This window comes from Lycium barbarum, chromosome 11 (assembly GCF_019175385.1).
Source record: "Lycium barbarum isolate Lr01 chromosome 11, ASM1917538v2, whole genome shotgun sequence".
Lineage (NCBI taxonomy): Eukaryota > Viridiplantae > Streptophyta > Magnoliopsida > Solanales > Solanaceae > Lycium > Lycium barbarum.
Window position 1 is genome coordinate 33368184 of NC_083347.1, and position 72089 is coordinate 33440272.

The 72089-nt window shown below is 35.7% G+C and overlaps 3 protein-coding genes and 1 long non-coding RNA gene across 11 annotated transcripts; 2 read left to right on the plus strand and 2 right to left on the minus strand.

Moving 5' to 3' along the window:
* Window positions 1–16883: 16883 nt before the first annotated feature.
* Window positions 16884–21314, minus strand: LOC132619273 (uncharacterized). The gene is made up of 3 exons (XR_009574650.1): window positions 20958–21314; window positions 17492–17700; window positions 16884–17226 (listed from the first exon to the last, which is right to left on the minus strand). It is a non-coding gene; the product is annotated as an uncharacterized LOC132619273 (long non-coding RNA).
* A 4422-nt stretch (window positions 21315–25736) lies between these two features.
* On the plus strand, window positions 25737–26519 carry LOC132619700 (zinc finger BED domain-containing protein DAYSLEEPER-like). Its single transcript, XM_060334527.1, has one exon. It carries the CDS (start codon window positions 25737–25739, stop codon window positions 26517–26519), a length of 783 nt encoding a protein of 260 aa, XP_060190510.1.
* Window positions 26520–41961: 15442 nt separating this feature from the next.
* LOC132619270 (pentatricopeptide repeat-containing protein At1g71210, mitochondrial) lies at window positions 41962–50304 on the plus strand. Of its 8 annotated transcripts, none has more exons than XR_009574644.1 (3): window positions 41962–44874; window positions 46106–49985; window positions 50109–50304. XR_009574644.1 is itself a non-coding variant. In XM_060334219.1 (2 exons), exon 1 carries the CDS (start codon window positions 42182–42184, stop codon window positions 44825–44827), a length of 2646 nt encoding a protein of 881 aa, XP_060190202.1. In that variant the 5' UTR covers window positions 41962–42181; the 3' UTR covers window positions 44828–44874; window positions 46106–50304. The 8 variants fall into 8 exon arrangements, 1 of the variants encoding a protein (XP_060190202.1); XR_009574645.1 differs by having other exon boundaries at window positions 46106–48312; window positions 49638–50304; XR_009574643.1 differs by having other exon boundaries at window positions 46106–47023; window positions 47800–50304.
* Window positions 50305–55250: 4946 nt separating this feature from the next.
* On the minus strand, window positions 55251–61624 carry LOC132617328 (protein trichome birefringence-like 14). The gene is made up of 6 exons (XM_060332310.1): window positions 61396–61624; window positions 59203–59421; window positions 58135–58281; window positions 57612–57770; window positions 57127–57322; window positions 55251–56538 (listed from the first exon to the last, which is right to left on the minus strand). Exons 2-6 carry the CDS (start codon window positions 59345–59347, stop codon window positions 55710–55712), a joined length of 1476 nt encoding a protein of 491 aa, XP_060188293.1. The 5' UTR covers window positions 59348–59421; window positions 61396–61624; the 3' UTR covers window positions 55251–55709.
* Between the last annotated feature and the right edge of the window lie 10465 nt (window positions 61625–72089).

A 72089-nucleotide genomic window follows, 5' to 3' on the forward strand; every position in this document is an offset into this window, starting at 1 on the left:
GTGAAGGATATTTAAGGTAAGTTTTTCTATATATGATTATGATCACATCATTGAGGAGGTTCATTAACTTTTGTTCTTCATTTTCAATGTGATGTTCCATGATCTCAAATATAATGCAAAAGTGAATTTCATTTCATCATTCGCATGCCCTCTTATATGTTACTATCATATGGTGATTTTTTTTTCATTCTTTATTTAACAGGTTTTTAGATTAATGGTGTTCTATTCGTAACGCTCCAAGAATAGTGGTCAAGGGTAAACTTCAAGACTCCACGACTGAAAAGAGACAGGAACTTAATTACAAGATAACACCATATATTCGTAATAATTTTTCCTAAAAAATTGCACTGATCATAGTACTATATAATAGTTGAAAACATTTCCTTCCAATTACAAATATATATATATATAGTTTCCAGTAAAGGCATTCAACTAATCACCCTTCTTCAGCAATAACTTATTGATATATTTGAGGTAAGTTCATCTCCTTCTATAAAAAAATATCTCCTGTCTTCAGAAAAATATCTCCAGTCTTCGGTTTTCATTGATTTCGTCTCTTAAACCTTGAGATCTTACAGCCAATAGGAAAATACTTCATTTTTTCTGATGAAAGTCAATGCATGGAAAAAAAAAACTTATCCATGGACATAGGGGATTAAGGTTTTACCATGGTTTCAGTTTGGTTCGTTTCATTCTGAGATGGCTATGAAACAACTTGGTGGTTGTGTGTCTCAACACTTATTTTGATTGATGGACTTATGAATAATATATCATTTTCATAGATGTTCTTTCACTTATTTCATGGTAATGGTATTTTCGCTTAGGAAAAGGGGACGACACAAATGTGATCCTTTATTTTCACAGAGTATTTTGAAAATTATTCCTCTAATCTTAAACAAAATATATAGTATAGATGCATATGAATGTTCGAATATCTAATATTTGGTGACAACATTCCAAGAAAAGAGGTTTTTAATTGGATGAGAAATGAGAAAAATGCTGCAATGTTTTTACAAGTCACAAGATTTTTTGGGTAAGCCATCAAATAATACTTTATATTATTATTATTATTATCATTATTATTGTTATAAACCATTTGTCAAGCTGTAATTTGGATGTATTATTAATGATTATACAACTAGAAGTGTATATTATACCAATTGCACATTAAGTGATAAATACAACTTGCACTTGCAAGTTGTATCATAGTTGTATATTAGTTGTGTCAAGTTGTGTCCAAGTTGTATAGCAACTTGTACAAGTTATATATGTTGTAGGTTGAAAGGCAAAACTCTTCTATAAATAGGGAGCTTTGCCTTCTCATTTGTAATATCAAGAAATGTAATAATACAATCTCTCCCTCCTCTCTACAAAGTTATTGGTTTGCTTCTATTATTTATTTGCAATTATATATAGTTTTATAACACGTTATCAGCACGAGACTCTAATCAATTAAGGGATTGAACACCGTATATATTCCATCCATAACTTATAATTAGTCGGTCTAAAGGTATGATTTGTTATATTAATTTCTTGGTTCTTAAAGTATTATGGATGACCGTGCATAGCTTGGAAAGCTGAAATTTCGCAAATGAAAGTTCTCTAGCTATAAATCTGCTTCCATGGTAAGTAGTGGAATTATTAAATTATGGAATTTTTTACGTTTTATATAAGGGGTTGAAGGATTGGTATCCCTTTGGCATCACCGTTTCCTTTATACATGTTGGCAAAGTAAATGAACTAGTATGGTTTCATGATTGGCTGAGTTAAGCGAAATCATTTCCTTATTTTTATCTTAGCAAAGAGGTTTTCTTATGGACGCTACTCCAGAGTTCTTTTCCTTAACATTCCAAGTTTGGAAAATTGACAGTGAAAAAGGCATCCAATATCTTGCTATATATTGTTATGTTACGAAGTCCTCAATCAGTGATAATATTTCCTAAGTCTCGTTATGACTAAATTTATTTATATAATACAGGAAGTGGTAATATTTTTATAGGCTTGTTGTGATTACAACTTAAGATGTGTTAGAGAAAAATTCTCTACACCATATATATGCCTCAATTTGCTCTTGAAGTAGCAATATCTTAAAAGAGGTTATAAACTATCACAATTTAATATGCTTAAGACATATTCATATGATTATGTTTCATTCCTGAAGAATGACAACTTTTGAAAAGGGTTACAAATACAGATCCATTTCTTGAAGGAATGACAATATTTAGTAAACCCTATACGAACGTGCATTTAGTTGTGAAAATATCACGACTCATCTCCAGAAGAGGTAGAATAGTTGAGAAGAAATATTCTGAATATTATATGTTTTACTCTCGAAGTAGTAAACTCAAAAATTTGCTCCCAAAGTAGTAGACTCAAAAATTTGCTCCCAAAGTAGTAGAACTCTACTCCTGAAGTATTAGAACTTTAAACTCTACCCCAAAAATTGTAGAACTTTGAAATCTACTCCCAAAGTAGTAGCACTCTGAAATTTACTCCTGAAGTAGTAAACATTCTGAAATCTACTCTCGAAATACTAATACTCTAAACTCAACTCCTGAAGCAATAGAATTGTGGAATTTACTCTTGAAGTAGTAAAACTTTAAAATTTACTCCCGAAGTAGTAAATATTTTAAACTTTACTCCTGAAGTAGTAAAATCCTGAAACTTTACTCCAGAAGTAGAAAGAATTAGTAAATATCTGAGAATTATTCTGAAGCAGTGTCTTCTTGTGCTTGAGCAAAATAAAGAGCTAGTGATGGACGTAGTATTTCAAGTACATTTGAATTATCAAGTTTCATTCCCTGAAGTGAATGAACAAATACGACTCCCGGAGAGATAAAATAACAAGGAATATACATTTTATTTGTGTGGTATGAAATTAAGACGTTGCAGCACGTACCTATCGTACGTAGAAACATATTACATAATTTTTCAAAGGATCATTCTAAGGCAAAAGGGAACATAATATAATGTTTTCTACTATAACCACATTGATACATTATGGCTAGTTGTTACTAGTGTATATGTCCGCGCTTCACGCGGTTATTATATTATAATATGAATAATTATTGTTATCTTTTTGTAATAAAAATATCCATCTTTACTTTTGATCAATTTATTCTCATTACATTCTCCAATCGTAATACTATCAGTTGTTGCTCGATATAATTGTATTGTCAATATTGTTTGCTCTTCTTCAATATCCTTCAGTCCCGCTTAACTATTGATGCTAACACCATGTTGTGCCATTTTGCCAAATCTGAATAAAATCTTATATCTTACCGAGAAATGATATTACTATAATTAAACATTCAATTTTAATAATAGTGAACTATAAAATAAATATTATATTTAATATAAGAACTGAATTAGAATCCAAAACAATACATAATTTTGTATGTATTATTGTAATCTTATGATATAATATTAGTTTCATGAATAACAGTGTAAAAAATGTTATGCACATGGTTTAGTTTATATTCTTTTAAATCTTTGTATCATCCTTTTGTTCTTCTTCTTTTGTATTCATAGAATTAGATTTGCAAAATAAGGTAAGATGAAAATGAGAGAATTATAATTTTAAAAAAACTAAATAAAAATTGAGAAAATCACTTTTAAATATTTTATAAATAAACGGTCAACACATAATTTAATTTTTTATGTATTTAAATAATATTTTTGTGTTTATACTATAATCTTAATTTCAAGAATTCAAAATATAACCAATAACAAATAGTTACGGGAAAAAGTATAAAAAATTAGGCTATCGTTCAGAAGACTTGCACTATTTCATAGCAAACCACATAATCCATCATCTCTAAAAAAAAAAAAAAAAAAAAAAAAAAAAAAAAAGTGATAGTCTTAATCTGATCTGTAGTTCGCTCAATTTAGACAATTGTTTTTTAAAGAACAAATCTTTAATCGAGCCTATTTTCTTATATATATTCCTCTAGAAAATTCTACAAGTCCAAATAATAGTCTTTTGTTTTATAATATAGTTTCATATTTTATAAAAAATTAATGAAATATACAGTTATACTTTCAATTAGGATGCATGATTTTTTTTTTTTTTTTGATAAATCCATGAAGATAACAAAAATATTCCTCCAAAAGAATGATATCATCAAGACGAACTCAATCACATATCCCTCTCCACTTGAATTGTAATGAAAATATTCAACTACATGTGCATCTTGAAGATACATGCATACAACTTTTCTTTTAAGATGTACTGAAAGTTTCACAAACTTAACACAATCATACATGTTCAAGAATAAAAATACACATAATTTTATGAGAATAAATTAATATAATATATGTAATAGATATATACTGATGCTTTTGATCTTTGTGGGTATTACACTCTCTGAAACAGATCCTGCAATAACATTCTCAAATCAGACGAACAAATAAGTTCTATGTCCAAGTATTGCTCCCAAAAGAAATACCGCATTCAACATTAGGCCAAAATATCCCTACTTTAAGCTTTCAAGAAAATCAAACACCTGATCTAAATTAGCGCACTCTCATAAAAGAAAAATAGAAAACACATACACATTTATATGACAGACAAAGTATGCATCACATATTACAACTTCAAATTACAAATAAAAATAAAAATAAAAATGAAAGAGAAATTCGTAGCAGTAAGAACATAGAAAATATAAACCTGGGTGGACTTGAATTGAACTTTGAGATCCTATATCCCTTTAAGTGCCAAGAAGATACATATGCTCTAGAATTCACAATGCACAGTTGAAGCAATACCGTGTGGATTATATAAGGCTTAGGTTATTGTCTTTTTAGTTCCAACCATTACTACATGATTAATACTACACATTCAATAAAATTAATCTAAGGGAGAGGAGAAGAACCATAACCTCTAGAGAATTTAGTAGAGACTTTAAGGCTGCATATTTATTTTTAATATAAGACAAAGTAATAGGATGAGTTTAAGAAAAAAAACTGACAAAATGTTATAAATAATACAACGTGCAAGGCGTAACATTTGTCATAATTAAGAAATTATAAAGAGAGTTAAAAGAGTGACTTTTGGAATTTTTTTTTTTTTAACATAGCATATAAATAGAAAAAATGAGAGAAAAATCGAAAAAAAGGAGAAAAAAGATAAATAGGAACGGTGGTCATAGAGATGTGCCACATCACCTTGTCTATGTCTAGCTTTATATTAATGAGTTTAAGTAGGTAAAAGAACGTGATTACATAGGTAAGAAAGGAGAAATGTGTGTGCGCGGCTCATCAGGAGGGGAAAAATGCTTTGATAAAGAGAGGACCGTGGGTATAATTAGAATTATGAAGGAAATAAATGCAAATAATAAGAAATACCATAAATGAGATTCGTTGAACTTTTTGCAAACTTTCTGGACATCAAATAGTGGGTAAAACATTAACATAACAATAGAGAAAAAAGATAAAGAAATAGTTTTGTAACTTATTTTGATAGTTGAAAGAGGCCAAAAACAGTAGTCAATACCGTATGATTTCAGTTAATTTTAATTAATAAACCTTTAAAACGGTTTTTTGACTTTACTGCTTTGTCGTAAAAATCAAAATTGATTATATTTAGTTAATAGATTGTGTAAAAAAAAAATTAAAAAATTCAAAAAAAGGAGAGAAAAGATAAATGCCAATGGAGACCATAGAGAGGTGCCACATAGGATTGCCTATTGCTACCTTTATATTATATGCTTAAGACATATTCATATGATTATGTTTCATTCCTGAAGAATGACAACTTTTGAAAAGGGTTACAAATACAAATCCATTTCTTGAAGGAATGACAATATTTAGTAAACCCTATATGAACGTGCATTTAGTTGTGAAAATATCACGACTCATCTCCAGAAGAGGTAGAATAGTTGAGAAGAAATATTCTGAATATTATATGTTTTACTCTCGAAGTAGTAAACTCAAAAATTTGCTCCCAAAGTAGCTAACTTTGAACTCTACTCTCGAAGTAGTAGAACTCTACTCCCGAAGTATTAGAACTTTAAACTATACCCCAAATATAGTAGAACTTTGAAATCTACTCCCGAAGTAGTAGAAATCTGAAATTTACTCCTGAAGTAGTAAACATTCTGAAATCTACTCTCGAAATACTAATACTCTAAACTCTACTCCTGAAGCAGTAGAATTGTGGAATTTACTCTTGAAGTAGTAAAACTTTAAAATTTACTTCTGAAGTAGTAAAATATTTTAAACTTTACTCCTGAAATAGTAAAATCCAGAAACTTTACTCCAGAAGTAGAAAGAATTAGTAAATATCTGAGAATTATTCTGAAGCAGTGTCTTCTTGTGCTTGAGCAAAATAACGAGCTAGTGATGGACGTCGTATTTCAAGTACATCTGAATTATCAAGTTTCATTCCCTGAAGTGAATGAACAAATACGACTCCCAGAGAGATAAAATAACAAGGAATATACATTTTATTTGTGTGGTATGATATTAAGACCTTGCAGCACGTACCTGTCGTACGTAGAAACATATTACATAATTTTTCAAAGGATCATTCTAAGGCAAAAGGGAACATAATAGAATGTTTTCTACTATAACCACATTGATACATTATGGCTAGTTGTTATTGATTTCCTTGAAGGAAATAAACATTAATGTATCTCTTCCTGAAGGATGTGATTATTATGTGGTTGCTGCTTTGATACAAAATATTCATATGTTAATGGCTAATCTCCTTGAAGGAGATATTTAACATACAGAAGTTTGGAGCTTAATGTTTACTTTCATAATTTACAGTTTAAAATTGTGTTTAAATTTCCATTTGATTACTGTTTTCCTTCATGACACCAGTAGTGTCTAGCCAAATTTTCTTTCGTGATACCAGAAGTATCTAAAAATATTTGGTAGTGGAAACTAATGATCTAGGGCTCTAGAAGAGCTAATTGTTTATTTATAAGTATCATGACACTAGCAGTTTTCAAATAGTATCTGATTATGGTAAATAAATTAAAGTCTCTCGAAGAGGATATATATGATAACATCGTTTGTCCTAGATCGTAATCGTTACGATCGGAACACAGATTATAGTAAACCTGAAGTTTACTAGCAATAAAATTGCTTATCATTTTGGGACTACAAATGATTGGAAAATTGAATATCTTTAAGTTACTACGGATAAGAAATATGTCTATGAAACGTTACCCGAGCATGATGGATCACATGTCACAATAAACCAGAATTTGATGACATAAAATCTCATGCAGTAGTAAACCAAAAGTTCACTAAAATAAATAGCACTTATCATGGTAAACTTAAAATTTTCGGGTACAGATAAGTTTATTAGTTGACAAGACCATTTTGGTCGTCCTGATTTAAATCTGAAGTGTTAATTGAGTATTCAAAACATATTGGAGAACTAGAAGATTCTTCAAGAATTTGTTTGTGCTGCTTGTTCTCGTGATAAGTTGATTACATCAGCTAATGTTGGGACTGAATCCCCTAAAATTCTGGAAAATATAAAAGGCGAATATGGGCCCCTTCACCTTCAATGTGATGTGTTAATTAATAGATGCATCTATGAGACGGTCACATGTATGTTTATTATCAACTGACAGTTTGACATTTACGAAGTTGCTTGCTCAAAATAATCGAGTTCGAAGCACAATTTCCAGATTATGTAATCAAGACAATTCATCTTGATAATGCTGGTCTATATGTAAATTAGTTTGGCATTGGATGCCTCCATAATATAGCTAAACCATTGCTTATGAGAACAGAGCTTCAGAAGTTGGTTTGAGATATGATATATTGAATACAACGACACTTGTATGCTTCAAACCAATAAATATGATAAATTCTCTCCTCATAATTGGTTCAGGGTCAGGAACTTTAAACTTTAGAACTTTTGATGTGCGATATATGATTAATCGATATATCATGATGCACACAGATAGATTTCCCAAAGAAAATGGGGATATGTTTTAGTTTTTCTAACATAAGGGGGACAGAATATGCAGCTAAGAAATATGTTGTAAATTATCATCAGTATGATCCTCAGATAATTCAAGTCAAATGTTGGAAGCATTTGCTGACCCAACTATTTCATATATCATCTACAAAATGCTCCTAATGTTCCTGAAGGACAGAGTCTACAGCATGCATGAAGCATGGTAGACCAAGCGGTTCCAAATGTAATAATCCTTGAAAAGGGGGATGAGCAAATGATCAAAATGATCATAATAAGGAGCCAATGCGCTCTTGAAGAGCCTACGACATAACACTTCATGAAACCTTATGGGAGGTTCAGGTACCTGAAAATAATGAAGTGATGAGATCTCAATAAGTTATGTCGAATTGCGAACCGATACAAAATGATATCTCGTCGATGATATTTTTGATACAATATGACGCGCAATATTGTATAAGATTGTAAGGACCTGAGTTCTACCTCTCTTAAAGCATGCCGACGTAGAAATAATTACCAAGTGATATGATACATCTTGGTAAGCGTAAAGCTTATTAGACCTGCAGTCCAGACATCAAAAGATGTCACGCCATTTAACTACTAAATGGATGTTGTCACTATCTATATGGCTTACTTGACAAAATTTATATGAAACTTTCTAAATGATTCAAAATGCCTGAAGCATATACAAGTTCTTGAAAAACTTTTTTATAATCCTTAGATGGATTGAATGAATCAAGATTGATGTACTGGAATTTCCTTAATGAATATTCATTAACGAAGGATATAAAGATGAGTCTGTTCCCACTTGTCTCTTTATGATAATCATAATCTTTCATATTGTTTTGCAAGTTTAATGACTTGAATATTATTGAGCTCTTGAAGAGTTTCTAAAAGCAGTAGATTATCTGCTAAAAGAACTAAGAAAATTGAATTGGTCCTGAAGTATCATATCTTTGTGCAATTGATGTAGTTAAATATCTTGCTATAACTATGGACATGATATAGTTTTACTCTTACATAGAGATACTGAAGTAAGATCAATTGTGTCTTTCAAATGAAAGCCCTGACATGAATATGTTTATCCTAACAAATATTATCAAGCTTTTGGATATACAGGGTATTCTTATGATCCACGTAAATGTTTAATCCAAACATGTTATTTATGCCCATGAAAGGTTACTTGTCACGACCCAAACCGATGAGTCGTGACGAGTGTCTGACCTCTAGCGACCAAACACCCCTAAACACGTATCTGAAACATACTGAACATCAAGGGCCCATAAATGGCATAAACTGATCTCATAAAAGGGAAACATCAAGACTCTGTACAATCTGTATATACACATACATACTGAAGAACAGTGCAGACCAGCTAGGCCGCTATATATACTGTACACAAAAGAATGGGAGCCGACAAGGCTACATCATCTGACTAATACATACAACTGTCTACATACCTCTACTGGAATGAAAGCTGTAGAAAGGACAGGACAGGGCCCCGTCATACCCATATGCATGTACATCCAAAAAGACTAGCATACTAAAATAAACGGCTACTCCAGATCAATGGAGCACACTGACCACTGCTGGATAGAAGTCCTACTAAGCTGGACCACCTATCGGTTTACCTGAACCTGCGGGCATGAATGCAGCCCCCCGAGCAATGGGGAGTCAGTACGGATAATTTACTGAGTATGAAAGGCATAAAAACAATCATGTACATATAAGGATCGTGAATAGGATGTGAACTCATAAGCTGAAATAACTGTCTGGATGTATTTGTATGAACTAGTATCTGTACGTCTCTGCATAAACCTGTATAACTGACTATGCCTCTGTGGGCTCACAATATGCATGCTCTCAATGGTAATCGTGCTCATATACATAAATATAGGTCATAGTGCTGAGCAACGTTCAGCCCGATCCATATCCCATATAATAGTAATGCCGAGGAACGTACGACCCGATCCATATATCATATAATAGTAATGTCGAGGAACGTACGGCCCGATCCATATATCATCATCAAGGTACACCAGCTGATCAGGTGGTAATGCGTATATAACGCCTACCCATTTTCCATACACCGTATACATATAATATTGCGTATATAACGCCCTCTGGTCATGGGTCAATATACATATATATGAATGAATGTAATGCATGAATAACTGTATACATGAAACTAGACCAATGAACAGAAGGAACAATCATAAACGGGGTACATGAACATCAAAAACTGAGTTACTCCCTAGTCTTCTAGGAGTGGAGTAATATGGAAGCTCGCTTACTTGTTTGTCGGTTCATATCGTAAGATCATGCCAAAAGAAGGAAAGGATAGCCTTACATACCTTGACGTATATCAAATTGCCCAACTTCTACCTCTTGAACTCGCAAGTCTACAATTAAAATAACATAGGCATCAATTAGACTATTTGCCTCGCTTACTAACCATCCTCAAATACATATAAAGCTTAACGACTTATAGATAATAATTTCCTTTGTAAGCTTACAACTCTTCAACTTCCTATTCAATCCAACATTAACCACAACAACAATAACAACACTTATATATAAATATACACTTGAATTTATCCCCATCATCTCTTCAATTAGCCTCAAGTCACTACATTACCCTTCATCAACTTACCACTTCCAAAAATACCCTCTATATACTTAGAATCACTAAAACTCTTGATAAATAACTTAAATACAAGGGTAGAAATCCTTCACATACCTTGAGGGGTCTAAGATTTTAAGAATCACTTCAACTCCCACTTCCTAAGCTTCACAACCTTGAAGAAACCCTAGAATCAACCCCCTTCTTTACAAGCTCGGGTTTACGGGGTTCGGATCTTGCCAAATCTTCGTTAATAAGATAGGAAATGTTGGGAGAGGAATATTAGGGTTTTTCTATAATTTGGAAGAAGGAAAATATGAAATAGGGTCGTGAACCACCTATTTATACTCGGAATTAAAAAGGCTACAACGGTCCGGTTCGACGAGCAGCTCGACGACCCCTCGATGTGTCGACGGTCCATCGACCTGCGCCTGCAGATGCAAGGCTGCGGGACCCTGTCGACTCCGCACATCGACGGTCCGTCGACCATGTCGACGACCCGTCGACGATGACTGATGTCTGCAGATTTTTCTGATTCAGTTCAGATCGCGTCGATTCGATTCGTTCAACTTCTAACTCCATAAATTGCCATGAATACCTGTTGGCACCCTTGTACACGGGGTAAGACACTTTCTACCTCCAAACTCGGGCTCGGGTCTCTATTGCAAAGGCATACCCCACTAGGAAACCATGGGTTCCACTACTACGAAAACGAGGGGTGTAACATTACTATCATACCATGTTCCATATGACAAGATAACGACAATTTATAAAGCAAGTCAGGTATGGTCTTGATGTGGTTCCAACAATATTACATGACAACGATGCAACTCTATCAAGAGATGGCGGCATACGTGATCGACCAGTTCGTTCAAATGGTGATTTGACAGATTTGATCATAAATATACTGCCAACCTCAGCATACAACAAGTTGATATTCAAGATCGGAGTACATCATCTTCAAGAATTAAGCGATGCTTTAATCCGGGAGAGTAAATACGTGTTGCACTCTTTTTTCCTTAACCAAGGTTTTGTCCCATTGGGTTTTCCTGGTAAGGTTTTTAATGAGGCAGCTGGAAATGCGTATTACCATATATGTGTACTCTTTTTCCTTCACAAGGATTTTTCCCACGGGTTTTTCCTTGTAAGGTTTTAACGAGGCACATTATCTATTAATAAACATCCAAGAGGGAGTGTTATAAACCATTTGTCAAGTTGTAATTTGGATGTATTATTAAGGATTATACAACTAGAAGTGTATATTATACCACTTGCACATTAAGTGATAAATACAACTTGCACTTGCAAGTTGTATCATAGTTGTATATTAGTTGTGCCAAGTTGTATATTAGTTGTGCCAAGTTGTGTAGCAACTTGTACAAGTTGTATATGTTGTAGGTTGAGAGGCAAAACTCTTCTATAAATAGGGAGCTTTGCCTTCTCATTTGTAATATCAAGAAATGTGATAATACAATCTCTCCCTCCTCTCTACAAAGTTGTTGGTTTGCTTCTATTATTTATTTGCAATTATATATAGTTTTATAACAATTATTATTATTGTTATTGTTGTTGTTGTTGCTAAAGCAGCAGCATCATTTCCCTTACCTTCTTCACCGCCTTATTTTTAAAAACCCAAGAGTCAACTACTCAACTTTTCTCATTCTTCAGTAATTATTTATTTATTACTTAATTGAACATCCATTTATGTGTTTTTTTTTACGACATCTCACCTTTTTGTTGTCCCTATAGTTATTTATTTATTCTAAATAATTTAACATTTATGTATATGCTTTGTCAAAAAAAAAAGTGGTCTTAAAGAGGTGACACGACACTTCTCTTAAATCAGAAATTGCATTTATTATTATTTTTTAAAATCTACATGCTGCTAAAAAAAATTAAAATACACGTGCTACTAATTAAAGTAAGGTTTTTATGAAATTATTCATCGCGCGGTTTAGTTTACTAGTTAAGGTATAAGCAAAGTGATCTTCGGTTTAATGAATTTCAACTTATACAAAGTCCTTATCTACAGAAGCTCAATAAAAAGTAAGTACTCCTCCCGTTCACTTTTACTTGTCCACTTTGGACTTTTCATGCTATTTAAGAAATAATAAATGAAGTGCATAATTTACCAATGTACCCATATTAATTGAAGCATATTTTTATTGGATTTCAAAAATGATTTGAAGTGAGTAATTATTACTATGGGTAAAACAAGAAAAAATAAACTGTCTTATCTTGATATACTAAAAGTGACAAGTAAAAGTGAAAATCTATTTTTGAAATACTGGACAAGCAAAAGTAAACGGAAGGAGTAAAAATAATATCTTACCGTTGCCTATAATGTCAAAGTCATCCTTCAAGCTTGGAAACTTAACCAAATTATGAGACTTTAATGTTAGCAGTAGTAAATTTGTCCGCGCTTTGCGCGGTCGTAAAAAATATATTTAATTTTATTATACCTTTTCTATAAAAAAAATAAAAACACTTGAAAGTAATATATATTTGAGTTAATTCATAAACATGAATTATTTAAAGCAGATACTATAATATACTTGATGTATGAGCACTCTTGCGACGGCCGACGGGGTAGATAAATTAATTTTGCCTCTAGTTCTCTTCCTCAATTCTGTAGTGTAAAAATTGTTAAACAAAAAAAAAATGTGAAGGGACATGTATACATCTTCAAGTTTGTGTAAGCCTTTTTCTTAGAAACTTTCAAGGAAGACCAAAAGAATATAAGGAACGTGAAGATAAAATGTGAAGAATGAAGGGACACGTACACCCCCAAAAAAAAAAAATGAGATAAAAGGAACGTAACTTTCATGTAAAGGAATGTGTATCTTCAAATGTGCATAAGCATTCTTTTTAGAAACGGTTAAAGAAGAAGCGAAGGTGCAATTAGGAGAGCTAAAAAGCGATATTGGACTTTTTTTTTTTTTTTTTTTTTTTGTAATCAAAGCACATAAGTGAAAAAATAAGCAAAGAGCAAAAATGAGAAGAATGAAGGGGAAAATACAACAAACAAAAAAAAAATACATTTTCTGGTCTATGAGAAGTGCGATATCACTTATTTATTCATTGTTACATCGAATATTTCATTCACATAGAGCATTAAGCAATCAAGATAAACTAAATTAGCTTGTAAGCTTAGAGCAGTAAAAACTCCGGATAAGTAGTAACTTATGTGACCCAAACATTAACTGAAAAAAACAGGATAAAAAGATTTTCATAATTTAAGTACCATACCTCGCGATAGATTAAAATTAACCAAACAAAATGGATTAATTCGAGCACAAATACCTCTGCGAAAATACAAATAAAATATGTAGTTTATGCTAAGCATATCACAGTTCCTGGATTTCTTTAAATATATATATATATATATATATATATATATATATATATATATCTCCGAACAACAGTGTTGAATTTGTGTTGACATATAGTTGGAATATATTATATATCTCTTGGCTAAATGACTGTTTTCTTCATGACAAAAATTACAAAAATAAAAAATATGTAACTAAAGACAATTATATAAACAGAAAGATACTGATCGAGAACATAACGGAACCACAAATAGTGCTTTGTAAATGTGATGATCATTTTGTAAACTCATTGTGAAGCTGAAGGTTAACGAACCTTTGTGCTTCTATGCTTGTTTTCTCTCATGCCGTAATGAAATCTTCTTTAATTTGTTGGGTCTTCATGATTTTCATGGATGTAACAGGTGTGTGGTGACGACCAAATAACCACACAGGCTATTATATACCTCACTAAGTCCGTAACTCACATTTTTAATATCCATAACTCTAGCCAAATATTTAATGACTTTATTACAATTAAATGCTTGTGTATAATTGTGTCATTTCTATCCTTCGTTACTCTCTTTTCAAAGAGGAAGACAATCAACTTCTTTTTACGTTTCAAATTGAAGTCTGGTGTGGCATTTCAGTTTGAATCACTTTAATATAATAAAGAGAGTTTAATGAGTGATTTCAATTTTTTTTTTTTACATAGCACATAAAATAGAAAAAAATGAGAAAAAAGATAAATATTATTGGTGGTCATAAAGAGGTACCGCATCACCTTGTTTATGTCTAGCTTTATAATATATATAGATTTCCATCTCCGGAAGAAATGAAAACTCATAAATTAAGCCCCTAAAATGACCTCCCACCAAACTGCTCACAGATAACTTTATTTGCATGCCCTTCTCTTAGTGTTGTATCTCCGCTCTTCATGTATATTGATTTTATTTAGAAGTTAGAGGGAACCATCAGAAAATAGATTCATGCCTTATTTAGTTAAAACCAATATTAATTACTCTTTCGGTAAAAATATTCTTTATCATTTCTTGGGGCTTAATGAATTACTTACGTTACTCCTTTACATTCCGATTACTCTTTCGTTATATTTCATAATTGAATTTTTCTCATAATTGAATACTCCTTATTAGTGGTTTTTATTTATATTTCGTAATGAAAACTCTTCTCCTTTCCTATAACTTTTTTGGTTTTATTATGAATGAGTACTTCTACACTAAAATTGAGGGTAAAATCCAAAGAAATGAGATATTCATTACGCTGTAAAGCAGTTAGGGAATTAGCTAAAAGACATCCCTTAAACTTCATACTAAGACTAAAGGCAAAAATTTCAACTGAATAATGCATGATTATTCAAGTCCATTAAACTATGGGATAATGCATGATTATGTATTGGCAACATCAGAAAATTTTGCTAACTTCATATACATGATGTATAACATTGAAGCATAAAATAATTCACAAGAACCTTGTAGCTCTTTTTACTCACTGCTGCTACAAAGTGATAAGGGTTTGGAAGTGAAACGTTGCATTGCTTATGGGACAAATCATTTATTTAGGCTATTGTATTTAAGTAGTAGTGGTGCAACACCTTTCAAGCAAATAGATATGTTACAATTTCTAGTTTCAATATGAAAATATTTATTCTTCTTATGTCTGGATCAAAGTTGCAATTTTCTTGAGTGGCTTCCACATGAACTTTCCCCTGTACATGCCATGAATAGAATATATAGAAATTAGAATAGTCATGTAAGGGATCAAAAAAAGTTGATTTTTTAAAAAATATTGCACCTCTTAGATTCAAAATTGAAAGGGTTCTATACTCAAAAAGGACGGAAAAAATAAATTAAAAGATGCTAATTATATTGAAATACTTGTCCCAACTCGTGCATCTACATGTAACTTTTGCATAAGAATATTATAAAGCATGTAGCATATAGACCACAAAAGGCAAGCATATATATTTGAAGGATAAGATTATACCTTGGATTCTATTATCCAAACGACTAATCCTTTGGCATTTGGAGGAAGTAGAGAAAGCTTACTAATGGAGAAAATATCATCTAGCTATTAGCTGCTTCCCAACCTGAGCCTACAACAATATAATTGCAAGTGAGAGTCAATTAGACACTGTAAGTTTGTGTTTGAGATGGGTAAATGACTCCAGGGATCTAATGATTCGGACTCAGAAATGGACGAAATTGGTTTCTACGAGTCACAAATAATGATCATTCGAACCTAACGATACTATCAAATTACCATTTGCACCACATATGCACAAAAATAGGAGTAGACTTTTTTAGTTTTTTCAAAAAATACTATTTATGCGGAATGTGTTCAAGACTCGCCCGAACCACCTCAAAATGTGGCCGAATTTTGCAGATAAGTCTCAAATAGCTATCCTGAGCTACCATAAGTCTCGGAATATGATTCGAACTTCTAAAACTAAAAAGAAGCAGTCATTATAATTTTATATGTCAGGTGTATGTTATTTGTATATTCAATGTATCGCTGGACACAAAAGTGACATACACAAACATACAAACGACATACAACCACATAATTGTATGTAAATAAGTTGTATGTTTTGACCGGATTCTATACAACAAAAAGTTGTATGCGCAAGTTGTATGTTTTGATTGATTGTATATATTATGTAAACTCGCGCTACTTTATGAAAAATAAACTCTATTGCTAAACGGGTAAAGATTTGTAAGTATAATTTTATATACCCAGGCCAGATAAAACACCAAAATGCATTAAATAGATCATATATCCAGCAGATGATTACAAAATATGAGAAAACAACTATGCGAATGCTCTATGCAAGAGAGAAGTTAAAAAAAATATAGCTAATTTATGAATATATACAATATCTGCTCAAATTGATTTCTAAACTTCAATATGTATTCACAACCAGGGGGTATGACCCGTGACACAATATCATTGTTCCAGACAATTGTTCGGAGGAATCATTAAGCTATCCAGTACCTCAGCTAAGAACACGGCTTCAACGTTAGACAAAATTATTACATGGCATGTTTAGTTTTCTATACTGGTAAATACTTGCGCCTGTTCAAATGTTACAAAAGGGCGGACTGAGTTATTACAAACTGTATCCCTGTTCTACAATTTAGAAACAACCTCTCAACAGCACAAGTATGAAATCATCGCAAGTCAATGATATAGTGCAAATCGAGCTATGATACTGCATCATTGTGAAACATATATGGCCTTTAAAATATCTCCATTCTCATGGCGCCTTTGCACGTGTGTTTGATGTTTGTCCTCATGGCAAGAGTGGCACACGATCCTCTAATAACTCTAATGGGTACCTTGAGACACATTACAAAAAATTAAGTAATAATAATAATAAAGATATAGCCACTGCCCTAACAGTTGTGATGATTAAATGATCACAGGTATAATATTCTTTCGGGATTGGAAGCCAACTATTTTATTTTATCATCCTGTCATCAAACGAATGCAGTTGTGCTCTGTGTTGCTCTATCATACGGAACAGTCAAAAGGTTCACCAAGCAGTTGTATCTTAAACTGACTGACCGACAGGGAAGGAGATATTAGGAGAAAGCTACTTACTGTCAACTTGCTAGGCCACAGAACCGGCTAAAAAAAAACGACGTTAGCAGCGTCAAGTGGAGTACACATCTTATTTCTTTCAAGCGACCAGGCCAGCGCTTATTGCGCAACTAAACTCTCGCCATGCGGCATCCACTCGAGCTAGGAAGCCTGCTAGTAGTACTAACATCTTTCAGTGGGGTCTTGAAGGCTTGCCCCCGCCCCGCAACCTAGGAACAACACTAAGACGTTTAGTTTCCATTTTTTTGCGCAAGTGTCTAACAAATATAACGACATTAAGATTAAACAAACTAAATATCATAAAAAAGCTACTTATGAATATGTTTTGCCCAAGAGGCAGTGATTCTAGACAACAAGGTAGCCCTGCCATAAGCTGTAGGTACCAGAGTTGAAAACTAAAGCATTACATGCTGAAAGAAGCGTCTAGCAACTTTGAAATTTGATGTTTGCAAAATACTAATCTACAATCTTCTTAAAGAGAGGAAATAGAACTAAGACCACTCAAAAACGAATTGGATTTGAACAAATATCTCAAAGATCTCGGGAACTTTAATGTATCAATCTTGTATAAAGTGTATAAAGGTATTTATACACAAATATGGGCTAAATCAGGTGTTTATACACAAAGTACGTATGGGCTACGTGGCTTTTATACTTTCAAAAATTAACATAGAGCGAAATTTTCCACCGATGATTAAGCCGTCCCTATTCTCCGAAGCTAACTTCAAGTTGGCAATGGCTTCAACCATTGACTCCTTGCCACCAATGTCACAAACCTTCAGTCCTGTTGAAGGCTTGAAGCTAGTGGATCAACTGATTACGCAGTTAGTAGTTCTTGTATATAGTTACATCCTGTACTTAACTAACTAATTTAAATTAGTGGTGGTTAGTTATTTAGAGGGGTTTTTTAGTGCCAAATAGATGATTAGTGGAGAATTTTTCACTACTCGGGTAGAGGGATTTATGTTGTAAGATATCTAATGAAACAGTCCCTAGAATTGAGACCAAAGGCATCCGAACTGAAGTAATTCACTCGAAAGGAGAAGAGCGTCAAGCAGCCCCAACTCTAGCTCCAGAGGGCTTCGTGGCTAAATTTGAGGTTCCACCCTAGCAAAGGGCATATAAGGAGATAGAAATAAGAAATAGAGAATGAAGCTACACACATATATATATAATATGAATGTATATGTATTTGGATTTTTTTTTTAAAACAAGGTAACAGACAGTGTATATTAATCATCAGCACAAAGTGTTGGCATCCAAAAATTTACAGCATTGAATCTACATCCAAAAGAGTAAAAACAAAGACTATATGGATTTTACTATTAGCTTACGAGAATTATGAAACGGCTCAATTCAAATTACTCACTATATCGACTTGGCGTGAAAAGGAGAGGGTTGTGGGAATGGAGGTAAAAGAAGAGAAAACTATATCATTTTTAATGCTCTTCCAATCATATCAAACAAAACTAAGCCATGAATATTTCACATAAGTGAACAAAACCAATCAATTTCTCACTTTTACCCTCCCTCCCTTCCTTCTAGATAAAACAATTAATGCTTTCAGGAACTCCTATATGCAACATTAGGGGTGTACATGGACCGGATTGGTTCGGATTTTTTAAACACCAAACCAAATCAATTGCGTCGGATTTTTAAATTTATACACCAAACCAAATCAATAAAATTCGGGTTTTTCAACCTCGGGTTTTCTCGGATTTTTTTCCGGAAAAGTCTTCATACAAAACATATAACTTTTACTTCAAATATTTCTTTAGTCCTAATAAAATACAACTATATAATTAAGAATTAAGGTGTTTCTTAAGAAAATAATACAAAATGTGAGATAAGTGACGACATTGTATTAAAATATTCAACAAAAAAGATAATAAAATCAGTTAAAATAAATATTGCTAATTAATAAGCCATAAAGAAAATTAAAGTACTAAGTCATGCTAAAATAAGTATGGCTAATAAGTATTAATTACATGACAAAGAAAAATATTAAATTATGTATTTTCACTCTCTAAATCAATTATGCAAAACTAAAGTATCTAACATCATTGTCATTCCTATTGGTAGAATTAAATTTCTTTTGTTAGCATTAGTGTTGAGTTGGTTTTGGTTGGACTTTATTTGAGTTACTAATATCCGTGAGATATAAAACTTATTGACATTCAAAATTCTAAGTTCAAGCTTGACATATAATATGATAAAAGACAAAAAACTACGAAAAAAATCAAGAAATATTTATAAATTACATTATAAATAAATATTTTTATGTATAAAATAATTTAAAAAATGAATACATGTAGTGTCGGATTGATTTAGTTCGGTTTGACTTTTTTTTAGCTAAAACCAATCCAAACCAATTATGGTCGGGTTTTCTTTTTCAACACCAAACCAAGTCAAACCAAACCATAGTCAGATTTTTTTCTCGGTTTATTCGGTTTATCGATTTGGTGCGGTTTGTCGGTTTACTTTGTACACCCCTATGCAACATATAGCTTTCCTGGACAGCAAGATTTCCACATTTAAAATCTACAGTTAATATTATCAAAAAATAAAAAATCTGCTGTTAATGTAGCAGTTGACCAAATCGGGGTGTGAAATACTCAATATTCATCTTTAAATCACATGTTCAATCTAAAACTAACTATTTTGAAGTGAGTGATTACCTTGAAAAGAGCAAAGATGGAGAAAAGAAGGTCGGCCAACACCCAATTTCTGGTTTCAGATTTCTGAGTTCTAGAAGTCTAACTTGATAATTCTGACTTTTGGAGAAGCAACAACCACAAAAAATCACAGGAATTGACGGATTCAATGATGAAGGAAGGAGAGGCTAAGCAAAAAAGGGCAAGAAATGGAGATCTAACAGAGGGAAAAACAGCAAAAGAACGAAATCTCAAGCTACTTCGAATCGGCAAATGGATAGAGCAAACCTAAAAAGAGACAAAGAACTCTCTATGACGCGTAAGACAGACTATGTGAGCTAATGAGTAAACAACAAAGATATCCTTGATTCCAATTTTATTGACTTAAGCCATCCATGTCGAAAAATCTAACTTAGGTGATATAACAATATGGTAAATGAATAATTAGCATAGTTTTGTAAGAGATAAATCATGATTCCGAACACAATTTTTCATGTAATGACATCAGCCACTATAAAAAGTAGAGAGCATACATAAAGAGGTATTGTCAAGCCTAACATATAAATCAATTTCTTCTACAATATTGAAGTTATGTATGTGACTTTTCAAGAGGTTCAGTGGAAATAAAATAATATGGTCTTACTCATTTTCGTGGTAAATAGTTTTACTATGTTATCGAGATTTTCGAGCCAAGAATCATATAGTACTTAAAAAGATGGGATTTTTCAATCTTCTAAATGATTTGAATTAGGTTTTCGAGTTCGGCAGCATGAAATTTGAGCAAACGACAATACTAATATGATATTCCATACCATTCACAGTCAAAGTCAGTTGTCAGAATTGGTAGACCAGCATTCATAGCACGCAACTTCAATATATACAAGATGAACATTCTATATATATATAATGCTCGATGATCAGTGCTCTTCATTTAGAAGAAAGAAAATCAGTTTCATCGTTGTTTGACATAACCTCAGTAAGCATCGGCATGGGTGTTGAGCACTCATAGAGTCATAACAGAGTGATAAAGGACCTGAACTTCCAGAAAAGCGTTACACAGAGAGAAGACACAGTAACAGATAAAGCTAGAATGCTGTGAAACCTGATGATGAATATTAAGGATGATCTAGAGCCCGTTTGGATTGGCTTATTAGTCGCTGAAAAGTGAAATCAGCTTATAAGTTCTTTTTAGTTTTTTTGAATGTTTAACTGACCAGTTTAAAATTATTTATATTTAAAATAAGCTCAAAAAATAATTGGATCACTCAGCTTATTTAAAGCAATTTATAAGCTATTTTCAACTTATAAACTGTTTTTTTAAGTCCGTCCAAACAGGCTCTTAGAACGTTTTAGAGCAAGGTGGAAAGTGAAAGAAGTGATGTGCTGGCGGTTGATTTCTAGGGTTGAAGTACACGTTGCTAATTTGATGTCAAAAGTCTGAAATGCCCTCAACTTTACTTTCATTAAATAGAAAAGAAAATTGTTTCAATTCGATAATACTACTAGCAACTATATCTTGGGTTAATAATTATCTTCATAATAACGTTATAATATTATAACAGTTGATAAAGTTAGAATATAAGAAAACTGAATTTTACTATATCTAAAACACAAATGACATCACTATTAAAGGTAAGGGTAACACTAATACTAAACCAAAAAAGACATTAATTGTTGCTTTAACTCGATCAAATTAAAAATATAAAAATAAAAATAATGGATGACAATAAAATTGTGAAATCAAGTGGGTGCACCTTATCATTCCCTTCACCACGTCCCTATGTAAAACTAAAAATATTAAAAGGGATTAAGTTTAAATTTATCTCTGAACTTTGCAAGATGACCTAAATGTTTTAATAATTTGGTCAGATATACCCTTATTATTATAAAAGCATATTAGATTTGCTGTTGTTGACTAAGAGCCCGTTTGGCTTATCTTATAAGTTGTTGAAAACAGCTTTTCAGCCTTTTTAAGTGTTTGGTTGGTCAGCTTATAAGTCATTTTATGCTTAAAATAACCCCCAAAAAATAAGTTGGCCCGTTTGGCTTAGCTTAAAAAAAAGCAGCTTATAAGCCAAAAAAAATAAGTTGGGTTATAAGCTTTTTTTTTTTTTACTTATAACCTGTTTTCAGCTTATAAGCTGTTTTTTTTTTAAGCCCATCCAAACAGGCTCTAACAATTGAAGTTTTCAATATACAGGCCCTTCTTTATTAGAAAAACAAATAAATTTATCTTTACATTTTGCGAAACAACCCAGATTTAATCATATTTTTTTCTTAGTCAGCGTCTACCATCCCTCTAAATTATCACCTGACCACAAATAATAATTAATTCTCTCCACTTCAGAAATTTGAAGATCATAGTTACTCTACCACCACTTTTTACTCCAATGACGCCCACAAAAGAATACACAAAAAATCACACTAAAATCACCCCGTTCAGACGAGCTCTCTCACTTTTATTTTACCATTTTTCTTAATTAATATTTACATCTGAGAGAAGGTGTAACCACCCGATCGGCCGTTTTGAGAACCGATGTTCTATTTTGCGTGTCGTCTATTCCAGAAATTCAATAATAATTATTTTGACTTGCTTGCAAAACTTGAAGCACAAACGAATATCATTTGATTCACTTTGGGAGAAGGTTTCGTTTTGGAAATCCCGGTATCTAATTATTTAGATTAATTGATCGTTTAGGGCAAACGTGCTTTGATTGGAGATCTGAAGATTCTGTTAGATTTGTAATATTATTTGTGACCTGTAGAAATTGATGGAGCTAATTTTAGAGTTCGTTTGGTCGGTTTTGACAATTAAGTCGGTTTTAGTATTTAATATGTCTATTTATGATGAAAAGATGGGCACGGGAAGAAATAAGACCCAGATTGAAAATTAGTTGGTTCCATTAGCTTCTTATTCGTATTGATGTTTATGACTTGCGGGGATGGATGGCGCGATTCCAGAGACTTTCGGATGAGCTTTGGGTAAGGAAAAAGATATTTTGGAAATCCTTAAGTTAAGACATGAAGAAATTTGACCGAAATGAAGAAATTTGACCAAAGTCAACACCAGGGGGTAAATGAGTCTTTTTTGAAGTTTCGTAGATTCCATTAGGTCCAGAATGTGATTTATGGCTTAGTCGAGTTATTGGTTCGGCTCCCCAGAGCTTCGGGTGTGATTTAAGTGGTTGGTTGAGAAGCTAACTTTTGAGATGATTTGGAGTTGAGCACGGTCAACATCAAGTCAAGACGGTCCCATTTGGATATTTTGAGAGTTCGAGCAAGTTCGCATAATCATTTTGGACTTGTCCACAAATTTTGGTTTGTCTGATGAGTTTCGGATGGGTTTGGGTTGTATGATGTTTTTCCTTGGTTTCAACGTCGTATTGAGCATAACGGGTACCATATTGAGAAAACAAGCTTTGCTTTGTGTTCTTATTGAACCATTAGATTCGTATCGTAATTTCTGAACTATAGCAGGGGAGGGGTAGGGGAAATAGGGGATGGGATTAAAACGTGGGGATTCGAACCCTCACCAACAAGGTGAGAGTTCAAGTAGTCAACCGACTGAGCTACTATATCCCTACAAGAATCGTCGCATTTCGACATCATATGAGGGAGATATGGCCATTTTTCTAAATTTTGTTGTTTCTGGTTTCAAAAAAAAAAAAAAAAACTTGCCTTAGCGATTGCCATCAAGGAAATGCCTGGACAGTGTTTAAATTGGAAACGTCCAAACTATTTAGTATTTTGAGAATATTTTGAGTTCTGGAGCTCCGTTTGAGGTGATTTTAGCAGCGTTGTTCGACCTTTATTTTGGTGTTTCCCCATGATTATTTTCATTGGTTATCATTTTTATCCATGTTTGGGTTATAGAAATTGAGATTTTGAACCCAAAAGTTGAAATTTGGTAAATCATGGATTTGAGGATCAAGTTCAAGATGATGACTTTTTGAATGGGTTTTCTGGATTTAGACTAATTAAGCTATGGGTAAACCAATTTTTAAATAAAATTTCAGTTTTTCTCTTGGGAGTTCGGGGTTACGTTTTTGGGTTCTGAATTATAGTATAGCAACATGGTATCATTGGATTCGTTTAAACTCGTAGAGTACTATTTTAACTATAATGGACCTGATTTTCCAATGAAATTACTGTTTTGACCTTCTAGGCTCGGAATTAGCTTTTTGGGGGACTTTTTGGGACCAAAATTATTATCATAGCAATATGAGTATCTACGGACTCGTATACTTACGTAGATTACGTATTTGAACAGTTTGGGATCATTCGGAGTCTTTGAAGAAGGGCATGACCGTGTGGTGATTGCTTAAGCTTCGAACTTCATATCAGGCAAGTTGAGATCTGACTTGGCTCTACTTAAAGCATCATGGTTGGTTAAAATAGACTAATAAAGAGGGAGTAATTGGGTAATATGGGTGTCCTGATACTTGTGAGATGACGATCACTTGTATGTGGTACCAGTGCCATGTTATGGGTCTTTGAGTATATTTACATTGTATAGTATGGTCTGATGACATGCTTTGAGCATTAGCTGATAGCATAGATTGATTGTGTGATTCGTGATTTGGCACATGAGATCTCTTATATATTGATTGGACATGAGAACCCTTATTTATTTATTCTATGCTTCTAGTCTTATCTGTGATTATGTGTAGGGATGGGCATAAATACCGAAAACCTAAAAATTGGACCGAACAGAATTAATTCGATTTTTCGGTTATGTTTCGATTTACGTTTTCAAAAACTTCAGTGTTTGGTTCGGTGTTCGATTTTTAGAGTTCGGTTCTTCAGTGTTTCGGTTTAAACTGAAATTTAATACATTACCAAAAAAAATTAAAATAGTCCAGGCCCATTAAGTTTAAGCCCAAAAAATAAACCCACGCCCTCTTTTGCTTTTGTATCCCTAATTTTCCACTTCAGTTCAGAGAGTTCAACTTCACACTTCACAGGCACTGGCAGAGACTTCACACTTCACAATGGCGATTTCATCTCTTCCGAGTTCCGATAGCGACTTCATCTCCTAATCCTCTCACTTATGGTAACGAAGTAAGTATTTCTCTCTCTCTCACTTCTCCTAATCGACTTCATCGAGTTTGAGTTCAACTTCATCTGTTCTTTCTTATTGTGTTGTTGTGTTTTTGGTTTTGATCTATTAGTAAGCTATATGTTTTGGTCGTGCTTTTTAAGTCTCTGCTTGTTGTCAATTGGGTCGTTATTATTTTGCTCTTTTAGTTGTGAATTTATGGTGCTTTTTGGTATCTTTTGTTGTTGCTTGTTATGTCGTCTATAGTGAATTTATGGTGTTTCACTGTTTTGTGTTATAATCTTGTTGATGTGAGTTTCTTGCTACTGTTTTGATTGTTGTAGCATGATAATTATCTGAGTGGTTGTGAATTTGTTGTAATTAAATGGGTAGTTGTTTGATCTCTATGTATATGGACAAAAGGAAAAGACTTTTATCTTGTTGTGCTATTATTTTTCATTGACCTTTTGGTTTTTAACGTGCTGGCCTACAATACCTTATATTTTCTCTTTAATTTTCGCAGATGGCGGATGAAACTAAATTAAGTTCGTAGATGGCGGATGAAACTAAATTAAGTGTTGCCGATTCAACTAATAGCATACCTAATACAGATGATACTGATAGCAATGATAACTCACCTGATACCCAGGTAACAAAGAAAAGAAAAGAAATGCAATCTAGATCTGTTATTTGGGATCATTATGAGAAGGTTGTTCTAAAGGGTATTGCTAGAGCGATGTGTAAGTATTGTAAAAAAGATCTTGCAGGTGCAACTGCAAATGGGACAACGGGATTGAGACAACATTTAGGGAGGTGCGTTGTATATAAATCCCTTATTAAACCTCCCACTCATAAAAAGATAAATTTTCCATCCAAGGATAAGCATGAGCTAGAGGAGCATTGCGAATTTGATCAACAATTAATTAGGAGGGCTTTAGTTGAGATGATAATTATTGATGAACTACCATTTAGCTTGGTAGAAAAGAAAGGCTTCAAGAAGTTTATGAGTCAAGCCCAACCTCTGTTTCAAATTCCTTCCCGTAGAGCAATAACAAGGGATTGTTATGAACGTTACAATGAACTGAGACAAAATTTGAAGAAGACTTTTAGAGAAGCACAATCAAAAGTTTGCCTTACCACTGACACATGGACATCATTGCAAAAAATTAATTATATGTGTTTGACTGCTCACTTTATTGATACAGATTGGAAGTTTCATAAAAGAATACTGAATTTTTGCCTTGTCACTAGTCATAAGGGTAAGCACATAGCAAAGACTATGAGTAATTGCTTTGCTTCACTGGAACTTGGACAAGATATTTACTATTACTGTTGATAATGCTTCTTCAAAAGATGTTACAGTTAGAGAATTGTCTAAATAGTTAAATATGTGGGGAACTAATATAATGGATGGTAAGCATCTTCACATGAGGTGTATGGCTCACATACTTAATCTAATTGTGCAAGGTTTGAAGGAAATTGATGCTTCTGTCAAACGTGTTATGAAAATGGTGAGGTATATTAGAGGATCTTCGGCAAGAACAAGAAGCTTTAAGAAATGTTGTGAAGTTCAAAAGGTGGAATGTGCTAAAACATTACTTCTAGATGTGCCTACTAGGTGGAATTCCACCTACTCGATGTTGAATACGGCACAAAATTTTGAGAAGGCCTCTAATAGGCTTGATTTTCTTGATGAGAATTTTAAAACTTATCTTGCTACTCATGTTTGTGACGATGGAAGTGTTGCAGGTACGCTTGAATGTGATGATTGGGCGAATGTAAGGAATGTGATAAAGTTTCTTGAAAGATTTTACGAGCTCACTGTAAAGGCTTCAGGTTCACATTATGTTACTTCTAATGTTCATTTTGAGGATATATGTGAGCTTGATGTATATTTGAAAGTGTGTGTAGCAAGAGAAGATCTTAATTTGAGTAAAACGGCTGAACGGATGAGAGAACAGTTTAAGAAGTATTGGGGTGATCATGAAAAGATGAACAAAATGATTTTTATTTCTTCCGTATTGGATCCTCGCAGTAAGTTTGTGTATGTTAGCTTTGAGCTTGAAGAGCTATTTGGGGAGGAAGTTGGAAATCAAATAAGCAAATGAGTGTACGATTATATGAAATCATTGTTTGGATAGTATCTAAAAAATTATTCAAGAGCATTTCATCACAATCGTCTCCATCTGTATCTACTTCATCACAAGATACATCTGATTTGTAACTTCTAGTTTTGGGTCCTCTTCAAGTGTGAAGAAACAAAAGGAAGATTCTGGAAGTGGGTGTGCTAAATCTGAGTTGGATAAATACATTGGTGAAGAACAAGAGCCAATAGATGAAAGTGAAACCGTCGTTGAGTTTAGCATCTTAGGTTGGTGGAAAGTTAATGCTCCTAGATTTCCTGTTCTTTCAGAGTTGGCTCGTGATGTATTAACTATTCCTATTTCTAGTGTGGCATCGGAATGTGAATTTAGTACCGGTGGTCATATACTTGATTCATTTAGAAGTTCATTGACTCCTAAATGTGTGCAATCTCTTATTTGTGTTCAAGATTGGCTTAGGAAAGAGACTAAATCTATTAATGTGGAGGGAAGTTTGGATCATCTTGAGGAACTTGAACTAAGTAAGATTTTGCATTTTTTATGTGTTTTCGTGAAAAAATAATATACTTTTTGTAACACTCCGTAGATCCGAGTTAAGTGTGAAAGTGTCTTGGAGAATTGAACTTTACTGTTTTTGCCAAATGTAAAATACAGCAAAGAATACAGCCCGTATTTTGAAATACGGTCCGTATAGCTTGGGCGTATTTCACCCACCTTCTTAGGTGGCTCACTGTTTTTGGGTATCATAAAATACGGCCAGAGTTTACGGCCCGTATTTTGAAATACGGTCCGTATTTCTGGATGTATTTCACCTATACCCTAAGGCTGCTCACTATTTTCGTTATTGTTAAATACGGCCACAGAATATGGCCCGTATTTTGAAATACGGTCCGTATTTTTAGCCGTATGTCACCAACGGCTAGCTGTGTATATAAACAACGAGATTCAGTAAATTTTATGAATTATTCTCATTCTCATAAACCCTAAGGACAAAAACCTTTTCTCCAAGTCTCCAAACCTTAAGGTAAGAACATCTTTAACATTATTAATCAATCCCAGTATTAAACCCATGATTCTTGAATGAAAAACCCAGGGTTTGCAAAGTAGTCCTTCTCAAGGTGACTCAAGCTAGGGTTTTGGGTGTTCTTCATTGTAAAAGTAAATTGTTGAATTACGTAAGGCTTAATTAAGGTATGTCTATTTTGAAAATCTTATTTTGGAATACATGACTTCTTTTCAAAAGTTCTTTATTGAATAGAAAGGTGAACTTCTCATATTTTGAAACCATAATTCATATTTTTATCATGGTTGGTGTGTGTGAAGGGGCAAGCCCACATTAGACCTTAATTGTACTATACCCTATACATGTATATGTGATCCCAACAATTTTTCCTCTATAAGAGATGATCAATAATAAGGGTTAATGTTTGGTAATGAGGTTTTCATGAGAAATTATGAGAATTGAACTTTGTTTAAAGAAGTGGAAACATTTTCAAACTTAATGCTAATGGATGGTATGACTACATTGAGATAATTGTGATTTAGCTTTTATGCTATAATTCAGCTTCCATGCTATGAATTTGATTGTTGTGTTTGGCCTAGCTATTCGGGAGGAAGGGTAGTCATATGGATCCTAGTGTGGTAATTGTCTAGCCATTCGGGAGGAAGAGTGGCCACTATCGGGTTCACTATCCGGAGTGCGGTTTATGCCTAGCTATTTGGGAGGAAGGATAACCACCGAGAATTACATATTCCGGTGTGGTGCGCTGTGATTAGGGAACCTCTACGGTCATCCCTTCGATGTGCTTGATTCTTGGGCCTATATTGGCATGTGTGATATTCTTATCCTCTCATGGAATTGTTGTGGATAATCATGATCAATTGAAAGGCATATTTGAATTTGTAACTTGACAAGAGGCTTTATAATCAGTTTTGATAATTCTTATTATGATACACAAGTTGAATAACTATTTTTACATTGGTTTCACATGATTTTCAGGACTGATTTCTTTATGTATTATTGTACTCTATTTTTGTATTACTTATTGTCCCCGAGGAACTCACTGTGTACGAAGTACTCAGGCATACCATTGTTGTTTTTTATGGTATGTTAGGTAACGGGGAAGAGCAGGTTCTTGATACTTCAGGCGCTTAGGAAGGACTTGTTGTTGCTGCAGACTTGGTGAGCCCACATGTTCATTCGTGGGACACCCTCATTATATTTATTCATTAGTTTAGCATTTTAGCGAGCTGCGTCCCGATGTGTTAGACAATCATTCTTTATATTAGAAGCTCCATAGTATTCATTCTTGTGGGTAGTTGTTGAGTTGTTTAACTCTTGGGCATGTGATATGTTCTGATTGAGTTTTACGTTATTAAAGACTTCCGCTAATTTTATTCTTATATCATGGTTCATTTAAATTTATTTTATAAAATGTTGGAGGCGAATGTTGAACCTGGCGGGTTCAAGTGTCATTGTTGCGTCTTTTAGGTTCTTCCAATGTTGTTCATGATGTCGGATGCCGGTCACGTCTAGGGTGGGTTTCAGGGCATGACAAGCTTTGTATCAGAGCCTAGGTTTAAGTACGTCCTAGGATTGTTGTCGGTGTCTGTAGAGCTGTGTCTAGTGGAGTTTTCCTTGTGCAGGCTGATCACCTGCATGACCGAGAAACTCCTAGGACATTTATAGGTGTTTCCTATTCTTCTTGCTTCTAGATTGTGCTGTAGAGCTTGAAGTCCTTTTAGGATCATTCTAATTCGCTCGTTAATTCTTGCCTTGCAGAAATGGCTCTAACGCGATCCAAAAAAGGTAATCGAGCACAACTGTGAGAGCTAACCGAAATCTGAGGGGCGCGAATACTGATAATGGAAATGATGTTGGAAATCAAGCACCACCTCCAGCACCGCCTGCTCTTGTTGTTCCTATTGCGGGTGTGCCTGAGATTGGTACTATGCAAACGGTTACTCAAATATTGACTGCATTGGTTGCGGCTCAGCAGCAGCGTGGAGGTCTGGGACCTCATGGTGGAGGCAGACTTAAGCAATTCCTCGACTTGAAGTCACCTGAGTTCTTCGGGTCACGAGAGGTGGATGACCCCCAGCACTTTTTAGATGAGACCTTCAAGGCATTGAGGGCAATGGAGTCCCAGGATTCCGAAGCTGTGAGGCTTGCTTCTTATCAGTTGAAGGATGTTGCTCACGCATGGTTAGAGATGTGGGAGTCTGAGAGGGGTGACGCTGCTTTAGCTCCGGCGTGGGCTAAATTTGAAGAGGCGTTCATAGAAAGGTTTTTGTCTGACGAGGAGAGATTTGCTATGGCTACGAAATTTGAAAAGCTAGAACAGGGTAACAAGTCAGTTCGTGAGTATAGTTTGGAATTCACCCGTTTGTCAAATTATGCTTTATACATGATTCCGACTGAAAAGCATAAGTTGACTCGTTTCGTGAAAGGCTTGGTACTACGTATCAAATATGCATGTGCCGTTGTTGCTATGTCTCCTACTTGTACTTTCTCATATTTGGTTGGGTTTGCTGAACAACAAGAGAGTTGGAAAAATGAGGAGAGGGTGGATCGAGATCAGAATAAGAAGGCCCGTTCGACGGGTGGTTTCAGTGGTAATAATTATAAGAGAGGGCAGAGTAAAGGGTATTCTGCACCTGCTCAGTCTGGCGCTTATTCGAATGCCAGTGTGTCTTCTGGTAGGCAAGGTCAAAAGAATAATAACCAAAGCAGGTTCTCCCAGGGTAGTAGTCGGTCCGCTATATGGGAGGACCGTATCTGCCATCACTGTGGGATCAGGGGGCATCTTAAGAGGGAGCGCAGAAAGTGGCTACGCGAGATGGCTGCTATGTCTAACCAAAAGAATGATTCGCCTGCTTCTGCACCTGCTAAAAATCCGTCTGCTGGTAATGATAACAATAATAATTCAGAATGCTCATAATAATGGCAAAGGAAAGGAAATTGTTAACACTTTTGGTGGAGGGACAACTCGACTTTATGGGCTGACTCGTAGGGAGGCAGTTGAGGCTTATGACGTTGTGGTTACAGGTATCCTTACCATCTGTTCTCATGACGCTTACTCATTGATCGATCCGGGTTCAAATTTATCCTATGTGACCTCTTATTTTGCTCTTGATATGGGTATGAAACCTGAACCTTTGTTGGAACCCTTTGATGTTGATACGCCTTCTGGTGTTCATGTTATTGCTTCTAGGGCATATAGAAATTGTGTTGTTGTGATTAAGGGACGTGAGACCGTGGCTGATTTGTATGAGCTAGAGATGGTGGATTTTGATGTAATTATGGGGATAGACTGGTTGTCCGCGTGTTATGCTAATGTGGATTGTCGCCATAAGTTAGTTCGTTTCGCCTTTCCTGATGAGCCTATTATTGTGTGGGAGGGTGAAATTTCTAAACCAATGGGTAGATTTATTTCCAATCTTAAAGCTCATAAGATGATCACTAAGGGGTGTATTTACCATTTGGTTGATGTTACTAATACAAAATCCCTAGTACCCGAATTTGCATCTGTTCCCATAATTAGTGATTATCCCAAAGTGTTTCCCGAAGATCTTCCTGGTATTCCTCCTGATAGAGTTATTGATTTTGGGATTGATATTATTCCCCACACCCGACCTATTTCTATCCCTCCTTATCGTATAGCTCCAGCGGAGCTAAGGGAATTAAAGGATCAATTAAAGGACTTGTTAGAGAAGGGCTTCATCCGACCAAGTTCCTCACCTTGGGGTGCTCCAGTCTTGTTTGTTAGGAAGAAGGATGGTTCCCTTAGGATATGTGTTTACTATCGTCAGCTTAATAAGGTGACCATTAATAATAAATATCCTTTGCCTAGGATAGATGATCTATTCAACCAACTTCAGGGTGCTAAGTTCTTTTCGAAGATTGACTTATGGTCTGGGTATCACCAATTAAAGATAAAAGATGAGGATATTTCGAAAACCGCTTTCCGTACTTGTTATGGGCACTTTGAGTTTCTAGTGATGTCCTTTGGGTTGACTAATGCACTTGCTGTATTTATGGATTTGATGAATCGTGTGTTTAAGCCTTATCTAGATCGCTTCATTATTGTGTTTATCGATGATATGTTGGTGTATTCTAAAAGTCGTGAGGATCATGCTAATTATTTGAGAATAACTTTGACAACACTCGAGGAGAACAAGCTTTATGCGAAATTCTCTAAGTGTGAATTCTGGCTTGAATCTGTGTCTTTCTTGGGTCATGTGGTGACTGGCGATAGTGTTCTGCGGTTGCAAATAAGATTGTGTGTTCCTAATGTTGATGGTCTTTGATAAGAATTGATGATGGAAGTGCATAGTTCCAAATATTCGCACAAGGGCCAAGTATGATTCAATTTGGGTGATCGTGGATAGACTCACGAAGTCTGCCCATTTTCTTCCTGTGAAGACGTCATATGTCGCGGCGGAGTACGCCAAGTTATATTTGAAGGAGATTGTTAGGTTGAACGGTGTTTCGGCATCCATCATATCTGACAGAGGTACGCAATTTCCTGCTCATTTTTGGCAGACATTTCAAGAAGGTTTGGGGACTAGAGTGAAATTGAGCACTGCCTTTTATCCTCAAACTAATGGGCAGACAGAGAGAACTATTCAGACTCTGGAAGATATGCTGCGAGCATGTGCTATAGATTTCGGAGGAAGTTGGGATGAACACCTACCTCTAGTGGAATTCGCGTACAACAATAGCTATCAAGTGAGTATTCAGATGGCTCCTTATGAGGCTCTTTATGGGAGGCGTTTTCGGTCTCTAATTGGTTAGTTTGAACCAACGAAAGTAGATTGTTGGGTCCTGATTCAGTTCATGAGGCGATTGAGAAGGTAAATCCTATTGTGCAGCGACTGAAGACCATTCAGAGTAGACAAAAGTATTATACGGACATGAGGCGTAGGGAATTGGAATTTGCTGTTGGTGACAAGGTTTCCTTGAAAGTGTCACGTATGAAGGGGGTAATGCATTTTGGCAGAAAGGGCAAGCTTAGTCCTTGCTATATTGGTCCTTACGAGGTAACAAAAAGGGTTGGAGAGGTAGCTTACGAGTTGAGATTACCGGCTGAGATGTCCATGGTTCATCCGATGTTTCACATTTCGATGTTGAGATTGTACAAACCTGATCCCTCCCATGTGTTGCACCATGAAGATATTGAAATCGATGAAGCTCTGTTTTATGAAGAAGAACCAGTTCAGATTTTAGATCGTCAAGTTAGAAGGTTGAGAACAAAGTATGTAGCGTCGGTTAAAGTGTTGTGGCGAAACCATAATACTATGGAAGCTACTTGGGAAGCAGAGGAGGACATGAAGAAAAGATATCCTCACTTGTTCCCTATGGAGGTAAGAGCTAGCGTTTAATTATTCATAGATGAATCGTTATGTTGATTGAAACAACTTGTGGTTTAGTGAATTCTTTCTAGGCTACGATCCTCATTCGAGGACGAATGATCTTAAGGGGGGATAATGTAACACTCCGTAGATCCAAGTTAAGTGTGAAAGTGTCTTGGAGAATTGGACTTTACTGTTTTTGTCAAATTTAAAATACGGCCAAGAATACAGACCGTATTTTGAAATATGGTCCATATACCTTGGGCGTATTTCACTCACCTTCTTAAGTGGCTCACTATTTTTGGCTATCATAAAATACGGCCATAGTTTACGGCCCGTATTTTGAAATACGGTCCGTATTTCTAGACGTATTCCACCTATTCCCTAAGATTTTTCACTGTTTTCATTATTGTTAAATACGGCCACAAAATACGACCCGTATTTTGAAATGCGATCCGTATTTCTGGCCGTATTTCACCAGCCGCCAGTTGTGTATATAAATAACGAGATTCAGTTAATTTTATAAATTATTCTCATTCTCATAAACCCTAAGGACGAAAACCTTTTCTCCAAGTCTCCAAACCTTAAGGTAAGAACATCTTTAACATTATTAATCAATCCCAATATTAAACCCTTAATTCTTAACATGATTTTTGAATGAAAAACCTAGGGTTTGCAAAGTAATCTTTCTCAAGGTGACTCAAGCTAAGGTTTTGGGTGTTCTTCATTGTAAAAGTAAATTGTTGAATTACGTAAGGCTTAATTAAGGTATGTCTCTTTTGAAAATCTTATTTTGGAATGCATGACTTCTTTTCAAAAGTTCTTTATTGAATAGAAAGGTGAACTTCTCATATTTTGAAACCCTAATTCATGTTTTTATCATGGTTGGTGTGTGTGAGGGGGCAAGCCCACATTAGACCTTAATTGTACTATACCCTATACATGTATATGTGATCCCAACTATTTTTCCTCTATAAGAGATGATCAATAATAAGGGTTAATGGTTGGTAATGAGGTTTTCATGAGAAACTATGAGAATTGAACTTTGTTTAAAGAAGTGGAAACATTTTCAAACTTAATGCTAATGGATGGTGTGACTACATTGAGATAATTGTGATTTAGCTTCTATGCTATAATTCAGCTTCTATGTTATGAATTTGATTGTCGTGTTTAGCCTAGATACTCGGGAGGAAGGGTAGTCACTATGGATCCTAATGTGGTAATTGCCTAGCCATTCGGGAGGAAGAGTGGCCACTATCGAGTTCGCTACCCGGAGTGTGATTTATGCCTAGCTATTCGGGAGGAAGGATAGCCACTAAGAATTATATATTCCGGTGTGGTGTGCTGTGATTAGGGAACCTCTACGGTCATCCATTTGATGTGCTTGATTCTTGGGCCTGTATTGGCATGTGTGATATTCTTATCCTCTCATGGAATTGTTGTGGATAATCATGATCAATTGAAAGGCATATTTGAAGTTGTAACTTGACAAGAGGCTTTATAATCGGTTTTGATAATTCTTATTGAGATACATAAGTTGAATAATTATTTTTACGTTGGTTTCACATGATTTTCAGGACTGATTTCTTTATGTATTATTGTACTATATTTTCGTATTACTTATTGTCCCCGAGGCACTCATTGAGTACGAAGTACTCAGGCATACCATTGTTGTTTTTTATGGTATGTTAGGTAACGGAGAAGAGCAGGTTCTTGATACTTCAGGCGCTTAGGAAGGACTTGTTGTTGCTGCTGACTTGGTGAGCCCACATGTTCATTCGTGGGACACCCTCATTATATTTATTCATTAGTTTAGCATTTTAGCGAGCTGCGTCCCGATGTGTTAGACAATCATTCTTTATATTAGAAGCTCCGTAGTATTCATTCTTGTGGGTAGTTGTTGTGTTGTTTAACTCTTGGGCATGTGATATGTTCTGATTGAGTTTTACGTTATTAAAGACTTCAGCTAATTTTATTCTTATATCATGGTTCGTTTAAATTTATTTTATAAAATGTTGGAGGCGAATGTTAAACCTGGCGGGTTCAAGTGTCATTTTTGCGTCTTTTATGTTCTTTCGATGTTGTTCATGACGTCGGATGCCGGTCATGTCTGGGGTGGATTTCGGGGCGTGACACTTTTTTATGTTGTATGACATATTTGATTAAATTATCTTTAAAGATGGAAAATAGTGGAAGAGATTCTTGCATTGTTGATGTATGATTGCAATTTGCTTCTTTGTTAGTAGTGGTAAGTTCAATACTTTATTTTGTTTGATCTTAAAAAGTTATATTCTAACTTTTGGTTTTATCTGTTTTTTGTTATTTTCAAGTTCAACCATGCCTCATAGAGCTCGCTCACAAGTTTGGGAACATTTTTGTGGTGATTCAAGACAATGAAGAAGGGCGTAAAGCAAGGTGCTTGACATGTGGTGAGATACTTAATTGTCATAGAGCAAATGACACATCTTGCTTAATGAAGCATATTGAGAGATGTCTTGAGCATCAACAAGAGAAGGGGATTCGCCTTCAACTTTATGCTTATGTTTTGAATTTGATGTATTTCAGACTTAATTATGATTGTTATGTGAGACGATGGATTTAAGACTTAGTGTGATAGCTTATGTTTTGTATTTGGAGTTAAAATTTAGGACATTTATGTTGTTTGGTGGTTTGGTTGCTGCTCATTTTAACCTTATGTTGTTTGTGTTGCTCGTTTTTTTTGTCTTGTACGTTGTTTGCTACTGCTGGTTACTTCTACTGGTTTAAATTTTGTTGTTGTTAATGATTTAATTTTGCGGATGCTACAGGTTTTTATGTTGTTGCTGCTACCTACTCTGCTAGACTGCTAGTGTTTATTTGAACAACAACATAAAAATGGCTACTGGGTTGGTGCTACCTGCTAGTTTATTTCTTGCTCGTTTATTTGGTTTGTTGCTTAAGTGGAGTAGTGCGTATGGCTGAAAACATGTAATAGTGACAGATTGGAAACTCCAGATGTTGTATCCCCTACTGTAACATTATATTCATGGTTAACTGCCCGGGTTCCATCCTGTAAATGGAACCGCTTCTAATATCATATAAAAAAATGAATTGAAAAAACCAAAATCGAACCGAACCAAACTTCAAAAAACCAAAATCGAAAGAACCAAACCGAACTCGTTGGGTTCGGTGTTCGGTGTCCACCTTCAAAAAATCAAAACCAAAATAGCTGAACAGAAGTTTGAAAAAACGAACTGAAGAACCGAACGCCCACCCCTAATTAAGTGTTTTCATCACTCCGAAATACTCATTTAAAAGTAGAAAGGAGCTAAAGGTCGAGTCTTTATTGCTTAGCTTAATTGCTTATTATTGTGCATGTCATGTTCATGCTTTATATGGAATCTCATGCATATTTGAGGATACATATGTAAGGTCCTAGGGGAAATGGTTCTGGACGGAGTGATGCTGATGATATGAGCCGAATTGGCTAAAGATAGGTAATGTGAGCCCATGGGCTGAGTATTGTGATTTGAAGCCTAAAGTGGCTACGAACCCAAAAAATTTGAGTATTATGATCCCGGGCGGTGTATGGTTCTCGCGAGTCCCCATGGATCATGATTCATAAATTTGAATGTGTGTATACCAGCGATGGAAAGGCCTTGCATTGCATAACATTTGCATATCATATCATCCCACTGATTCTTTGTTTGGATTACTTGCCTATTTGTTGACCGAATCATATTTACTTGCTTATTTGACTTCTTAGACAAACTTGGGGACTCTGAGACTTCTCGTATTTTAGGCTTGTAACTTGTGATTATCACTATTATTATGTTGGACTAACATCAATTAAGTGTTGAAGTAGTATTCGGAAGATCAACCCTCGTCTCTGTTTTAGCTAGGGTTGGTCGACAATGGTGCTGAGTACACATTGATTTTCCATACTCACTCTACACTTGCTGTAACTTTTTATGTGCATATTTTGTTCCTAGTACGAGCGGATCTCGAGACTAAGCTGGTCGTTAAGGAGGCCATTCAGAGGATTCAGTGTGAGCTACTAGCTGATTCGTGGCACCGAATTCTCCATCCATCTACTTTCTGTCTTTCCTATTTCTAGACAGTAGAGCAATGACAAGCAAGGAAAAAGTCAATAACCCTCAAGAATACCCATTTATTCTATCTATTTCACTCCACTAATACAGCTCCTCCACCAAGACAGACAATTTCTGCATACCCTTTTCTTCTAATGTATTGTCAACTTCAAGAGTCAACGAATCATATGTTAGCATATGAGTGTTCATGGTATGATATGGTATTGAAAATTTCAGTTTGGTAATTTTGATTTTTAATTTTAAATATATTATTTCTTTATCATACCAAATTATATGGTATAGTCAAGTATTTTTAAGTTTGATTTCAATAAAGTGTGGTACAGTAAGTTTATAATCATAATTTGTTGCCTTCGACTTACATATAATAGATAATTATGACTTCGAATTTTCAAGAAATATCTCAATTATAATACCTTCACCTACGAAAATATACAAGGAAAGCAAGAGCAGTTCCCTTTGTTAATTAGTTATCACAAACAAAACATTTCAATCAAAACAAGAGATTACTATAAAGTTTACGTAATTTAATAAGTAAAAATCAAAATGTACACAACTCTTTCAGAAAGAAAAATAAAATACAAGGAAAACAAAAAAGGAATACACAAGATTAAGTGTGTGAAACAAATATTGTTGCAGTTTCTAAGATAACATCAAATGAGATTTGATTTGTAGTAATGTTTTATTATTTAATTTATAATATTATCAAATATATAACTATAATAGGCCTCCTTAATCGTAACATTCCGTACTTCCAAACTAAATTATGGAACCATGGAATTAGAAAAATAAAATTTGTCTAAGTGTTTCAGAGCCGTCGGAGCTCACTAAGTGAGTCCCAAAGTGAGGCCAAGGCTCCCTATAGACCTCGCCCAACGAGGCAAGCCATGCAAAAGTCGAAAAAACGTGAAATGTTGGCTAAGTGTGATAGACCTAAGAGCTCTCTGAGCTAAGCTTAAAGCGAGACAAGGTCATGCCATAGAACTCGCTCAACGAGGTGTAGTGACCAAAAGGAGAAAATTCCAAAAAAAAATCTAAATACATTTTGGACCGGTGAGCTCGCTGAGCGAAACCCATAGCGAGGTCACACCTCGCTTTGGAGCTCGCTCAGCAAGCTAGGCAGTCCAGAAGTCCCGTCCTATAAATTCAATACTTAACTCGAAATTTCATTTATCAGACATTCCAACTTCGTAGAAAATCTTTGAAGGATGATTTTTCTCTCCTCTTAACCTCCCACATCAAGGTAAGAACATCTCTTTGATTCTTAATCAATCCTAGCACTAAATACATGATTCTTAACGTGATTCCTATATTAAAAACATAGTATTTTCAAGATAATCCTTCTCAAGTGATTCAAGCTAGGGTTTTTGGGTATTCTTCGTCAGAGCAACAAACTAGTTCGTTGGATTGGAGCATTTGCAAGCATGTAGGGCATCTATTCACGTGTGGGAACATATTTGTTCTTCCCCACACTACACTTGATTCATGAACAACGTTTTTCCTCAGATTTCTAGGGTATTTGGTCTCAATTCATGATAAACCCTAGATACATGTTTTTTTGAAATTATATACAGTATATGTCATGTCGGACATGTTTCAGTATTTATATTCATGAATATCATTTTGACTTCCATGATTCCGTCTGTAATCTATGTAAACTCATAATTTGAAGTCCATGAGTTCTTAATTTCAAGTCGTGACCCTATGTTACTCTACCCCAAGTTCTTATGTGTGTGTGTGTGTATAAAAATCGTGTTATGAAATTCATGGGCTTTTAAGACAACCATGTTCATGTTCATATTCACGTTTTAGGAGTAGCATAGATTTACCGAGAAGGCTTAAACCCCTGAAACTACGTATGCCAATGTATGATAAGGATAGCTCCGCCCAGTTAGGACGATTCCTTCATGTTTATTGATAGGATCCATTTGTGTTATGTTCATGTCTCATACCCGGCAAGGTATGGAATTGCTTTACTAATCGGGCTAGAGACCAGATTCCATGTGCTCACGTGGTTATTTTATGTTGTCGATTATCATGCCAGATCATGATCATGTCCATGTCTATGTTTCAATTTCAGCTTACAGTTTTCAATTACAGCTTACAGTTACAGTTTCAGTTTTAGTTTTGTATTACTTCATGTATCCATGTTATTGATTTGGGTTGCCCATTCCCCGAGCACCCCACTTATTATTCAGTTGTTTTACATACAAGTACAATTCCAGTGTACTTACGTCTCTATTGCCCGGAGCCTGCATTTAACGATGCAGACATTGATTTACAGGACGATGGATTTGCTCGCTAGGATTTCATCGTATCAGCTATTTGGTGAGTCCCACTTCCTTCGGGGCATTGTCTTTACTTTTCAGTATCATGTAATGTTAGACAGTCAGGTATGCTGGGGCCTTGTCCCAGTAGCAGTTTAGTATTTCAAACTCATGTGAAAGGTTTCATAGACTAGTCGGTCATGTCATGTTGGGTATTCAGTTATATTCAGCCTTGTGGGTTACACTATCATGTTTTCAGACTATTTCCGCACTTATGTTTTTAAAACAGTATTTTCGATATTATTATGATGTCACATGTTTTATTCAGACTATTCGTGTTTTAACTTTTATTCGTGTTTTAACTTATATTCCCCGTCAGTACATGTCTCATGTTGATTCAGCAAGCCATGTGGTTCGCTCGGTCACATGCAGTCAGGCACCGAGTGCCGTGTTACGTTCAGGCTCAGGTTCGGGGTGTGACATTAATATTCTCTCAGTCAATTAAATTTGAGATTTTATACCTTTTATTAGCTTATATTAAGATTAAAAAATTATTATTTATATATATAATATGATATATGCTTATTGATTATGCGTGTAACTAAGTATTTCGTTACACTATCCGGCATTCCAATATTTTTATAACTATCGAATACCAAATATTTTAAAAATGTATATCAAATATCATACCAAATATATACCGTAATATCGAAATTGCAGTACAAAATTTTTAATTTCGATAATTCGATATATACGAAAGGACGTACATCCCTAATTTAGCATCAGGAGATCAACGTAGAGCACTAACGTCGCTATTGGTGATATGAAAAAATTTAGTGGTGAAGCTCCGATATAAATGAGAATTCAACTTAACGGTGCAGTATATCATTGTTTGACTTTCATTTAGGCTAATTTGAGGCTTTATTAAGATGGTTAATTTGAAATGAGGCATAGTGATACGATCCGACTTGGGGAACGTATGGAAACAAACAACAAATACGCGGAATTAAAGATAGAGTAGAAGTTAAGAGATGAGAAGTGAAGAAATGGGGATGAGAATAGAGGGATAGGAGCAAGACCCAATTAAGATTGGATTTACGGGCAAACTTGGATATATGAAATACAAATCCTCTCAATTGAATCAACCTAAGAGAAGCTATACTATTTGAAGTTCAACAAGAGTTAATCAAATGAATCCACAAATGAGCAACTTTATTATGAACATCAATGGAAAAGAGTTTCAATAGCCTATAATGGAATCCACCATTATTAACTATCAATCTATTAATCCTAAGATTAACACTACTAAACTACCTACCAAACCAACTATCACTCATCAAGAGTATTCATCTCAACACCATTCAAAAAACTCACTTAATGAAATGGCAGGTGTAGTATTTAGACTACTATGCTACAGAAGATTAGGTTAGCTATTACAAAAATATCCTTGATGAAGTAAAGGCCTTGTTTGGTCTTCTTCGTGGATGATGACTTGACTCTAAAGAATAGTCTCTTTGCATAAATAGCCACCTTCCGGCCTTTAACTACCCAAGATTGCAATTGTAGCCATACATCAAACATTTGGGCTTCTTTACGAAGCAAGCTTCGGGCTTTGGGCCTTGGATTCTTGATCTCTTGAACTCTTCCTCCGTGATATCTTCCATAGCTAGAAGGTCCTCCAATGGCTGGCTCTCTTCAAGTGCTTCCTTAGCTTCATTCTCCATTTATCATGATATTCATGTTAGTTGGTGTATGGTCTTAAATCTTGATAAATAATTTAGAGAATAAGTAATTAATATTAAGGATAAAATATTTGACTCGGCACACCTTAAGAAACAATAAATAAAATATCAATTTTACTATATAACTTTAATTATTATAAATCATCTAAATTTTAGAATCAAATTTAACAGTTTTTCCAAAAAAAAAAAAAAAAAAAAAAAGTTGGTTGCACACTATATTATATTTAAAAAAAAAAAAAGGAGAGAGAGAGAAAGAAAGAAAGAGGAGATAAAACATCGTAGGGCAATTTTTCACCGTACCAACCGAAACTTTGCCGTCACCTTTCTGGGGCTCCGGTTATCTTACTGGACTTCATATCTCCTTTGTTAGCTTCAGCTATGACAAACCAAAGATTCATTTCATAAATCTTAATCTTACATTCACAAACATTAAAAGAAGCATCCAATGATGTTGTTAACAATCAGACAAGCAAGCCAAAAATCAAGAACCTGCAAGAACACCCATTTATTCTATCTTTTTTACTCCACTCATACAATTCCTCCACCAAGACAGCCAATTTCTGCATACCCTTTCTTACCCTTTTCTTCTAATGTATTGTCAACTTCAAGAATCAATGAATTACAGCCTAAAGATGTTGTTTTATCCTTTAGAGATTGGTTTATGAGTAGAAAAAACCCTGTTTTTGATCGGATCTTTGAGATTTTAAGGACTCAAGATGATGTTACAGCTGATATAGCATTGTCTAGATTCAATCTTAGATTATCTGAGTCATTGGTTCTTGATGTGTTGAATTATGAGAAAAATAAGGATGTTTTGTCTTGTTTGAAGTTCTTTGATTGGGCTGGTAGACAACCTGGTTTTCATCATACTCGTGCTACTTTTAATGCCATTTTCAAGATTTTGTCTAAGGCAAAGTTGATGTCTTTAATGGTTGAGTTCTTGGATAAGTATATGAAGCAAAGGTATTTCCATAAAGCTAGGTTTTATAATACTTTGGTGATTGGTTACGCGGTGGCGGGGAAGCCTGAGCTTGCGCTACAATTGTTTGGTAGAATGCGGTTTCAGGGTGTCGATTTGGATGCATTTGCTTATCACGTGTTGCTTAATGCATTGGTGGAAGATGGTTTTTATGATGGTTTTGAGATGGTGTTGAAACAGATTAAGTTTAGAGGTTTTGAGGATGCGATAACGCATGCTATATTCGTTAAGAGTCTTTGCCAGCAAACGGAGCTGGATCGAGCTGAGGAGTATCTTAGAGGGTTGTTGAGCAATGGAGGGGTAGGATTGAGTGGGATTGTTGTGGCTAATCTTGTCGATGCTTTGTGTAAAAATAAGGAATTTAAGAGAGCTGCAAGTTTGGTGCAGGATTTTAGAGAGTCTGGTTTGGTTCCGATGGAACAAGCGTATAGTGTCTGGATTAAGGATCTTGCTCAGGCTGGGGAGCTAACTGAGGCAGTTGCATTTTTGAAAGGGAAGAAACTGGCTGATGGGTATGTTCCTGATGTTTTTCGGTATAATAGTTTAGTGTGTCGGCTTTTAAGAGAAAATAGGCTAGAGGAGGTTTATGACTTGTTGATGGATATGAAGGATCAAGATATAATACCTGATGATGTTACCATGAATGTAACTTTGTGCTTCTTCTGCAAGGTGGGTATGGCAGATGTTGCCCTCGAGTTGTATGACTCGAGATCAGAATTTGGCCTGTCTGTAAGTAGTATGACCTATAACTATCTTATAAATACTCTATTAGGTGATGCAAGTGTTGACGAAGCGTATCTCGTGTTGAAGAATGCCATTCAACAAGGCTTTTTCCCTGGTAGAAGGACATTTTCAATTATTGCTGATGCTCTATGCCGAGAGGGGAAGCTTGATAGAGTGAAAGAGTTGGTTCTTGCTTCTCTAGACCGGAATTGTATGCCCAGTGACGCAATCTATAACAAGTTCATATCTGCCTTATGTAGGGCCAGCAGGGTGGAAGATGGATACATGGTACACGGAGAGCTAAGCAGATTGGATAAGGTTAGTAGCAGGAGTACTTATTTTGACTTGATTAGTGGCTTTAACAAGTCAAGTAGGGGAGATATTGCCGCAAGATTGTTAATAGAAATGCAAGAAAAAGGTCATAGTCCAGACCGGAGATTGTACAGGGCGGTTATTTGTTGTTTATGTCAAATGGAGGATCCAGAGAAGCTATTTTACAGTTTATTAGAGGTTCAGTTGTCTCGGCATGAACCTAGCTGCCTTGTTTATAATTACTTCATTGATGGAGCTGGTCATGCTGGAAAACCTGAGCTGGCCAGAGATGTATATGAAATGATGAAGAGAAATGGTATCACGCCAAATTTGCAGTCTGACATATTAATGTTGCAAAGTTATTTAAAAGCTGGAAAAATTGCTGATGCGTTAAATTACTTCCGTGACTTGTCCAATAGAAGAAATCTAGGAAGAAAACTATGGAACACCATAGTTGTTGGTCTTTGTAAAGCTAACAAGCCTGAAAATGCATGGGACATGTTCTGGGAGATGAGGTCAACTCATTTGAGGCCAAGCATGGAATGTTACGAGGAACTTGTTAAATTGCTTTGCGCACGGAGAGATTATTATAAGGCTATTCTTCTGGTAGAAGACTTGATGCAAGTTGGTCGTCGGGTTTCATCCTTCATAGGCAATGTACTTTTGTTACACTCTTTACATACTCAAAGAGTCTTTAGTGCTTGGATGCACTTTAGAGACTTGCGCAACACGAAGGATCAAAGCTTAGCACTAGGCGATCTGATCAAGACTTTCTCTGGTGGTAGTAATCTGGACAGTGAGATTTTACAAATGGAAGAACTGATTCGACAGTGCTTTCCTCTTGACATCTACACGTACAATTTGTTGTTGAGAAAACTAACCATAAGTGAAATGGATCTTGCCTGCAATTACTTTGAGAGATTATGCAAGAGAGGATATGAGCCAAATCGATGGACTTACGATATATTAGTTCACGGCTTCTTAAAAGTTGGCCGGAATTCTGAGGCTAGAAGATGGATGGAAGAAATGTTCAGAAAAGGTTTTGATCTGACTGAGGCTACAAAGACATTTGTTTAAACTATACTGTGAATCTCAGTCTAGATGGAATGGGATTCCTCATTCAGGTATTAGAATGCAACATTGTTTGATTTTTACTTTGATGGGTTCCTCTTGTAAGGAGAGAAAACTTCAGCTTCTTTTAGTTTTTTCCCATAAGGATTATAAAAGAGTTCTGGTTGTTTTACTTCTTTTAGAATCCAACTCCTATGACTTGTAAAGATAATAGAAGTAATCTAGGAACTTAAGTTGACTTCTTACTGCCTTCTAAAGTTGTGCAGACACCTGATCTGAGAGCTTTCAGATCTGCACTGCATTTTTTGTGAAATTAGATCTGCACTCCATTAAAATTACCATTTGGAATGTTGAGCTGCATTAGCGTTGAGTTAGTATTACTCTATGATCTTATAAGCACAGGTTTACATGGATTCTTTAGTGATATACGTTTTTGAGTAGGTAGATTTTTCCGCTTCATTTAAGTTCTATTGTTACTACTTTTCGAAGTAGAAGCTGTGTTATATTGTAGGTTGTCAACGTTAAGTGAAAAAGCTACTTGAGTTAATTCAAAAAATAAGTGGGAGGGACATAGCAATGACCAGCGGAAAAATAGCTCGACATCAGAATGATAAAAAAGCTTAACACCTCTCATTCTTATTATTTTTTCAATATGGAAACGAAAAGAAAAAAAAAAAGAAAAAGAAAAATCCAAAGGTCGTTTTTATTCAAAACAGGAATTTTGACTTCACGTGGTATCTCTGTGTTATGGAAGTGTTACATATAAAAGCAAAACCTGATTTCTGTGCCAATGTAAGCTAGATGGAGAAAGTTTGCTAAAAGTTTAGAACTCTGTGTGTTGAATAAAAAAACTATTTATTTAAGGTATCTTCAATGTATTCCATTGCCATTGTAACATTCATTTTATAAAGGCTTGTATCATATTACTAAAAGTTTAGAACTCATTACTTCATTGGCCAGATTTAGGGGTATGTTCAAAATCAATTTTCCAGCCAGTATTTGGGGTTTTTTTTTTTTTGGGGGGGGGGGGGGGGGGGGGGGTGAGGAATTCAATTAGGTAACCAAATGCAAGCTTGCCTCTTCCAATTATCTTCTGGAGTTTAATGCTTTTTGTTAGATTTCATGTAATACCACATATGATAAACTTTATCTGTTCAAGATCTTTCTTGCAGTCCCAGGCTTTGTATTGTATATCGTCTTAGTTGTTATTTCTCTGCCCTTTACTTTTCTTCTTTTATATAACAAAATTACCTTTGTATCTGACTTTGACATTCTGCATTTTAGGTTGGTCTGCTTGGCTGTGATTACTGATGTGGCTGTCTGGAAGTAAGTTGGTGCCACATGAAACCCAAATAAAAATACCAGTGCATTTGAAGATGGAGTACTGTAGGCTGTCCTTATAACTACAGAAATATGGGGCCAGGCTGGAAAAGTTATCTGGATTTAATGCATGAGTCGGATGATGATGAATGATGATCTAGTGAGAGAGGACAGATTTTCCTTATCAGTCTATTAAGATTTCCAGGGCACCTAGAAAGGTGTTTTCTTCACATGGTTGGCAGCTAGGGGAGTGATCCTAACAGCAGAGAACTTGAGGAAGAGAAGGATTACCTATGTTAGTTGGTGCTACATGTGCAGATGTTCCGGAGAAGATGTAGATCACCTTTTATTGCATGACGTGGCTGAGCGATTATGGGTGGTGGCCCTAAACTGGCTCAGCATATCATGGGTGATGCCGGGCACAGTGAAGGAGACGATGTATAGTTGGGCATTCAGGAGGAGGAAGAGAAGACAGAGGCTTACGTTGCTCCGTTAGCCATTTCGTGGGTTCTTTGGAGAGAGAGAAACATAGAGCTGTTGAAGGAGCTGCTAGTGATTTTGTTAAGCTGCAAAATAGTCTCTTGTTTTTAATTTTCTTTTGGTGCACCCATGAAGTGCCTACGTGCATCGAGGATTGGTGTTCTATAGGGAACCATATTTTGATGCAGGTTCTCTTCTTTTGGTATACGGCTTGTATACGGGATTTTCCCATCATTTATAAAATTGTTTACCTTATCCAAAAATGCATGAGTCAGTGAAGTAGCCATTATAAGGGATGCCATGTCCTGTGCTCTGAGTGATCTTAAAGGTAGAGAAGCAGTAAACATGGAGAAAAACCTCAACGGTGTGATGCCAACTGATTAACAAGCTTACCTGCTTCAGGTTTGAAACCATTTGATTTGAGATGTTTTAAGACATACTTTTAGCATTTTTTTTTTTAGATTTGAGGTGATCCTATTCTTGTAGAATTCTGGTGTATATGGTTTTGTCATATAATTCTTATTCTGTTGATCATGTCTTTCTAAATGCATCCATTTGCAAAATATGGTTGGGTATTGTTGTTATCTCCAACTCAGTTTGATTGCTACTAGAGCTTGAAAAGTTTCAGAATAGCAATAATTAATATTCCCTATTTTCTCCAATTTGTAATGGACACAATGTTTAAGAAAGAAAAAGAAGATTTTTTCACAATTAATTAGATGTGGATAGTATACCATAAGTACTTCCACACCCAATACTTTGTCTTTGTAACCAGTAGACGTACGACAAGCATGTCAATTTTAAAATGGTAACAAAAACGTAACTGGTTTGTAATTGTAGAAAGATGCCAATGTTTGGCTGGAAAAAATGGAAATAGTGCTAAATAAATTAAGATAGAGGGAGTAATAATAGTGAGTTATCTTAATCATTTATTTTTGTGGAGGAGTGCATGCTAAGAAGTTAACAAGTGATTATGCATCATAGCTTCATCATATTATCATTGTTATCACCATCATCATTATTGTTATGTTTTTAGAGGTTCTGCATAAGTGCACATTTAAGAGCCTTTGAGTGTGGTACACATCATTCCTGCACTATGATTGTGGTTGTCGTCTCTTGTCTTCAAGCGATGATGTCCTTTTTCACCTGCTTAGCAGTTTATAAATTTGGGCTTTAAGCTTTGCAGGCCATCCATACCGATTGCCAAGTTCCTTCCACTTCTACAGGTTAGCAATATGAGTATGGCAACTATTGGGGCCAATATCAGCAATTCACTCAGTGGATGGATCACAAAAATGATCCCGTTCTTTTGCTGTTTCTGATACAAAATAAACTTTCTCAGAGTCATGTGGTGATCAGACTTTTCCCAAACCTATCAACATACCACTTCCCTACTCAAGATGGTCCAAAAGTTAGTGAAGACTGTGAAGTCCTTGAGGAGAACGGATATAGTTTCACTTTATATGACAGTTCTTGCTAGTTTATATTTTCATAGGAGCTTGTAAGATTCTTCAGTGGAGTTTTTCAGGCACCATCTTATGCAGCTAGTTTTCTAGATGGTTTTCTAGTACGTACGGAAATTGTCGGGGACCATCAAACATGATGGTTAAAGGATGATATTCTGTTATATATTGTTGCAGAATCCTTTAAAAGCTTCACTATCTATTATCATGTAGCTACTTGTGCAGAGGGTAAGTCAGTTGATTATGTAGTGATTGATTGATTATTGATTAGCATGTTCTGTAGAATGTTAAGCACTGATTGTAGCAAAACATTGGTGCTCAAATGTTAGTATATCGGTCCGTTGATGGAACTAGAGGACTGTAAGTTATGTAGAATCCTGTAATATAGAACTGTGAGTGGAATGGCTATTCTCAAGATTAGTATGCTGTGAAGACATTTTAAGAAGTTGCTTCTTTTGAAAGAAAACAGTCCTTGGCTTTTATTTAACTTCTATTCAAAAGTTCTCCCTATATTTTCTGACAATATATTTCTCTGTTTTTATCAATAATTGCTATACTTCTTACCTGGAGAATTTTGCTGCCTCAGTTCCTGTGATAAGTTACTGATGCAAGGATCACATGTTAGTTCTTTGACCAAATTTGGACACTACAAGGAATAAACATGTACTCCACCCGTCCCAATATATATGAGGGTTGACCTATTTGGGAAGTCAAACAACTCTTCTTTTTTACTACGATGTTCTCCAACTCTTTTCATATATTGTGAATTATTAATTATGTAGACGTATTGTACTTTTTATGTAGTTTTCAAATATGCAAATTTATAATAAAATACTCAAAGAATCTATGTTTGAAATTGAGTCAAAGAAAGAGTTGTTTGACTCCCTAAATAGGTCAACCCTCATATAATTTGGGACGGAGGGAGTATGTCTAAAAGCTTTCTGAACATGTTTATTCTGCTGGAAAGAAAATTATTGCTCTTCTTATCAAAAAATATTCTGCTGGAAAGAAAACTTTTGTCGTAATCGACAGTTACCAGAGATTTCTATGTGAAACATATTAATGTCCTAGTCTAATGACCTTGTGGCAATTTAAAATGATTTTGTGATTTTCTGAATCTAATTAATTGCATGCTATTTGGTGGGTGCTTCCTAGAACAGGAGCAGAGGCGATAACAAGTTGGAGGATGAGCAACTGGATGCTAGAGAAGACATAGAAAAATAGGCACCCTAAGTATTTTTTTGCTAATATGGGGAGAGCACATGCTAGAATCTTCAAAGGAGTTGAGAATTGAATATCTACAGTCATATTTCTCTCTTTCATTTGTGTCTTTGGTATGAAGAGAACATACCATGCTGTATAGATGGTCAAACACTCAAGACTTAGGGAGGTCTTACACATACTTGGATCAAACTTTTGTATCACTACAGCATATTGGTCTGAATCGATGAGATATACTTGACTTACTAAAAGATTAATTTCATGCTTTGCTCTTTCTTTTGCTCCAGATTTTTCATAAGGCCCGTGATAACCAAGCTTCTGCCTTCTGCTAGGTGGCCCGATAAAGGAGCGAGGACCTGGAAAATTGGAAAGACAACTGCTCTACTTTTATCCATGTCACCTTTTCTTGAGGTAGTCAACTTTATAGAAATGTGGAAGGTGCCCTGGTACATATCAATGAAGTGAGTTGAGAACCATGAGGTCTCAGGTTCAAATCTCAGCAGAGATAAAAACAGTAGGCAATTTCTTTCCATCTGTTCTCTAGCCTTAGTGGATAGAGTTACCTGTTACCTGTTGTTGGTGGCAAGTATCCCGTGAAATTAGTCGAGGTGAGCGTAAGCTGGCCTGGACACCACGGTTATCAAGAAAAAAGGGCACTAGAGTTTTGCTATTAGTTTCAGGTATTTTTACATCTTGGAGGTCATCAAGACATATGTCGGCCTTTATTTTGATGAACTAACTCTACAAAATTTGGAGTATTCAGATGAGATAATTTGACATAGAATACTGATTATTTATTGCAGCAGATGGGATGTTTCTTTGTGCTTTTGGGTCTGAGGGAGCCTGACTTTGTTCACTGTCCCAGCTTGTACTTTGACATTAAAAGTAGTTCATTTAGGCAACTCGCATCCCCTTGGTGCTCTATTTATTTTGTAATTTGATTATAATGTTGTTAACATAGGTCCATTTTGTTAATGAAGCTCGAGTTTGAATCGTTCATGTTAGTCTGCATTTTTTTTAAAAAAAATTACAACTATTTATTTGTGTTGGGTAAGGAAAATTCATTTAAATTTTGTACAAAGTCTTAAAATCTAAATCATGAAGGTGCCGAGTAATTTTTTTTTTTTTATCCAGAACTTTGCTTAGCTCCATCAAAATTAATCCAAAGCTATATATGTCAAGCTTCGTGTGGATACTATGCTTATGCCTGTCCAATTTATAAAATTATAATCAGTGTTAACTATTGCTCTGATTCCATCATTGAAGATATATGGTACAGTAATTCATCTGCTGTATTTCATCTGCTGCTATATTACAACAGGAACTTTTCCAACTCCATTTTTATTTGTTTTAATTCTACTGTCCACTTATGCGTATTTATTTCATATAATTAGACCTTGCATACTTTCATTTATGTAAGCAAATAGATAGATAAGATTATAAAAATGAAAGTTAAGTAATTACATGGTGAAGTTTATCTCCATAATCTGGTGAAAGATACTTTTAAATGTGAAGAAGTTACTTAACTTATTTTTGTATCAATAAAGTCACTAGACTTATGGATTTTCTCTTACGAAGTCACTGTACCCGAGATGCCACTTTCGGTCACCAAAAAAATGACTTGGCATTGCTTTTAACAAGGAATGAACAAATCTATCCTCTAACCCCCTGTTTGGATGGTGGTTTCCTGTGGTTCATTAATGTACGGTTTTCTATGAAACCATGTTTGTTTCCATTGTCTTAAAATTATGTGATATGGTGTTGTAAATTCGTGGTTCATTCCATGGTTATATAACCATGAAAAGTTTCAATTTTTGAAACCACGGATTTGGTGGTTTTTTCGTGGTTATGTATTTCATTTCTCCATTATACCCCACCCTCCACCATCCACTCCACCCCACCCCACCCTACCACTCACCCCACCCCTGCGCTACCACCCACCCCCACCCCCAACTACCCCACTCCTCTGCCACCCACCCCCACCACCCACTACCCCTCACCACCGCCCAACCCCACCCCACAACAACTCACCCCTACCCTCATCCCACACTACCCACCTCACACCACCCACCCCTCTACCACCCCACGCACAACCACCCAACCCCACCCTCACAACCACTCACCCCCACCCTACCACCCACTACCCCCACTCTCATCCCACAACCACCCACCTCATACCACCCACCCCTCCACCACCCACCTCATACCACCCACCCCTCCACCACCCACACTCACTACCTACTTATTTTTTAAAGTTCCTATTTTATTCTTTACCTGAGTTTTATTAATATATATAAATTAATTTCTAATTAAGAGTTAAGGGTATTTTAGTAAATTTACAAGTTATTATACAGTACCATACAATCAAACCAAACAATACAAATGTTATTAAACCACAACAATCGATACAGTCTATCCAAACATTGTGTTCATTAATACAATATAATACAATACAACACCATACTGTACCATACCATACTGTACATTAATGAACCACGGGAAACAACCATCCAAACGTAGGGTAAAGGAAAACAGCATTATATTATGTCTCCTTATTAATATGCATTTTGCGGAACCATGGGACAAGATGCATGGTTATATTTCCTTAGGCTCAGGTTCATCCAGAGCTTTTCTTCCGGTGATTAGCTCCATCAAAAATTACACCAAAGCTAAACAAATCAATCTTCGTGGTCATTTTGCCTGTAGCTGTCCAATTAAACAATATAATCAGTGTTAACTTACTACTTATTTCTTTTATACTAGTGATGAAATTTAAGATGAGGTCTGTAAATTCAAAATTGAACATGATCAGTGAGATTACTATCGATCCCAACTTGTTTGGTATCGAACGTTGTTGTTGTAGGGAGAATAAAATAAACATGAAATCAAACCACTCACATACTTTCATTTATGTAAGTAAGTAGATAGATGAAATAACAAAAAGAAAGTTAACAAATTACATGATGAAGTTTCACCTGCATACTCTGGTGGAAGATACCATTGAAGATATTCAATAATTGTTGCAACATCCAATCCTATGGTTAACCTCCTTGTCCATTCAAGGGATTTTATTCCATGTTTTCCAATTCCACCCCTTCCTAATATATTCAACTTGCTGAAGTTGTTAGTGGCTTCATCAACACATTTTAATTTTAATTTTCAACAAATAAATAAAATGAGTCCAATTTCAGTCTTGAAAAACAATATAAGATATTTATGACAACAATCACTAGAGAAGGTTGGAATATATAACAAAGTATTCCACAACCACGAATTTAGAATTGTTCATCTTCCAGTCAACTAAAATGATCTACTGGCCAAACAGTCCATAATTTCAAGGCTTCACATCATTAATAGTTGGAGCAACATTTTTTTAAATAATTGAGAAACAGTTTCAATCACTATTTTCAACCTTTTTGCTGCACCATCTTTTAGAAACCAACACCAACCAATCCACACGACTAAACTGGTATTCCTGGACTATTAGGTAACAATTTTCTGCAAGTCGTCCATCTTAAAGATGACCATAAGGTACTTCACAGATTAAAGTAATACTACAATCATGCTTTCTAAGATCAAGTACATCATTTGAAGTTGTATATCGACTACGACTAAATCTAAGAGGTACCCCAGGCGATCCATGACTTGAATTTTATGGTTCGGGTTTGCATCCTACCACAACACTTTTCCTTTAAGATTTTCCTGAGTTCGAAATCAAATTATTATACTTATTTAGTGAATTCTTTAACATATATACATGGTTCGAGTCAAAACTATTAAATTTGCGTGAAACCACACCTTATTCTAAGGTCCATGGGAGAAATATTAGTTTTCTACATGTCGTATGACCTCTTCTACTCCCATAAATCTCCATTCAGTAAAAGAAAGTATAGAGCAAAGAGGTAACTTGACGTTTATATTTTAGGTGAAAATCTTGTTCTCCTCTCAAATTGGTGAAAAGATCCAAACTTTTTATTCAATTTTAGGCTATACAAGAAATGTTTAATTTATTCTGCCTTTGAGGTTGTCGACCCTCCCCTTCGTCTAAAAATTTGTAGGATTATAATTTTTCTTTTCTTTTTCTTTTAACATGTTGCTTAGCTTGGGGTAAGGCTGCGTAGAATAGATCTTTATAGTCCGGCCCTTCCCCAGATCCTATGCATAGCAGGAATTTAGTGCACTTGGCTGCCCTTTTTTTATGTTGGTTAACTTGGGAACATGTTCTTTCCTTCACATTTTCCTCTACACCTTAATTTCTTGGGAAAAAAACACGGTGAAGCCACCTGCCCAAAAGAAAAGCCCAAAGAGGCCCCACTTTGGGCTTAATACCCGAGCTGCCCATTTGGCCCATACTATTCCCAGGTGCTAGCCGCCCAGCCCCAATCAGACTTTTGTGGCAACTTTAGTCGCAACAAAAGGCTATCTACATAAAGTACAGGACTATTTGTGGCGACTCGAGAAATAGTCACTAAAAGGTTTGCTAAAATCGTCACTAAAGATCAACGAAAAAATTCATATAAGCCTTCAAAAAATATCCCAAAACATGTCTAATATGTGTATAATTAGTAAGTATATGTTAATTGAACCTTCAAGAAATATCCTCAAACATGTATAATATGTGTATAATTAGTAAGTATACATTAATTATACGTTGATTATACATTTGTTATACACAAATTTTACAGCAATGATATATTTTCTATACATATACTTTAGGGATACATATTCTATATGATAATAATACAGTTTCTATACGTGATACATTTTTTCTATACATATACAGTAGTGATAACATCTTCTATACAAAAATAATACAGTTTCTATACGTATGATACATTTTCTATACATAGTGATACGTATACAAAAATGATACAGTTTATACACATATGGTGGAATTAGCTGAAAAATGGCTAGAAAATGAAATTATTTTGAAAACGCTAAAAAATGACTTTTAAAATTCTTGGGCCACCGGGTGTCAATGGTTTTCACCTGGTTGGCTATTTGTGTCCTTTTCCCTAATTTCTTTGCTAATTATATAGTTCCTTTCCTCTTCTAAAGCCTCATTTGTTTTCATTAAGATTAATACATCTAAATCAGAATGCATATCTGAATGATTAAGATATTGTCTCTAAATCTGAACACTGAATAATTAAGACTATTTGTTTTTCAACATCCGAATGTGCATAATGTATTTATTGTAAACATAATAAATATACAATTCAAATAAAGAAAGTAACTAATTAATAGAAAATAAATATAAATCCATCAAATAAAATTATTATTATTTGATTAAAAAAATGAAACATTTATGTCCGTTAGTGATGGTCGAGATGCTTTGTAGTGGTGGTGGTGATGGTTGATGCTAGTGGCTAGTAATGGTGGTAGTGATAGTTGTTATGGTGGAGCTAGTACGTTGGTGTTGTAGTGATTGTCGTGATGGTGACGGTTGGTTGTGATGGCAGAGGTTGTTAATGGTGATGGGTAGGATGTGGGTTGATGGTAGGTGGGGGACGTGCTGGGGGTGGGTTGGTGGGGGTGGGGTGGGGGTGGGGGTGGGAGTTGGTAGTGGGTGGTGGAGGTGGGGGTGGAGCAGGTGGTTATGGAATGAGTGGTGTAAAAATTATCCATACAAAATACCTCTTAATGAAAATAAGACTTTATTTAAGATCTTCATGATTAAAATCTATTCAGACCAAATAAATACTTAGATCTTATTATAAACAAATGCACTTAATTGCTTAAAGTCTGAACCATTCAAATTCAAACCTCCTTTAACTGCAAACAAGTGAGGCCTAAATTGTGTAACTCTGATATCATTTTGAGAATAATTAGAGTTTGTTTTTATATATTTGTTAAAGACTATTGTACTGTTGTTTAGTATCAGCTACATAACTTGCCCAAAATAGATCTAGCTATGACAAGAACGAAACAATTTACAGGAAGGATTATTGATCTTAATATTAGGCCATAAGCAAGTGTAAATATTTAAGCATCATTTGATCACTAGAAAAATCACCTTGTGTAGTGTTTTCATTTCCAGGTACACACTCACGTCTTACAAACTCATATTGAATTCACCGTACATTTCAAGGGTCAAGCCTCTTCTGTACCCTAACCCCTCAAAGAATCTAGTCTCGAACAAATGGCAGAACAACAGCATATATTGCCCATCTACAAATTCTAAGAATAATGTATTAAGTCATCTACTCCTAAAATATGGTCGATAAGCACAAGCAACTGCGTGTTCAGCATTCCCCATGAGTCAAAAGCTGAATCCAAGTATAGGCAAAATCTTCCAGACATTGTCCAATTCATGTCTAATATTTTGCATCAATTGGCGACCCTGATTGCTCATATGGGATGAGAACAATGTTGAAGCAGTGTCCCTTGCCGGTCTTGAAATATTAAAGTTGAGCAAAAAGAATTTCATTCCATGTATCTGGAACACCAGGCAAGCACCAATGCAAACAATCCTGCACTCCGGGTGTTGATTTGATGCTGTATCGAGATATATGACCCTCGTCTCTCAGCTGAGACAAAGCTGTGATGTCCAAAAGCTTGACACCTGTTCCTTTTACTGCCCGTGCTGCACCTGCATCACTGGATTCATCTTGTACAACCTCCTTTCCACCAGAAAGTGGAGTGGTGTTATCGCACGTGCCTCCACTGTTCCAATCTCCATTAAAGAAATGCCTAGGCGATATAGACCGATAAAATGCTTTAAGACCAGGGTATTTTGGCAGCTGTGAATCTACCCATTTAATGATGCTGTGCATTGTAAAATTCTTGGCACCAGCAATATCTGCAATTTTCCTGTTCGTATTAGGAACACCACCTACATACATGACCCACCGGTTGGCGTTAAGTTTTCCTCTATTCCAATGGTGTCCTGTATTTAGCACAAGGACATCAAATCTGGGTAGGTAACGACTCAAAAATGCTGGCGGGCGATCCAGGTGCATGGCGTAATCAGTAGCACGCTTAGAAGCATTAATGGGTCTCAAGTTACACAGACTAGCAGACCAATAGTAGAGAATAGTTGTTTGGGTACTCGGAAACCGATAAGCCCATCCGTCAGGTCGTACAGCATGACGAGCCTTTACAAGACCATATTCACGTCCCACGTCGAGAACGTCAGGTCTGTCTTTACCACCAGTAATCATACACATAAGCGACTGGAATTGTTGTCTGCCAAGCGAATCCCCAATAAAGGCCAGAGTTTTGTTCTCCATCCTGGATCCACAACCAAGTTCAGAAAATTCCTTGTATGTGAAAAACAAAGTGAAGTCAATTAAGTATCACCTGAAGACTTGAGGAAGAGAGAGAGCAATGCAATATTTCTATCCAACAAAGAGAAACTTAGACTTGGAAACATTGTGCAAACAGAATTCTCTTCAGACATTAGGATGTGAGAGAGATGAGGATAACAGGCACTACATAGAGGAGTTTCAGTCACAATTTTTTTCTTGCAGTTTATGTGAGTAGTAAGTCTAATCTGTTGGGTTTGCTCAAGCTCACTCTTCTGCTATTGGAAATAAAGACATGGTAGGTACAGTTGTACTTATGCCACTCAGATGGTTCTAATAGAGCTCATAAGAATTTTCCTGGGGTTAAACACATTTCAAGCATCGGATGGCTTCTTCTTTTTGATAAAGTAAGATGTTTCATTCACAATAGAGCATCAAGTAGATGCATAGTTACAAGGAAAGGAAAATGCATTCACAGAAGAACTGAAAAATCCCTTTACAGTGTCAATCTAGGACAAGGGAACTAACAAAATCCAACAATTGGTCAGTATCAATTTTTGGAAAAAGAACACACCTTTTAAGGAATTTAACACCTGTAAACTCTTCCATCTCGCAATCCCTTGGTCTCCAACGTAGTTTCTCGTATCCAAAATCCGTACGCTGTGTCAATCGGCAAGCCCACATGCCTGACAACCATCGCTTGCAGCCAAATCCAGAATATAAAGGCCGACTATCATCTGTGACCCATCTACCTTTAGCAGAATTACAACCTGGAAATTAAGATAAGGGTATTAGTAATTAATTACTTACTAACTATTGTACCAAATCCACCAAGCAATTTTAAGGATAGGTTGCTAGGCAAACAAGGCCATTTTTGAGATTATCCAGAACCCAAGAAAGGGTGAAAACTAGTTGGAAAAGGAAAGAAATTAGGATTTAATTCAATGACAATGTAATCAAATCCATCAAGATTTGACTTTCTTGAACATTAAGATAAACTCTACAGCTAAATGATGTCAAAGAGAAAGGAAACAAAGAATCAAATAGAACGATAATCACCATGATCTTTTGAGGCAGACGTCAGATGTTCTATAGGGCCACCTGCAGAATTCACTGGAGCAGCAACTTCATTTTCCTGTTCTCTTGAACTATTTTTTTCTTCCAAAGCTTTTAAATCTTCTCCTTTTTGGGTAAAGCTAGGGGGAATACCTGCACTTCCTGAAAAACACCATGAAAACATCAGATCGCTTAACCTCAACGGTATCTCAGAATACAAAGATATATAAAACATGAATAGGTACCAGTGAAAGTAGTTCTTTACTGCAGAAAGATAACACTTTGGCAAACATAAATCAAGTTGAGGACTTGGAAGCAACAGATTCAGCACACAATAAGAAGATTGGGAGCTATATACTCATACAACTCAGGAAAAGGGAAGTTCCTCTTTCTTTTAATTTGAAGGACAGAAAACAGACACATTTATCTTTGAAGCAGAGAAAGAAAATGACTTCACTATACCACTAATTCTTCATGATTTGAGGCACTCAAAAAAGACGAAAGATTGTAATCAAACATACTGTACCTTCTATCTCAGTATTAGTAATCAGTTCTTCAGTCACCTTATCCTTTGTAGAAGAGTTTGAAATGGCAGATACAAAGTTCGTGTTTTCTTCTGATTGCCCTGATCTATTTCTTTCTGTTAAAACTTCTTCATCTTTCACTTTATAATCTGAAAGAGAACAAAGAAAAGATAAGTAATCCAATAGGATTCAGCAACATGTCCATCAAGTTCTATTTACTCTGTCACAATACTACTGTCCTTTTTGGTTTGTCCCAAAACAACTATTTGCCTTAAAGAGGAAAGTTTTTTTCTCCCTCCAACATTTAAACTGATATCAAATACACACACTATATTATATTGTTTCAAACTCGACTTGACATCTTACCGATTAACATTCAACTTTTTCATATTTGAAACATTATGTTAAACACTTCCCCACCAAACTGCATAAGATGATTTATCCAAACATTTCACTCTCAATACCTAGAAAAGTCAAAGTAGGATTTTTAATGGGACGTATCCACTATGGGAAGAATTTAGATTAGTAGCCTTGTTGCTTAAAGTTGTTGAAGAAACAGATGATATCATTAATTACTAGGAAAAAGTTGAGAAAAGAAACTTTATGTTTTAGCATAATTCAGGCGGATCAACAGGGTAAGAAGGTATCCACAAGAAAGAAGATCATTATGCAAAAGAACCAGACAAAACATGCAAGAACCACAGCTTCTGCCAAGTTTCATGTCATCTAAAACTTGAATATATCAATGTGATCCGGCTCTAAAAACACCTTTGTTTATTTAGACACGCTTTATTCTGGTACCTGCTATCTTACAATGGCTGCTCCAGTGGCATTGGGTTTTATTCAACCACTGGATCGTAACTGCATCTCAGTCAAAGAATGCTCCGTCCTACTAAACATATACAATATTTTTTTACAAAAAATTAAAAAGGTTGAACCGCCAAATAGCAGCAGCTCCTACGACCTAATACACTACATTATCTTTAAATGAGTCAACATATTTGCTAATCCAAAGTGGAAAATGAACTACCAATGGTATGGAAAATGTCAAAACAGAATTTATGCCAAACCTGGAGAAATCTGGAAGACATGATCCTGAGATGGTGTCCAATAAGAGAGAAAAGGGCTTTTCACGTATGCCAAAATAATAACAGTGGCACAGACCAATCCAATAAGGATGAGAGAGATCCTTGGCACCTTTAAACCTCCCTTCATCCTCAATGCATAGGAATTTATATACTTGAAGTCATTCCACCACAATGGATGTCGTGTTCACTTCAGTTCAATAACTGAAATAGTTGGAAGGAAAATGTTTGAGGTAAGACTGAAAAATAGTGTTTCTGGTGTAAAAAGATTAGAGATACCACAGGGCAATTTTAGACTCCTGATATAGGCAACAAAAATTACACAGAAAAATAACACGAAGACCCCTTCATGACAACATGATAGACAATAATATTCTACCAATCTTGAAACAAAAAATAAGTATAGGAGAGAGAGTAGGAGAGTGGAATTAAAAGAAAATTACCACTCTTACAGCTACCCTCTCTCTTATTATCTATGTAGGGGGTGGTTATGAGGGTGTTGCAGGAAAAAGATACTGTAGTACGCTCACAGTAGAATAAGTCCAAAACTACTTCTATGTCCCTTTGTCATTAAATGGTATAGATATGAGATGCCATCTAATCATTTGAGATGCCTGATATAGGAAATAGGAATCTTATACTAGACCTTCCTTTGAAGGAAACTACAACCAAATCGTCAACACTTGAGATTCCTCTTAGACCAACAGCAGCTATCTTTCCTTTAGCTTCCTTCTCCATATCCTAGAGCCCCTTTTGGGTTCCCCCACCTAATTTCATGACGAAGATGCCCCTGCCTTTACCATGTATAAGATATTTCTAAACTCAGTCCCATCCTGCATCTTAGTGTTGAATACAATTAGTTGCTCACGACTTGAATTTATTATATCAAAATAAAAACTATGGATCAACTTCGATCTTATAAATGTTTTACATTCAATTTAGCACCTCTCTTTGTTGCTCTCTCTTATTTACCACATTAGCTCGTACAGTTTCTTTCTTGACTGCTCACTTCTTGCTTGATTTCATAACTCAAAATGACCATCTCTAAATATAGGTGGTGATGGAAGCATTAGTGAAGGTATATAATACTCTTTTCTAAAATACTACCAACTACCTATGTTGCTTAGATCCTTTGAAAATGCTGCCGGTTGCGTGTCAGATCCTCCAAATATGCATTTTTGAGGATCTGACATGAGTGCGGCTGTATTTTTGGAGGATCCGAGCAACATAGCCAACTACCTATTTCTAGAATGCTAGAGTTGTTCTGTGAATTCTCAAGAAATTACTTGAATATTCTATAGTCATTTGAACATCAAAGAAATAAAGTTGGTGATGATTTATTTCTAGTCAGTTCAATTTTTGGACAAAACACAGAGCTGCTTTTTCATAAAGACACGTCTAACTACTGAAATATCAGATTGAAGCAGATTCATCAGTGTCTTTGTCCCCTGAAGAACTAGTGTTAATTATTAAGTAAAAACTAGTTACAATGCTAGTAAAAATGAGCCGCTTGCATTAGCAGGATCAAGGATTCATAATTTGATACCAAACAATTTCACTTGGTGCAGAGCCAAATAGGAAGTTGATGCAATTGTGAAGTCCAATAAAATCAGGGAACATTAGCCAAAGTTCACATAAAAAATCCATTAACAAGAACCCAGAAACGAGATAATCCATAGATCCCATACAAAGTAGCTACTCCCTCCGTCTCAAATTATCTGTCTTGGTTTCTAAAAATAGTTGTCTCAAATTATTTGTCGTTCTAAAAGTTCAAAACAAAATTAATTTTTTTTTTTAAAACATTTTACCCTCAGTAGTTATTGTTCTTGAAGACTACAAACACCTCAATTGTGGGTTGATGTTCAAATACCAATGAAGGCCGGGTAAAATAGTTAGAAACTCGTCATAATTAATGTTTCTCTAGGTGCGTGTAAAAGAAAATCACGACAGATAATTTGAGACTAGGCGGGAGTATAAGATTCAGGTTTCTGTTCAAATCACATTAACACAAGCTACAACACTCACCGTAGAAAATACTGATGAAGACATTAGATACATACATATACAGCACGAAATATTCAAAAAAGTATGGATCTTTAAGCAAAATTATTATAAACCACGCAAATAAAAAAACAAACTGAATTACGGAGATAAATACTAAAATCTAGAAATGCATACCTTCAAACCTCTGAAATCTAACCTCCGAAACCTCGGATTTGATCTTGGAACAATAATTTTTTTTGCAAATAAGAAATTATATTCAGTTTCGAAATATTAATGCAAAATTGTAAGTTTAGAACAAAAAATTCAGTGAGAGATGATTGCAATGAGGGGTTCAGTTTGAAGATATATAGCTGACAGGAGCTGAAGTGTGAGGACAAATGACAAACACACGAGATCGCGGATACAGAAAAATTAAGGAAATTATATATAGTAACATTTTGACTTTAACCTTATTATATTACTCCCTCCGTTTCCTTTTATTTGTCCATTATTCAAATAATAGATTTTCACTTTTACTTATCACTTTTAGCATATCAAGAGAAGACAATTTATTTTTTTCTATTTTACTCATAGTATTAATTACTCACATCAAATTATTTTTTAAATCCAATAAAAATATGCATCAATTAATATAGGTACATTGGTAAATTATTTACTCCATTTGTTATTTCTTAAACAGCGTGAAAAGTCCAAAATGGATAAGTAAAAGTGAACGGAGGGAGCATTTGTTTTGTCTCTCTCCAAAATATTTACACAATTAAGTTATTTATTATGATAGACTATGTAATAGTCTATGTAAATATTGTAAATATTCTCTTCCTTATGTATCGTAATTAGGTCCTATAATTTAGCCTAGTATCATTCTGATAGGGAGATACCTACTTTGTATATAATGACTTTCATACATCAATACAAATCACTGATTGATTTCCTACATGGTATCAGATTAGGTTTCTCCTAAAAACCCTAGCTTCCTAAACCCTAGCCGTCCACCTCCCTCTTCTCTCCTAACCCTAAACGTAGCCGCCACCCCTTCCTCTTCCCTCTTCTCTCTCTAATGGCTGACAACAAAAATTTCCATTCTGCTTTAACCGTCACGAATGTGAAATCTTTAATCCCAATCACTCTAGACATGGAAACCGGCCATTATCACGAATGGGCGACACTATTCAAAGTTCTAGCCCGCGTCCACTCCGTACTTGAACACATCATACCACCAACTGACACCACTGAACTCACCGCGTACAACGCAACAAAGGCGGCTAACCTTCCGCTCTGGAAACGGCTAGATGCGGTGGTCCTTCAATGGATATACGCCGTCGTATCTCATGATATTCTTACCTCTATTCTCATGGCGGATGATGTTGCAGAGAAGGCTTGGAATCGAGTTGCTCAACTTTTCCAAGATAACAAGCACTCAAGGGCAGCGTACCTTGAAACTGAATTCACCACCACAAAAATGGCTGACTTCGGCTCTGTTATGGCCTATTACAATAGGCTCAAGTCTCTCGCGGATCAGCTTGCCAACGTGGGGTCGCCGGTGTCCGACCAACGTATGGTCTTACGCCTCCTTGCAGGATTACCGGAGACATATGCACACTTTGTCACCACCATCCAGCAAAAGGATGTGCTGCCCTCTTTCTCTAAAGTGTGCTCCAGACTCAAGCTCGAAGACGCAGGAGCCAAGGAACGTGCCCGCGATTCCAGTCCCGCGGCTCTACTTGTTGATAATAATACTCCCTCCCCGCCACCTGGTGGCAACAATAATTCAACTAACCGTCGTGATAATAATCGTGGCAGGAATTCTAACAGAAACAAGGTAAAGGGGAACAACAACAACAACAACAACAACAACCGCGGGAAATCCGGCCGCGGCGGCGGCGGACAGACCAGCAACGGCCAGTGGCCGACGGGATAGCCACCGGCAGGGGGCTACTACTGGCCTGCCTGGCCGCCCCAGCAATGGCCAACACCCCCTGCCCGTATCCGACGAGACAGTGGCAGCAGCGTCCCACCACACCGCGGCCCGGCAGGGGCATTCTCGGTGCGGGTCCACGACCTCAGCAGGCCTATTCCATGCATGGTCCGACCTATTCTGGGTACACTCCGACAGACATGGAGGCAGCCATGTACACTCTGTCCATGCATCAACCGGATGATAATTGGTACATGGACACCGGAGCGACTTCCCACATGATTGCCAACTCAGGTACTCTCACGTCTTATTTTAATTTGAGCAATAATTCTGGAATCATTGTTGGTAATGGTAGCACTATTCCAATTCGAGGCTATGGTCATACATCCCTACCCCCACCTAATCCTCAATTATGTCTCCGAAATGTCTTGCATGCTCCAAAACTCATCAAAAACCTTATTTCCGTACGTAAATTCACTAAGGACAATAATGTTTCTGTTGAGTTTGATCCTCTTGGGTTTTCTGTGAAGGATTTACCGACGGGGAGCCGCCTAATGAGATGTGAGAGCATCGAGGAATTGTATCCTATCATTGCCACAAAATGGACCACTCCACCATCCACCTTCATTGCCGCATCACCTAGCTTGTGGCATTCCCGACTCGGCCATCCAGGAAATGCTATCCTTAGTTCTCTTCGTAGTAATGCCTTAATTGAATGTAATAGGGCCCGAACTTCTTTTTGTACCTCTTGTCCTTTGGGGAAACATGTTAAATTTTCATTTTATGATTCATTGTCATTTACTACTATGCCGTTTGATATCATTCATAGTGATTTATGGACATCTCCTGTTTTAAGTTCTAATGGGCACCGCTATTATGTTTTCTTTCTTGATGATTATAGTAATTTTCTTTGGACTTTTCCAATCTCTAACAAGTCCCAAGTCTATTCCACTTTTCTATCTTTTAAGGCATTAATACGGACTCAATTCGAAAGAGACATTAAAAACATTCAATGTGATAATGGGCGGGAGTTCGCCAATGGGTATTTCCAATCTTTTTGCGCCTCAAATGGTTTAAATTTCTGATTTTCTTGCCCCCATACGTCGTCTCAAAACGGCAAAGCGGAAAGAAAAATTAAATCCATTAACAACATAGTACGCACTCTTCTTGTCCACTCTTCGATGCCCCCCTCTTTTTGGCATCATGCTCTCCAAATGTCCACATACCTCCTTAATGTACTTCCTACCAAAGTCCTTGGGTATAAATCACCAACGCAAGTTCTCTATCAACGAACCCCCTCATATTCTCATCTCCGGGTTTTTGGGTGTCTATGCTATCCACTTTTCCCATCTACAACTATTCATAAGTTACAAGCAAGATCCACCCCGTGTGTATTTTTGGGCTATCCGTTGAATCATAGAGGATATAAATGTTATGATTTATCCACCAACAAAATCATCATCTCAAGACATGTCATCTTTGAGGAAACTCAATTTCCCTTCTCCAAATTGCACTCACCAACCCCAACTTCTTATGATTTTTTGGACCATGGAATTTCTCCATATACCCTGCATTTTCTGTCACAGCCTCCTCTACCCGTCGTTCCCTCGGTCCAGCCCCTCCCCCCGCTGCTCCACCCGTGACTGCCCAGCAGCCCTCCTCCCCACTGCCCAGCAGTCCAACCCCACGGTCACGGCCCCACAGCCCCTACCCTCCACTGCCCTACCCGTGACTGCCTAGCAGCCCACCCGCATGGTCACTAGAAGCCAACATGAGATTTTTAAGCCCAAACAACCGTTCAACTTAAATACTTCTAGCACTCCCTCCATCTCGCCTATCCCACGAAATCCTGTCAGTGCTCTAAATGACCACAATTGGAAAGCTGACATGGTTGATGAATATAATGCTCTAATTAGTAATAAGACGTGGGAGTTGGTTCCACGTCCCACTGATGTGAATCTTATTCGTTCTATGTGGATTTTTCGTCATAAAAAGAAATCTGATGGTTCTTTTGAGAGGCACAAAGCCCGTCCTGTCTGTGATGGCTGGTCTCAACAGGTTGGAGTTGACTGCGACGAGACTTTCAGTCCGGTTGTCAAACTGGATACTATTCGCGCTGTCTTGAGCATTGCACTTGCACACTCTTGGCCCATTCATCAGTTGGACGTCAAGAATGCTTTCCTACACGGTAATCTTAAAGAGACTGTTTATATGCATCAGCCTATTGGGTTTAAGGATCCAAAGCATCCACATCATGTCTGTCTCTTGAAGAAATCGTTGTACGGACTTAAGTAAACTCCCCGTGCATGGTTCCAACGCTTTGCAGACTATGTCTCCACTATTGGTTTTTCACATAGCCGATCTGATCACTCTCTCTTTATTTATTGTCGAGGTTCTGACATTGCTTACATTCTGCTATATGTTGATGATATTATTCTCACAACTTCCTCAGATGCTCTCAGAAAATCCATCATGTCTCTGCTTAGTGCCGAATTTGCTATGGAGGATTTGGGCCCTCTAAGCTATTTTCTGGGTATCGCTGTTACCCGGACTTCACACGGCATGTTTCTCTCTCAGAAAAATTATGCAGCAGATATTATAAAGCGTGCGGGCATGACTGCCTGTAAGCCAAGTCAGACACCGGTCGACACCAAAGCCAAACTTAGTGCCACGGCCGGGCCTCCTTGCGATGATCCCACCCAATATCGTAAGTTGGTCGGCGCGTTGCAGTACCTTACATTCACAAGACCAGACATCTCCTATGCGGTTCAACAAGTTTGCCTTCACATGCATGATCCAAAGGTTGCACATATGCATGCTCTTAAACGCATAGTCCGATACATTCAAGGTACTATTGAGTTTGGTCTCCATCTGTACAAATCCTCCATTGCCTCTCTTGTTTCTTATAAGATGCAGATTGGGGCGGTTGTCCAGACACTCGCCGATCCACATCAGGTTATTGTGTCTTCCTTGGCGATAATCTCCTCTCATGGTCATCCAAACGGCAACCTACTATGTCTAAGTCGAGTGCGGAGGCCGAATACCGTGGCATCGCTAATGTCGTCTCTGAGTCCTGTTGGCTTCGCAACCTTCTTTTGGAGCTCTGTTGTCCCATCCGGACAACTACATTGGTTTATTGTGATAATGTTAGTGCCATATACCTATCAGGTAATCCAGTTCAGGACCAACGCACTAAACATATTGAGATGGACATACATTTCGTACGTGAGAAAGTTGCCCGTAGAGAAGTTCGTGTTCTTCACGTCCCGTCCCGTTACCAGATAGCAGATATCTTCACTAAAGGTCTTCCGCGCGTGCTCTTTGATGATTTCAGGGACAGTCTAAGCGTACGACAACCTCCCGCTTTGACTGCGGGGGTGTGATAGACTATGTAATAGTCTATGTAAATATTGTAAATATTCTCTTCCTTATGTATCGTAATTAGGTCCTATAATTTAGCCTAGTATCAATCTGATAGGGAGATACCTACTTTGTATATAATGACTTTCATACATCAATACAAATCACGGATTGATTTCCTACAAGAACAATTGCAAATATAATAAACAGCCTCCATACAATAATGTAAATAAATTCAAATTAGTTATTGTGACGGTATAAATACATCTAATGTAGTTTAAACCAATTATAACAGTTACTTATCGTTTTATCATAGCAATTAGTTCTTATTGAACAGACAATATATATATAATATTAAAAAAATTAAGAAAAATAATGTGTGAATATATAGCAGGATTAATCTTGAACATTATGGCCAAGGAATAATAATGGTAGACTATTCTCATAATGTGCATAGGTTACAATGGTTACAACTCTAAACTAACGATAGAATTAATTCCGAAGGAATGAACTTAGAACATATTTTGGGTAATGAGTTTGGACAATTTTTTGTAGGCTCAAATATAGAAGTGGTTTTTGCTAAATCGAATTTGGATTAGGTCTCACATATATATTCTTTTTAATCCAATGGGACACTTCCTTTTAAGATACACTTCTTGTTTTCTAACCATGAGGTCCCTTAATAATTATAGCTCTTTATTTTTTTCCAATATTATCATTAGTAGAAGTTATATTAAATCTGAACTTACAAAAGCTATGTGTCAGCAAATAAGATAATATTAATAATCACTGGAGCAAAATGTAATGGAGTAGAGCCTCTCCTCTTAGTTTAAACGATCGTGCTTACTACTGACGACAACTAATAATATGCTTAGGATCAAATAAGTTGAACTTAGATTATCATGGGGGGTATGAAATATACTTTGTTAACTTGGCCAATTTATTCTTGGCCCTCCCCGTATTGTCACGTCTTTTTTATTATTTTAATACCACCGGTATATATATACTATGAACACTTAATTGGTTAAACAAATTGGGCAAAGGGTCAAGTATACCCCTCTAGTTTATTTTATTGGTTAAATATATTCTTCGTTAGCCAAAGTATCTAAATATACCCCTCTATTAGCCAAAGTTGTTAAATATACTCCTACATGAATGGAAATGTTCAAATTAAATGAAATTAACCATTTAACTTAAAAAGAACCATGCCCCATAATTTTAACCCGACCCGACCCACAAATCATGTCCGAAATTGGCAACTTATCTCTGCTTTATTCTTTAAATCTTTCTAAAAACAAAGTTTGTGTATGAGATTCCCTCTACTGTTACAAAATACCTTATGGAAAGCCATTTCTTGATTTTCCTCAGAGCTTATTCTCTGGAAATAGAGGTTTATGTAGGAAACCTCTTCCTCCCTGTAAATCTTGAGCTTCAATTATTTGTTGCTCCACATAATTTTCTAGAAACAATTTAATACAGATGATCAAATTGCTAATGCAAATCTCCGCTTCAACACTCACTTCCAGTGCTAATGCAACTCTTTGCTACCTAATCACTATATAAATTTGTCAGGTACCCTGTTATAAATGGTGAGTAAACCAGCTATAAGCCTATAACAAGTTTAATTACACTGGTGGTGCAAATAAATTTTACATTGTTAGTAGATGTGTATGTAAATTTGGCGAAAATCAAAACACATGTCCATTGCACCTCACATTATATAAGAACACAAGGACTAAAAGTAACAGTAGAGGGAACTCAAGATTTGTAACAGTAGAGGGAATCTCAGACACAAACTTATTTTTAGAAAGGTTTAAAGAATATAGCCGAGATAAGCTACCAATCTCGGGCATGATTTGTGGGTTGGGTTGGGTGGGTCGGGTCGGGTTAAAATTATGGGGCATGATTTTCTTAACTTGAATGGTTAATTTCATCTGATTTGGACATTTTCATCCACGTAGGGGTATATTTAATAACTTTGATTAACAGAGCAGTATATTTAGATACTTTGGCTAACGGAGGATATATTTAATCAATAAAGTAAATTAGAGGAGTATATTTGACCCTTTGCCCAAATAAATTTTATGATTGATTGTTTACCACTGTGTGTGATTTGTCGCCCATCAGAATTGTGTTTAATTTAATTCTATAAAGCGGCATGATTTCAAGTAAAGGTTTGGACTATTATATTTACGTGGCAAAAGAAGAAATCTTGAATTTTCTTTGTTGTGAAGAAAACCTTTAATTTGTAGTCTTGTATTGCCAATAAATTGTCTTTTATATTAGGTCAAAGTCATAAGCGGCCTTAAACTTATCGTGAGATTCCTCATAACCACCTAAACTGACGTTTGTTCGAATTGAACACCTTAACCCCTCTGAATTTGTACAATTTAGATATCTTTTTTACAATCAGCAAAAAATATAAAATGTCTGTATTACAATCGCGGTGACGTGGCAAAATGACCAATTAAATAACGACATGTGGCAGATTAGTCCAAAATATTATTAAAAAAAGAATTGAGTTAAAAATAAATTAAAAAAAAAAACTAAATCCTAAACCTAAGCTAACCTAACCAGCAGCCACCCACCCAGACCCTTCCCCTGCTATCCCTTCGGAAAACAATCACCCACCACCATCCTCTCTTTTTTGTTTCTTCTTACCATAAATCAGCAAATGGCTGAATCAGATTCAAAAAAAAAGAAAAAGAGAGAAAACTCTAATGGTGACAGCATTTCAGTGGAGAAACAATCGACAAGGCGGCGGCGTTTATGGCAGAGGTGGTGGTTGTCATTCAAAAGAGGAGGAAGAAATGGGCGAGATGGCGGCGATAATTCAAAAAAGACATTTCAAGAAAGGAAAAAAAAAACTTATTTTAATTAACCCAAACAACCTCCGCCCCCTCTTCTCCTCCATAGAACCCTACCCCCCTTCCATCAGCGCCGGCGCCAGTGCAACTCCCACCAATTGCCAACCCCATTTCACCTTCTTCCCATCCCATTTCCCACAGTTACGAGGAGCAAGAACGAACTTTCAACGAAAAAAAATAATTAATTCGTATCAATCTTGCCTGAAAAAATGAAGCTTCGCCGGATTATTTTTTTTGAGATCTATTGCAGTGGAATGATTGGGGAGGAAGGAGGAAGTCGACTGTCTTCCTCTTTTTTCTTTTAGTTAATTGTTTTTTTATTATTATTATTTAGGTTATATTAGCTATTAATTAGGTGTATAAGCTGGGGGGGGGGGGGGGGAAATTGGAGTTGTTTTACGCACTTAAAGAGTGTGAAGAACACGTTTATTGCCATGTCAGCAAAGGTGTCTAAATGGTACGAATTCGGAGGGGTTAAGGTGTTCAATCGGAACAAGCGTCAGTTTAGATGGTTATGAGGAATCTCAGGACAAGTTTAGGGGCGCTTATGACTTTTGTCTTTATATTATTCAAACTTGAACTTTCGGCCTTGGTTCATATATATTTACCATTTGGAAAACAAGTTGTTTTTTAGGGTTGAATAAGTATTTAAAGTCGATAGTAAAAACAAATCATTGCATAGGTAGATACAGTATTATAGTACAGGGTCCATCGGAACCAGTGGCGAATTCAGGATTTTCACTCAGGGAGGTCGAACAAAAATAACAAAAGCTAAATATTAAAAATAATGTTGTCAGCAAGGATCGAGCCTAGGATACTAGAGACAATTTTGAACACCCTAACCCACTAGAGCTAACCTTTTGCATTTATTTAGGATGTTCAAAAGTTAATAAATGTATATAAACACAGAAATCTACCCTATATATGCACTATAATTTTTTGCGGAGGATGCACCCACGTAGATCCGCCCCTGATCGGAACCCAATATTCTTAATGTGGAGTATAGATTCATGTATAAATTTTATTAAAATTACAAATATAATATGTCCAAACCCATAATTTATAATTATAATAGGTTCAATTCTAAAAATCTTAAAATTTGAACCCGTACACTTTGGTCTGAACTACTATGTTTTTTGGTTTTTTCTGACACAATTCTTTTTAAGATATTCATTTAGCATTTGGGCGTTCGGTATGGAGGAAAATATTTTTCAGAAAATGTTTTCTAATTTTTCTTGATCAAACTTTTAAAAAAACATTTTTGCTATGAAAACAAATTCCTTGAAAATGAGAAAAATGACTTCCTTAGTGAAAGTAGAGAAAAAAAGTTTTATCACTCTCCAACACGAGTCATCACCGGGTCATCCCCACCACTCCTCACCCCTACCTCTCACCTTCACCTCCCTTAGTATTTATCTTTGATTATATACAAATATTTTTAGAATCCTATTTTTGCTTGTGTAAATAAAAATCCTATTATTTGCTTGGTAAACATTTTCCAAGAAAATGTTTTTGATAAAAAAAAATCGTACCGAACACAATCTTGAAGTAAAAAATTCGCATTCAAAGATGTTCGTCTTTTCATATAAAAAGAAAACAGAAAACAAATGCAAAAATAATTTTGCTAAAAAGCAGATGCTCAAAATTTGTGTCCAAAACACAAAAGTACAAAACTTAAAAATGGACAAAACATATTTGTTTTTTTAATCGAAACCAACTAAAAATTTGCTCACCAGATACGTTTCTCACATTTCTTTTTCTTTTCTTCTTCTTCTGATGACACGATTAGTTTTTTATTCCTAAAAATGATTATAAAGAATTGATTTCTTCTTAATACTAGTCGTTAAATCGTACAAGTTGGTTGCATGTGAGGTGATTCCAAATGTTGTGGCGCCCCTCCATCGCGAGTGGTCACGTGTGGGCCTTCTTACCTCTTACCTAATGATGATGACTCTTTGTACCCATTGGAATATAATGACATGGGATCTGAAATTTCCTTACCCAATTCAACAACTCTCATATTCATGTTAATGTTGAAAATCAAAGTAATTCATCTATTAGGCGTTTGGACATGTGATTTGAAATTATGAGATGAAATCAACGTTTGAACATACATTTCTTCTCATGGTTTTAAATCTCAAATCATCCAAAAAGACATGATTTGAGGGTTTCAAACTATGATTTCAAAAATTTTAAATATAGAATTTGACCCATAAGTTTATATTTTGTAAAAGAGACCCATAAGTTGGTAGATATTTTTAACAATTACTCCCACCAACCATTTACCAACCTCATTAACATCCACCATCATTTATTTATGTCTATCAAACTCGTTACTATTCATATTAAATTTTCATTTTATTGAACTAAAGTTTGATCAATTGATGTTGTATTTTTTAGAAAGACCTTCTAGTAAGTGTATTAATTTTGTTATGAACTATGACTTACTCATTTGGTAAGATTGTATAAGAATTGAGAATGTTTTGATAGTTTTCACATTAATGCCATAAGAGTTTATAACCCCAGCTATATAGAAAAGGAAAAGAAAGACATAATTAAAGATTAATTAAATAAGAAAATGCAAACTCTACGAAGAAATTCTTCCAATCCTACCCAAAGTAGCTAAAGTTACTCTTTCAAGCTTCAAATATATAAAGATAACTAAGAAAATGACCTATACTCGTCCAAGAACTATGACACAAACACCCCTACGCCCAATTACGTGG

Excerpts from the sequence above, each read along its gene's own strand:
- LOC132619700 (XM_060334527.1), top strand. The coding sequence starts at position 25,737 with ATGGCGGATGAAACTAAATTAAGTGTTGCCGATTCAACTAATAGCATA.
- LOC132619270 (XM_060334219.1), top strand. The coding sequence starts at position 42,182 with ATGATGTTGTTAACAATCAGACAAGCAAGCCAAAAATCAAGAACCTGC.
- LOC132617328 (XM_060332310.1), bottom strand. The coding sequence starts at position 59,347 with ATGAAGGGAGGTTTAAAGGTGCCAAGGATCTCTCTCATCCTTATTGGA. Across the intron at positions 57,771-58,134 it reads TACTAATACTGAGATAGAAG|GAAGTGCAGGTATTCCCCCT; the intron begins GTACAGTATGTT and ends GGTGTTTTTCAG. Across the intron at positions 57,323-57,611 it reads GTCTGCCTCAAAAGATCATG|GTTGTAATTCTGCTAAAGGT; the intron begins GTGATTATCGTT and ends CTTAATTTCCAG.